Below are 57,290 nucleotides of genomic sequence, written 5' to 3' on the forward strand. Positions count from 1 at the left end.
ACTGTTTGATCTTAGTGGTCTCCTTCAACCTAATAATTCTGTGAATGCTTATACTTCAGGAGACAGAACTATGCAGTGAAATTTTCAACCATATTACTGATTTCTAAGGATAAAGACAGTGAGTATCTGAAAGAGGCATCTTACCTGTGTCAGTGAGGTGCGCAGACAAGGATGTCAGATCTGTGGAACTGCAGATCATGTAAATCATTCCTCCCTAGCTCCTTTACCTGTCAACTATTTTTACCTAGTCACTAAACCTTAAAAAAAATTGTCTTCAACTTGTATTTAGCTTTGAGGCATAATGCTTCTACTTCAGAGATGAAGAGGGGCTTGTCTGTCTGGAAGCTTAAGAGGACTGTTACAGGAAATTTTAGGAGAATTTGAGAAACACCTAGCCTGCTGTTGGTCACAGGTGATGTGTAAGCTGAAACTCAAGTCTATAATGCAAAATAGGTTGGAAACCAATTTTATGATCCCTATATTGGCAGTTCACCAATATTTCACTGTTACGATATTTATTACAAATTACAGCACTTGGTTGCATGTATGGAAACAACCACACTATATGCTTCACTCAGAAGAGAAAAGCAGGAGTATATTTATTGATACAATATAATGTAGTGATTTAACTGTGATTAATCAGATTTGACCAACCAGATGGCTGGATACACCCAATTATTTACTGCATCGCAGGTAGGGTTAAACACACACATAGAAGAGACTGTCCCATTGAGTCATGAGAGTTAGAGTGGACCCCATTGCTTTCTAAGCCTCTTAAACCACAGAGGTGTGGCTGGATCTGCTCCTAGTCCCAGACTCGATCAACAGTTTGTGTCTAAGGAATCATATGTGCACGAAGATACAATATTAGCAAAGCTAACAAAACCTAAAACAATTAGTCACTTACTGAGGATCTGTATCAGCAAGGTGTCTTGACATCGAGGTGTCGTGGATCTCTGTGCAGATGTAACCTCAGAATGTGTCCATACTTGAGGGCAGATCCCATCGTGCAGCTGTGGCCATGTAGGAGAGCTCAAGGGGACCGGCTGTTGGGCTGCTCACTATTTATGGAGTAAGATGATTGACTCATAGTCATACTTCTAGGTGCATGCTCAAATGGCCCTTAGCTGTTGAACCAGATGTCTGCTATCCCTGCTTTCAGCCCTCCAGTTTGAGACAGATTTGTGGTTGTTAATCTGTTTCAGAAAGCGTGTTAGCAGTGCTGTCCTTCGTTGTCTTCCTGTGCAAGGTGAAGGATGCAGCTGGAAAACAAGGAAGGGCAGCGCTGACACGCCAAGCATCTTTGCTGCCCGTGAGCCTGGTTTTCCCCCAGTACTTTGGGAAGGGCTGAGCAACAGGAGCTGTAACTGTGTGCATGGATAACTGTGTGGTGACGGATTGGCAGGAGATAGCAGTCCTTTAGGGCAAATGTCCTCAAAGGGGCACGAGCTCAGATGAAGGAGTTTGTGGGCAGAGAAGTACAGAGGGATGCTTGATTTAACTGAGAGATCCATCTGGCTTTGCATCCTTCTGCTGTGCTGCTTGTTCCACTGCTTTTATCTTACTGCAGGGCGACAATTCCATCCCAACCCTGCCCGCTGTCAGCAGGCGGTACTGCCCCAGCTCTCCTGCTTGTCCCGCGGCTTGATGCGCTGCCTGAAGGTGGATCTTCATTCCTTTCTTGCGAGAAAACTTGCATGAAAGCGATGGGTCCACGTTAGGAAGCGGAAACGGAGGGCGTGAGCAGACGCTGGGAACGAGCCAGGTAAGCACAGGGCTTCCCGTCCTCGCTTTCCGGACGCACGAGGGGAAGATCCCGCACCGCCGCCCGCGCTCGGAGGAGCTGGACGGAGGACCAGCGGCACGTAGGGGCCGTGCCGCGCCCCGCCTCTCTCGCCCTCCGCAGCCGGGCGCGCTCCGGAGGCGCTGCAGCTCTCCCCGCCTCTCTGGGCCCCACCCCGCTGCCTGCCCGGCCGGCGGGGGGCGGGACGGAGGCGTCCCCCGGGCCGCCCTCTGAAACCCCTTTTCGCCGGAGGTAGCGGTTCCTCCGGGTCGGGATGGAGGCGGCGGTGGCGCGGGGCTCGCTGGGCAAAGCCTTGTCCGGCACCCACCGCGAGGATGTGCCCGGCTGTAAGGCCGTCAGCGAGGTGCGGGTGCTGGTCATCAATACGGGCGGCACCATCGGCATGGTGCAGGACGACAAGGGTGAGCGGCGCCGTGCGGGGCGAGCCGGGCTGCAGCCGTGGGGAACGGCGTTCTGCGGGCGGAGGGGAAGGGATGGGAAGAGAAGAGAAGGAGGCCGCTCCCTGCACCAGCTAAAAGCCGGGCTTCCAGCGGGAGAACGGCACCAAAACGGCGTCCTTTCTCCTCAAACCCCGCGTCTGTACCGGTGGGAGCGCATCCTTGTGAGCGGCGGCCCCTGGGCTGGGGACGGCAGGGCACGGAACAACGCGTTTCCTGCAGCGCCAGTCCTTTCTCTCCACGCTCGCGCGCTGAAAATGAAACCAGCTTCGTTCCACCGCTCACGTTGCGTATTTTTTAGCCCCAAAAGGATCGTCCCGGGCTCTGTGGCACGTAGGGTGACGTCGGGTTGGGGGTGTGGAGAGAATGGGAGCCGTTTGGTTTGGATGAACCTAAGTTTCCTTTTTTTTTTCTTTACTTGGTAGGCAGCACAGCGTCCCAGCGTGGCTAAAGTCTGTAAGCTTCCAGCAATAGAAGTAGGGTGCTCCTGTTACCTACTGCGGAGTTTCACAGTTGAAATAACATCTCGGATGTGCATTTGTAGGTTCCAAGCACTTATGGCTTCACCTCTGAGTTCTCTACGCTAGATTTGTTTCCTTTCTTCTTAGGCAATTGCTGTTCCTTGTTGCTGTAGGGCACATACTTCCCAGCGTTGTTGTGCTTTGTTTTTTATGGCTGTCGTCCCTGTGTTTAACCTGTGAAATGAGCCTGAGGTATGACAGCTGCAAGAGGAATCTGTGTTTCGAGTGACACGTGGTCACTTTCCTCTATTTGCACTGCTGCTAACATCTTTTCCTATTTCTGTCTCAGTTTCCCAAACACCTTTAAAAAAAAAAAAAAGTCTCCATTCTTTTATGAATGAACTCCACGGCCTCTTTGGATTGTGTGCTTTATTTCTGTTGCCTAATACATATCAATCATTACAGCATATGCAAACTATCTGACAGTTCTGATCCGATGCTGCCGATGTGCTGCATCCTGCTGAGGGTTCTGCCTGCTTCTTGTGCACAGCACAGCAGAGCAGCTGGAGTGCCTCTAAGAATATTTGGCAGTCCATCGTGTTTAGACTGAAGCTGGTGAAAGGGCGTGAGAGAAGCAGCGTGCTTAAAAGGTTAAAAAAAAAAAAAATCCTCCACAATGTGCTTGTTTCCTTTATTAATCAATAGCTAGAAATTAGAACCTGTGTTAGCTGTGTTTTATTTCAAGCAAAGTAAACAGCAGTGGGTTTCTTGAGCAGCATAAAACTTTTTACGGCAGCAATTGAAAGGTGCAAGCAAGGCTCCCACCTAATTCCCATGTAGGCTGACAGGCTTTTTTATAGCCGTTCCCCTTACAAGAAAAGATGATATCACTTGTAAATGCTGACAGTTTGGTAGGAGCTTACTCCCTGCAGAACGCATCAGGCCTATGTAGAGCTGCCCCCATGTGCAGTTCTGGTTACAGTCACGTTCCCTGGGCTCGTTGTGCACGTATGGATGATGGTTGATGGCTGCCTGGTCTGATGGTGAGCCCGCTGCAGGTGCTTTGCAGTTGATCTGTGTGCACGTGGCAACCTCAGCACCTCTCAGACCTTTTGAACTCCCTGTGGCCCTGGAACTTAGCCCTGCGGAGTCTTTCAGAGGATGAGTGGTCTCTGTGTTCATACAGTGAAGTGACAACCAAAATCACCTGCAGCCTCTCCCAGCATTCCTGCTTTACATTCAAATAAGCCGCCTCAGTGCATGTTTTAGATTTCTTCCTTTTGCTGCCTCCTACTTCATTCCTCCCACCTCTTTTGGCTTATCAGGAGCTCAGTTCAGAAGGATAATCCTGCTGCTCTGTGCAGTGAGGTTATTGTAACACTGATCCCCACGTCAAGATTGTGCCCTGCTCCTCCTGGATCGTGCTTTCAGGAAGGTCTTTTCCTCAGCCTTGAGTACTGCTCTCTTTCATAGCTTTTACCTCAAAAAGTGAGAAAAGAAATCCTAACAAACACAAGTAGGGCTAAGCTAAATCCCCTTAGAAGGATTACTTGGAATAGTCTTTCTGGGTAACACAGTTAATTTTCTGTCTTTTCTAGACGTAGTAAACTGCTGAAGGACTGACTGCTGTGGTCCAAATAGGACCCAACTCCTGTGGTGGGTTCTTTGGGTGTCAGAAGCCCTGAAAACACAGCTGAACTGGAGTCTTTCAGCTCCCCATTCTCTGCTGCAACACAGGCTATAGGTTAACGAGACTGATAAGTAGCTATCACTATATTAGTTTTAGTACTGGAGCGAAACAGAGTCCTTGGCTCCAGCTGAGACAGAATCATCCTTGTTCTTCTCACCATGGGGTTGGTCAGCTGCAGAGGAACAGGTCAGCAGCTGATGAGAGGTGTTTGGATGAGTTGCATGACTCGCCTCTTCTCTGCAGGGGTAAAGCTGCTACAAATGCTCGGTTAATGAGTTTGGCTCACAGAAGATATTTTCCATGCATAATAAAGTAGAACTGTGTTGTGCTTGAGTTCCCCTGCGTGGCTCCTTGAAGCAGTGGAGCAGAAAATACTGCCAAACGTGGGTGCATGCAGGGGACGGTGTAGGTTGTGAGCCATTCTGCTGTGTCTGCAGAATCTCTGAAGGTTTGTTCACTGTCAAGTAGGTACAGCAACATCCCATCAGATTTGTGATCCAGAGGTGAGGAACGTTCATTTGGAAGAGATTTTAGAATATTATTGTTCATCAGCTCTCCTGCTCTTAAAGCAAATAGAAGAAGTAAGCTCTCTAATCCATTGCCAGTATTCAGAGTAAGGTGAACATGGGAAAACAAAAAAAACACTCTGCTACTGTGTGGAGCTTCAGAGCCAGGATGACTCTATATCCAAGTGCATTGGCCACTTGTGAGTAAGCTGGGGACATCTTTAATAGGAATAAGCAGGGGTTGTAACTGAAGGAACAAAACATCCAAAGCTGGAAGCACGTTAAGTATATTTTGTAAAACAAAATGTTCCAGTAGGAATCCAACCAAAGCCACTCAAATGCTGTTGCCATCCTGCAAGGAAGCTGGCTATGAAAAGGCCTTGTACTTCATTTAGGGCAAGCCAGGAAAGAGATTAGGGCATTCTTAAGGATTTTCCATCAGTTTGGAAAGTAAAGCAGGCTGCGTGCACTTCAGCTAATGCTGTTGCTGTTCCTCTGTATTTTGGAATATTTTAAAGAACAAACTTGTTTGAAGATGAAATAATAAAAAAGATGTGAACTTGTGTGCAAATGATATTCAGGCAATCAGAAGAGCTGGGAAGTGGGAGAGAATTCTTCTAGCTGTAGATGTCCCTGTTCCTTGGAGGGGAGTTGGACCAGGTGGTGATGATTCTCTGATTATTTAGCCTCAAACTGTGACTGACTGGACCTGGCAGAAGTTGAATTATGAGGTTTGAGAATTTCTTCGCTGTCAGAGCAGGTAGGACTGCACAGCAGGACCAGCGGAATCTTGGAGTTCAGAAAGAAGTGCCTCTGCTTGAACACTGCAATATAATCTTATAACTGGATTTGTTGTAATCTAATTGGAATACTGCTGATCCAGAAACTCCTAATGTGCTGCTGGCACTTAAAGATATAAGAGTTAATAAAATATGTAATGTTTCACTTTGCTAAATTCAGAGCGTCTTCCTCTCAGCTCATTTCAGCAGCCAGATACAGAGACAACCTTCATCCTACCACTATTAGAGCAGCTGTAGGCTGAGTTCACAGTGGAACTCAGCTCTGTCAAACCAAATGTAACGTTAAACGTTGAAGGTGCCTTTTTAGCTAGCAGAGAGCAGCATTTGGGTTCCTTTTGAAATACCTGATTGCCCCCAGAATGCCTGCAGGTACAGCACATCCTTCAGAGGCTTGGGCTGGTGTAGGCCTCAGCCATCTTTGAGGTCATTGCCACAGATAGGAGGATGTCCAGGGCAGGGAGAGGGTGAACAGAGCTCAGGATGCATCCACACTTCCATAGAATCATTAAAGTTGGAAAAGACCTCTAAGGTCATCTAGTCCTCATGTATCTCCACTGTGTCAGTTAAGGTGTTCAGTCCTCAACCTGCTGGTGGAAAGCTCCTGTTCCAGGGAGGCTGATGGGGAACTCAGTATTTAGGACTCATCTGGCAAGCTGCTATTTCTCTGTCTTTATAAACAGATCTTTTTCTGTATCTGCCTATGCTCAATACCTAGTGTGGGATTTGTTTAGGCTTTCCCTTTTATTTTTTTCCCCTTTGTGCAAATGCTGTTGCCACTGACAGTAAGACCTAACGCACAGCTTTTCAATACAGCCATAGTAGCACCTTGCTGTCTGTGCCAGTACATCTGTAGGACGTAAGCTAAGGAGCTTAAGCAAAAATATCACAGCTTTGTAGTGCAAAACAACGTCCAGTGTTTGGTAAATATCCCGTCACTGGCGAGAGGGTTGCTATGGCAAAAAGAATGGTAGCTTTTTGCTATCAGTATTTGCACACAGACAACAATTTAGGTAAAACATACACACATGATACGCAGGGGATTCCTAACCTTATTTCTGCCAAATAAGGGATTTATTTATTTATTTAAAGCCTGGAAAAGAATAACTGCGCAGAGATTTATTGATTACATTGTTCTCACATTCTGAACTGGCAGTAGACTGTTCATGTTACATTGAGAAGGATGGGCCACAAGCTGTATAAACTGATTTCTTCCCCCTTTTTGGTGCTACTCACTACCTTCCATCCTTTATTTACTTTATTTATTTATATATATTTTTTTTTCAGGACTTGCTCCTGAGGCCAATAAGTTGGTAAGCAGCTTGAAGACGATGCCAATGCTGCATGATGATGCATATGCCCAGGAAACAAAACTGCGCAACCTCCATGAATTTCCAGATGACACACTGGTGCTCCCGTAAGTACTTCTTCCCTGGGGAGAGGGAACTGTGTAGATTTTAAAATAATTGTCTCTGAAACAATTGATATGGGGGTTCTACTATGAAATTAGCAAAAATGTTTATATTGACTTAAAAGTGGGCGTGGTGGGGGTGGGTTGATGGTTGGACTGGATGATCTTAGTGGACTCTTCCAACCTTAATGATTCTGTGATTCCATGATTCTAAAAGGAAAAAGCCTGGGGTGCCTGGTACTATGCAAAATATGAAGTGTCATAAAACTGCTTGAGAAATTACTTATAAATTTGTCAACAAGCAGACATTCTGGGCAGCTTAAGTCCTATATTTTTTCTGGATTTTGATATTAATGGGCTACTATGCAAGCATACAGATATTCCCAAATAGCTAGGAAAGCTGCAAATACAGCTCTGTGTGCATTATCTTTGGCATGCCTGATAAAATAGCATCTAATTAATGCGTCCATGAATAGGCCTCATGTTTTAATTCTGCAGGCCTTCTGTTTTTGTTTTTTGTTTTTTAAACCCAAAAGCTGATTGTCTTTCCCAAATTTATGCAACATTATGATAATAGCTGATTGGGCTTACAATTAATCTGCATTGCTTCTTAACTCTTGGGCAATGATTAGTAAGCTTTTAGGTTTTATTTAGAGGGCAGTATGCTAATTTGAGATATTCCACAGCTGTGATGAATGACTGCCCCTGTAAACATGTTAACTTGGCACAAAGGATGATTTTACAATCACTCAAGAATAAATAGGACTGTTGCTGTTTTTTATAAGAGTGCAAATGGATATTCCTTAAACTTTATGCAAAAAATCATAAAAACAAATTGTAAGGTTTATTAATTTCTTTCTATTTTGTACTAAGGTCTCTGTGTTAAAAGTAAATTCTTAAAAGGCAGACAGCAGGAAGATGAATGAAGGGAAAATAATGAACTCTCAGCAGATTGATATGGATGTGAATACACAATTTATGTTAAATCCAATGGCTATACCAAGAAAATTTGAGATTTGTTCCAGTGCTAACTGAATAGCTTTTAAATACTTTAGGGGATTTAAAATGCATATTGGACTCCTAAATATACTTTTTCTGGTATATGTTTTCCACAAAGAGCAGAAAACCTTGAAACAGTAATTCAGATCAAGACCTGAAGTTTAAAAAACAGTCCTGTCCTCTTTTTTCTGGCACTGCTGTGTGCCATTTGCAGAAGTCAGTTGTGGCAATCTGCCATTTCCTCTTTTGTGCTACCTGAGTGATATTTTAACGAGGCAGCTGAGAAATAACGCAGCTTTCTGAAGAAGAAAATGGGAGTATTTTGTGAACTTTGTGCAATTGTGTTGTAACTCTGATGTAATAACAAAGATACCATCTAATGATCATCCTTCTCGGGAAGAGGAGTCAAAAGCAGAAGAGTAGGCTGGTCTTGGTTGTGGTATGCTGTGTGTTATTTAAGCAACACTTCTTGAGAAGCTCTTTTCACAAATTTTCTACTGTCTTATGAAATTGCTCTTAGGCAGCACGTATAAATGTGATGGCCAATAAAGCAATTTTTCATATGATAACTTAATTACAGTCAGTCAGTTGATTAAGCACTTTCTCTACTGTAAGCAACGCTCACATAGGTTTCATATGGGGAGTGGTTGCTCAGATTTTTTTAGGTGATTTATTTTTTATTGCATATTTTATATTGTTATAAGCAAGAATAGCAAGTAAGGAAAAAACAGCACTTGCAAATGCTGAGGGAAGGCATTGAACTCTGTGCTCTAAGCACATCCATATGTTGTAGAGTACCATGGCCTTTGACTGTCTTACACTCATAGGAAATAAATGTAGAAGCATTAATCACAGTTAAACAAAACTTTGCATCGTCATCAGGCAGTGGAGTAACATTGAGAATGCTCTGAAGGTGATGCTGTTGGCCATGCTACTGGCTGGCTTTGCTTGGTAGGGAAAGTAGAAAGGGCTGAGCTGGCCTGCTGGTAGTTCTGATGTGATAGCTGCTTGTTTGCCATCACATTGCTAAATACAAACATATTCTGACTGTTAAGTATATATCTGTTTCTCAGGCTTTTTTAAATGTTTTTTTTTTTCCTTGTCATTTTATCCTTGTAGCAGACAGCATGTCTGTAAGTCAGTTTTAGTGACAGGAGTTGTGGTCTTTCTCATTCCTAGCTTGAAAATTTCCTTTAAAATGCTAACATAAGAATTTGTGAAAATGGGGGATATTCTATTCTTTTCCAAGCTTCAAAAAAGGTAGCAGAAAATAGTTGCAGGGGAGTTCTTTTTTTACCCCAAACCTTGTAACTCAAACCTTGTAACTAGAAAAGCTCAATTTATATGCAGTTGGCTATACTGAGGGGTTAAAGAAGGTGGAGAAAAGGGAAATTTCGTGGGGGTAAAACACCTGCTCTGTTTGTAGCCCATGTGGCTGGCAGTTCAAAGCTCTTGGAAGAGTCAGATTTCAGATGAAGAAAGGGAGATGGGTGGTCTTTGGAGGTGGGAAGGACAGATAGCCATAACAATCCCACCGGAACTATGCAGTCATCTTCTCCTTTGACATTGAAAATTCCCCTCTAAATTTGGAATTTTGCACTTCTATAAGGTACTCAGTGTCTAGACAGTTCTTTATCTTTGGTCTTCTTCTGCTGGGCTTCATGCTATGTGAAGTTTGAAAGCATTGCATTGCTCAGCCCCACATGTACTTGACTTCTTTTTTACTTGCATAGTTGCTGTGTCCCATCTGCCTTGTACTGAGAGAAGTCTCTTCTCAGTTATTGAGGTTGCACTTGTGCAGTAGCCAATGACTGATTACCAGTGGGGCCACTGTTTCCAACTATGCCAGTATTTTAAGATCTTTGATATTATTTCATGCTTAAAGTCCACATCATTCACAAGAGATGTCTGGTACCAATGATGTTAGATGTCAGATGTTAACAGGCCGGTTAAGCTGGGACTTGAGGAAGGTAGTCTAACACTAGGGAACTGTGGGTCATTTGGCAACAGTTTACTTGATGTATTAGCTAAAAACAGAAATATTTTCTGAAATCTGAGGTCAGAGAAACCAAGGAAAGTAAACTTTGTAAAAGCTATAAAAATAAAGGCCAGTCCTAAGACTCTGAAGAGAAGACTCCCTTCGTTGCAAGGAATTTGTAGTTATCACAGCATTAAGCAGTTGTTGAAACTCATCTGTGAACCCTCTGTGTATCTTGGGAGCTTTACAGATTCCTCTCAATAGCTTACGAAGCATTTTTTAAACCATAAGGCTTGATAGGAACTTACGTTAGAACTCAATTCCAAACTTAAACAAAGTGACTCTGCATTATTCTTACCTGCCTTTGTTTTTGCCAACTTCTCCTCACCTCCCAAATTTAAGTTTAGTAAATTGAAGTGTTTGTGCTTCAAACCACATCAAGTCATGAGTTTCTAAACTGGGAACTTAATGTTTCAAATTTAAGACCATTTCTTTGGCTACAGACTTGCAGATACAGGGGGAAGTTACTTCTTTAGTGAAAAAAATGAGAGGCGATGAGCTGCTGTTAGCCTTAATAGTGATTTATTTTTTTTCTCCTGAATTATCTTTCTTTTTAGTGTCTCTAAGCAAAACAAAAGAATTTTCTACACAATCCTGGAGCTGTCACCACTACTTGATTCTTCAAACATGACACCGGAGGACTGGGCCAAAATTGCAAAGAAACTTGAGGTATTGTGGTGTGGGATAAGACTTCATTTGTTGCTAAAACAAAACCAGCACTGTGTTTAGTATACTTAGCAAGGTATAACAATGTGAGACTGCCTGTCACCCCTGTTTCTTAGTTAACTGTAAAGCAACAAGTACTGTGCTTGCAAAGCTTGCATTTTGAAAAGGCTGCAAACTCATTTGTTACATAGCTCTTCCTGTGACAAGCCATAATTCTTTAAAACAAAATGAAAAGAAAAATTGCAGCTGTGATTGAATAAGATATGTAATATATAGATTAACGTGTTATAAAATGTTGGCTTTGATTCACTGTTGAAAAATGTCATGTAAAATCCTTAGGTGCAGGTAACTTAGCAGAAGGTTGTATAGTTATACAGCATTTGAATGTTCTGCTAGATTAATGGTTAGTATAGGAAATAATTTCACACTTTCTTACTCAGACACTGTCCTGACTGGCTTTGGTTTTGCTACCAGAAGAAAAAGTGTTACCAAGGTTGGCTTTTATACACTGGGAAATGATCAAAGCCCTAAATATTTTTGTATATATAGATAAACTCATTATATCCTTCTCTAGATTAAGAGCATTTCTCTGCTTCTTTTCCCATTTCTTAACTATGTGCTTTTAAGAAAGCAGAAATGTGATACATTTTAAATACTTCAAATCAGGAACTCTTATGTAGCTGTTAGCAGTAGGTAACCATGGGCCTGCAAAGACTCTGCTCTTCCACTCCTCCTCATTCTGCAGCTCTTTGTGTTGTAAGTCGTCTTCCACCAAGCTGTACCAATTTTCACTAAAGGTATAATAATGCTGGGAATGCTACTGAAGATTATGAAACAGTCTTAGACCTTTAGATCCTCTAATCCTGAAACCATCAAAGTAAGGGAGATGCTTCTTTTATGGAATGCTTCTTGACAGGTCAGAGACGAGACAGGATATGGAATAGGGATGCAGCTGGGAAAAGCCCAGGGCTGAGAGTAGGGCATCTTAAAGAAGGCATGTTGAACAGGAGAAAATTTACCTTTCTTCCTTAATGGGACATCAGGTTTTTTTTTACAACTTCTCAAAAAATATGTGCAGAATCCAGCTTTTCTGCATCCAGTACATGCAGTCCAATTGAAAAGTGCTGAGAAGGAAAAAAAATTCTTCAGCTATCCAGCTTGTGGTTATACACTGCCACGCTGTGTTCATCCTGAGTGCTTCCTTGGTGCAGCTGTAACACACTGGAGACTTCTCAGAATGGAACACTCTTAAGTCATTTCTTCACGATTTTTTCTTAACAGGCTGATCTATTGTATGGTGAAGCTTGAGACAAGCTGTGTTCTTTATCATTCAGTAAGATTCATAAGGCTGAAAGTATTAGTGAAGTGTACGGATTGAATTAGAGAGGACAGGCGGCTATTTCTGTGATTTTAGCCCTTGGAATTCACTTATGTTGATTCAGCATTGATGAATACAGCAGCACACTTTATGCATCCCAGTTTCTGGCCTACAGAAAAATCTTGCAGCGTTGGTTGTTGTTCTGTGGGCTAACCAGTGAGAAATAAACAGGACTCCACTGAAACTTTCAGTAGATAGCAACATGCAGGGATGAGTATTGGTGAAGGAGTAGTAAAGGACAAGTAGAAATGTGTGGGTGGATTAGGAGCTGACCATAATAACAGGAGATGCCAAGTGTGTGTACCCAACATAAGAAATCTGCTTCAAAAGAAATCTGATTTAATTCTATGGAAAATAAAAAACAGATTCCCACTGGCACTTTTTGTATTTGCCCAGACTGCTATATAACCACGTCCATGTAAACCAAATTACATTAGAGACATCAGTGTCTCTGACTGAAGTGTTTACTATGCGCATCACTCTTAAAATAGAAGAACCAGTTCCTTTTTCTTCTGAAAGCCAGCTGATGATTTTATGCCATCAGGACAAAGAGTAATTAGTGGCTTTACATTAAAAATTTCCTGTGTAGAACTGTATGTAGATTGCATCTCAGAATCACAGAATTGTAGGGGCTGGAAGGGACCTCTGGAGATCATCCAGTCCAACCCTCTGCTAAAGGAGTTCCCTACAGTTGGGCAGGAAAGCATCCAGGTGGATTTTGAGTATCTCCAGAGAAGGAGACTCCATCACCTCTCTGGGCAGCCTGTTCCAGTGCTCCGTCACCTCCACAGTAAAGAAGTTTTTCTGATGTTCATATGGAACTTCCTGTGTTTCAGTCTGAGCCCGCTGCTCCTTGTCCTGTCACTGGGCACCACCCAGAAGAGCCTGGCCCCATCCACTTGACTGCCATTCATTATTTATAAGCACTGATAAGATCCCCTCTGAGCGTTCTCTCCTCCAGGCTGAACAGTCCCAGGGCTCTCAGCCTGCCCTCACAAGGGAGATGCTCCAGGCCCCAGCCATCCTTATGGCCCCCAGCTGTGGAGCTGCAGGAACAGAGTACTGCTTGAGAAGTGATGACGTTTAAACAGAAGAGGGCACTCTTACACTGGCAATCTGCCTGGCTGCCAACCGGATTAAACGGGCTGTTTTTTTCTATATGTACATCATGATAGCCTCGATTTGCCTCTTCTGTTCCCGTAAATGATGTAATCCCCTCAGTGAAAGCAGCAACAAGAAATCAGACCATGCGACTGATTTGCATATGTTAACATTCCTGTTTTGAGCCATTGCTAAGCTTTTCTTAATTAGCAGTCTTCTGGTTTAAAAATGCTGCATTAATATGTATACACAGAAAAATCTCTTTGACTGTTCCTTAATTAGAATTACCAGCTGTAGTGTTTATTGTCCTATTAACCCTTAATTATGTTTAAACTGAAAATGTGGATACTTGAGGAGGAATTACCCGTGCAGTACCCTTTAAAGTATTACACTGTTGCTTGCATCAGTGAAAGTCATGCGCTCCATCCATCGCTTTGATGCCAGTGCATTGTTCTAACAGCATGAAAAAATGTCTCTCCGTCTCCAGGAGCACTATGAAAAGTATGATGGCTTTGTGATCCTCCACGGCACTGACACAATGGCATACACAGCTTCAGCCTTATCCTTCATGTGTGAGAACCTGGGTAAAACTGTTGTTCTGACAGGATCGCAGGTAATGGGCTTTATTTGAAATAGAACTTCATTTTCTGTTTTTGTATGCAAAACTTTGTCGAATCTTAACTGTCATTATGGCTTTTAGTAGTGCAGGACAGGCCCCTTGCCAGGGTGATGCTCACAGTGCTGCTAGAAATCAGTGAGAATTGACAGGCTTACCAGCTGAGGATCTGCCCCATAATTTTATCATTAGTGACTTTACAACTCCGTACCACATCAGACCAGTAGTTCATTATGGTTGGAGCCAGATGCTTCAGAGAAAGATATAAGAGCCTCTCATTGGCCATTGTGTAATAATCTGTTTATATGAGAGGCATCTTTCCAGCCTCAGGTGGCTGCTGGTTGTTAGCTGTCTTTTTTTTGTTGTTTGTTTTAAAGCCCTGAAGCTTATTACTTCTTACTTCATCGTTTCTTAGCCCATCTTACGTTACTCGTTGTTGTATTATTTCTCATTTTTTACAATCTCTCAGCATTTTATGCATTTTTTATCATTTCTGTTCCACAAAGCATCTTGCACAGTCTGTCTTTTCCTCTAAAGACAAGATTTATTAATTTTCATTCTCTTAGCTGGAGATCAGACCTTTGCATACTGTCAGAGGAGGAGGGGTTGTCTTACTAGAATAGCTTGCTTGAGTGTAAAATACAGCTCTAATCACAAAGAGAGATGAAACATAGCACTGTAAAACCCTTCTCTGACATCTCATAACTTCCCTTTCACATGTGGTCTATTTGAAGTCAAAATACGAAAGTCTATGAAGGAGTAGGCTACCACTTAGTGACTTGACATGGAACAGTCCAGTAGTACATCATATTCAAGGTTTTACTTTTTTTTTGCTTAATTATTTGGGGAGCTGCCTGGCATGATTTAGCAATAGAGCACGTGACATTTTTTTGCTGAAAGAAGCTCTGACTCTTTGTTAATAAAGACACAATCTGCAAAGGCATGGAGGTCATACCTGTCATTCAGCAGACCAGATTTCTGTTTTTAATCTTGTCCATTTCCATCAGTAACAACCTGCTGGCTCAGGTCTTGTACACTACTGTGAGGAAAGATGGTGCAAGAGAGCTGTTCTGAAGCCGTAGAGGCAGTTCTGTATGAACTGAGACTTGCTTCTGTGCAAGTACTTCTCCCATGTTCAGTCACGTAAACTGAGTTTGCTTACTTTATATTCTTGATATTTTTCCTTCTAAAAACAATTGCTTAATCATCCTAGAATCATCTCTACGTTATCTTTAAGCATTACATTATAGAAGCCGGATAAGCAGAGGGAAACCCCACCTTCTGCTGTAGTTTAAAATAGTTTGGATGAAGAAGTAAACTTGTCATAAATCATTGTTATATGAATTATTCATGTATCTCTATTGCATAAGTTGGATTCTTCTCTTTTTTTTTTTTTCCTGCTGTGTAGGCTTTATGGAAGGGATGGGGTTTAATTTCATTCTCTACTCTTCAGGTGCCCATATATGAGTTGCGGAATGACGGCCGAACCAACCTTCTGGGGGCACTGCTTTTTGCTGGGCAGTTCGTGATTCCCGAGGTCTGTCTGCCTGTGAAGACCATCTTGACAGCTGCTCTTCTCCCTCTAGCTAGGACACATACTTAAACACTCAAAATATCTGGTAGGATTTGCACTTGAAAGGGGAAGAAAAAAAAAAAAGATTCTGCTGAGGTAACAGTCCGTTGCATGGCAAAGCGCACACTGTTTTCTCAGGATTAATGCCTCACTTTGCCTGTGTGCAATCTATAAAGACTATCTAGTCTGAATTTTAGCTTGCAGCAGGCTTGAAATAAGAGATTCCCTTACAAATGTGTGGGATCTGAAGCATTTCTAAGTCAGTGTTTGAACTGAAAGTTACTTTGAAGTTCTTGAGTTGTGCTAGAACTGATAGCAGTATTTTCTAGCTCTAGTACCTGAAGACTGAAGTGTCATGGATGATACACATAATAAACATGGAAGCATCTCCATGGTCTGAGCACCCTTTTTTTAAAGATAATGATGCTATGCAAGCCAAAAATCTGAGAGAAATCTGATCAGGTTACTCCTTATTTAACATCTGCCATGCTTGCCAGTCTTTACAGGATATTACAGCAAGGCCAAGATCTTCATAACTAACAGCAACTTTGAGGTATCTGTTTTTGTTCAAATTCCAATTGAATTTTAGGGGCTTGAAAAGAAATCTAATATTATTTATATTTTTGAAAGTTATCCTTCATTTCCACTAGGCCTTTTGTTAAGATTTTGGACTCTGAATTTAGATGTAAGTGTGCACAAATGTTGCACGTTGTTTCTTTCCTCTATCTCTGAAGTGGGCTCAGGCAAATTTGCTGTCTCCTAGACTCTACTTCATAAGAGGATTATGAAACTTGTTAGCTCTTAACCTATTTTCTTCTTAAATTCTTAAACCAACGTGCAACAGATGTGCCAACTCTTTTTGAAAGGGTAGGAGTTGTAAACATCTACTGGCCTCTGAGTAGTTTTAAAGATTTAGAAAACACTTTATGAAGGACAGACTATAGTATTTATCTACTGAATCTTTTAATTACTGGCTTATTCATAGACCTGTTTCTTTACTTGTTTTGCAGGTGTGCCTGTATTTTTATAATAAACTGTACAGGGGAAATAGGGTGACTAAGGTGGATGCTGGGAGTTTCAATGCCTTTTCCTCACCTAACCTGCCTCCACTTGCAAATGCTGAGGTTGATATTACAAGTAAGCAACATCCTCTCTTAAGCCTTGTAATTTATGCCACATGTAATAGAGCTCTAGCTGAAAAGAATCTCTGCCTATGTAGTTGAAATGCTGTTTTTAAGCTCAAATATGTTTGAAAGCACTGTATTTTGACTCCACTTTATATGCTCTAAAACTTCAAATATTAGTAGGACTGACAATTTGTGAACTCAACTGTGTTTATCTCTTGAATATGGATGTGAGCTGGACAGACTTTGACTCAAGATCTAGACTAACCAAAGGGAATTTTTCCCTTGTGTCATGAAAATGCTTGCTCTGAAGATAAAAATGAGTGAGTGAGGATTGAAAGAACAAAGAGTTTACTCTCATTAATGACTGCGCTGGGCTCTGAGATCAGGCAAAAGAGTCATTATTGAGTACATGCAGTTTCAACAGATCGTCTGTTTGATGCATGACATTTTGTAAGATGTTTTACTGGATATTTAGAACCTGTCTAAACTGCAAGCACACTGAAATTTATGCTTTGTGTGAAGTTTTTTTTTTTTCCCTAACTCATGAAGACTCCTTATAATTTGTATGTGTCTGCTTTAAAAGGAGGAGAAAAACTACAGAAAGATTTCAGTACCTTCAGTAAAGTCATTAGCATTCTGCTGTTGGTTCTTGAACATTGGTACTGTTTCTTTGGAAAGAAGAGAAAGGAGACCCATTTAGAGTCTTGCCAAATGAGGGGCTGTCAAAAAACATACTAAAGGACATTTTTCAAAAATAAGTTGTGGTAGCTGCTTTTGGATAGCCTAGATATATTTTAAAAGTCCTTGGTGACAGTCTCCATTATTCCCACAAATAAGAAGTAGATGGAGGTTCGCAAATTCTTTTTCTAGGATCTCTGGATTTTGCAGCGCAGTGCTCTGAATGCTTTCTGCTACTAGAGAGGGACATTCTGTAGTTTGGAAAAATGAATGTATCCCTTCAACCGAATGCATGGCAGTCACTTTAAAAAGTTCTAGGATGAAAGCAGGGCCAGATAAACTAAAGAAACCTGTAAAATACTGTAGTGATCTGTAACACATCTCTCTGGTAGAGAGTTTGCCACTGTTGTTTTACTGCGCTGTGTCAAACACTGAAATGCTGCCAGCTGAATGTTTTAGAAAATTGAGGAAAGTCTTCTTTCTTGGGTTCTTATGAAGCGCATCAGATAGGTTGTAAATAAAGTCAGTTTACTGACTGATCGATAATGAAATCAGGCTGCAAATCGCATGCCATCTTTCTTTTGGATTTAAATGACCTGTTTTGCGATTCCTTGTCTAGGGGAGAAAAATGAACGTTACTAAGTACTTTGCTAGGCCCACGTTTTGTCCCATTACCTTTTTGGTAGAATGCCCTGTTGAGGTCAGTAAGGATTTCTGAGTTAAAAACTGATGGTGTGATAGGCTCTATTTTTATTTGTTTCAGTTGATTACCCAGTTAGGGTAGCATCATTTATCCAAGATGACGGTGTCAGAATTGAAGGATCGTTTCATTCAGGAAAACATAGTGTATAGTATGGGCAATCTACCAGTGCTGCTTTATTTTGTCCAAAGTGATTGTTTGAAACATAGCTGTCTCCCCTGTGTTTGCTCATACAGTCCTAGTATGGGTGTTTCACAGAGACAAGGAACCACTCAGGGCTTTTAGAAACAAACCAACAAATCTAGGGTCTTTTAATTCATTATTTTTTTTTCCAGATCACTTTGTGTAATACCTCTTAATCTTTCTGTAGACTGGGTTGACTCTTGCTGCTTCAGCATTATGTAGAGCAGTCTGACAACGCCAGAAGGAATAGGCCACGTGCTCTTCCTGGGGCTTCCTGGTTTGTAACAAAGCTGGGAATGAAAATTCTGGAAAAGCAGAGAGGGAATGGGTGGCAAAATGGAGGGAATGAGGAGCATGATAGGATAAAAGCTTGTGATCATGGGCTGGTACACAGGAACAAGGAGAGGAGACGTGTTTTAAGATTAGACATACCATATAAAGACAACAGAGTTAGAGAGGAGAGGGAGAAGCTTAGTTTGTTTCCCCTCCCTGCTCTAGCTACTGATCTCTTCTTCATTTTTTTTAATCTCCATTTTCCCCCATCTTCCCCCTCAGGTGAAACTCCCAGATTTCTGTTCACAGAATCACAGAAACACAGAATGGCCAGGGTTGGAAGGGACCTCAAGGATCATGAATCTCCAACCCCCCTGCCACATGCATGGCCACCAACCATCCCACCTAATGCTAGACCAGACTGCCCAGGGCCCCATCCAATCTGGCCTTGAACACCTCCAGGGACGGGGCATCCACAACCTCCCTGGGCAGCCTGTTCCAGCACCTCACCACTCTCTCTGTAAAGAATTTCCCCCTGACGTCCAACCTAAATCTCCCTTCCCTCAGCTTAAAACCATTTCCCCTTGTCCTGCTGTCACTCACCCTTTCAAAGAGTTGATTCCCCTCCTCTTTGTAGGCTCCCTTTAGGTACTGAAAGGCTGCAATGACGTCACCCCACAGCCTTCTTTTCTCCAGGCTGAACAAGCCCAGCTCCCTCAGCCTGTCCTCATAGGGGAGGTGCTCCAGTCCCCTGATCATCTTCGTGGCCCTCCTCTGGACCCTCTCCAACAGCTCCCTGTCTTTCTTGTACTGGGGGCTCCACATTTGGACACAGTATTCCAGATGGGGCCTCACAAGAGCAGAGGGGAACAATCACCTCCCTGTCCCTGCTGGCCACCCCTCTTTTGGTGGAGCCCAGGATACCATTTGCCTTCCGAGCCACAAGGGCACACTGCTGGCTCATGTTAAGTTTTTCATCTATCAAGACCCCCAGGTCCTTCTCCACAGGGCTGCTCTCAAGGCCCGCTCCTTCCAGACTGTAGGGATGCCTGGGATTCCTCCGGCCCAAGTGCAAAACTCTGCACTTTGCCGTGTTGAACCTCATCAGGTTCACCCGGGCCCACCTTTCTAGCCTCTCGAGGTCCCTCTGAATGGCATCCCGTCCTTCAACCGTGTCAACTGCACCACTCAGCTTGGTGTCATCAGCAAACTTGTTGAGGGTGCACTCGATTCCGTCATCGATGTCATTGATAAAGATGTTAAAGAGCACCGGTCCCAAGACAGACCCCTGGGGGACGCCGCTCGTTACCAGCCTCCACCTGGACATGGAGCCATTGATGACCACCCTCTGTCTGTGGCCTTTCAACCAGTTTCTTATCCATCGAGTGGTCCACCCATCAAATCCACATCCCTCCAGTTTGGAGATAAGGATGTGGTGGGGGACCATGTCAAAGGCCTTGATCAAGTCCAGGTAAATGACATCGGTCGCCTTTCCCTTGTCCACTGATGCAGTCACTCCATCATAGAAGGCCACCAGATTGGTCAAGCATGACCTTCCTCTGGTGAAGCCATGCTGGCTGTCACGGATCACACGCCCATTCCTCATGTGATCAAGCATGTAATCCAGGATGATCTGTTCCATGATCTTCCCAGGCACAGAGGTGAGACTCACCGGCCTGTAGTTCCCGGGGTCCTCCTTGCTCCCTTTCTTGTAAATGGGAGTGACGTGACCCTTCCTCCAGTCATCCGGGACCACACCAGACAGCCACGACTTCTCAAATATGATGGAGAGCGGCTCGGCAACCACCTCAGCCAGCTCCTTCAGAACCCTGGGATGCACGCCATCCGGCCCCATAGACTTGTACACATTCAGTCTCATGAGGCGGTCTCGGACCTGCTCTGTCCTCACAGCGGGGGGGGATTTACCACCCCAGTCCCCACCCAGAGGTGTAGGGATGCAGGGCTCAGGGACAGGAGGAGTTCTGGAGTCCTGGCTGCCAGTGAAGACCGAGGCAAAGAATTCATTCAGTACCTCAACCTTCTCTCCGTCCCATCACCTGACAGCTCCTTGACTGTGTTACCAACACCTAGGAGTTCTGTTACGGAATTTTAGACTGACAAGTGTGGCAGCTTCCTCAAGACTTTCAAATCAGCACACAAAACTTTGAAAGAAGTGAAAAATTTGTGCAAACTCCTCGGATGAATAGGAAACCTGATGTTGGTGGGAAATGCTTTTGCGAGAAATGAACGGTAGAGAATCAAACCCCAATATTTCTAAATACGTACAACTTATGAAATGAAATACCTTGTTGTATTTCTCTCATGCTTTGAAAACAAAGAGAGATGAGGAGGTCTGTTTCTTATGAAATGTATGAGGAGTCTCAACGTATTTCATAACCGATTACTGTCCTCTGTTCTCTCCTGTCTTAATGAGGCAAATATGAAACCTGCTTTGTTACCATGACTGGACTTTCTTCATCATGCATGCATGTAACTTCTGGGAGTGGTGCATATGTGCAGGACCGTATGATTAGAACGCAGCTTGTGTAGGGGATGAAAAGAGTCTGTACCTGTGTGTGCAGGTGTGGTACAGCAGCAGCAGGTTGGAAGGCCCTGTAGTCTCGTCTACCCACCAGTCTCATTAGAGAGAAGCTATTTGCCACTGGCCAAGTCTGTCTTGGTTGGCAGTTCTGGTTATTTATAGTAAAAAGCCTAAGTCATTTATGCATTAAGGCAAACGCCAGCTCTGCTCGCTGAAGTGCTTTTGGTGTTTTTCCCCCTTGTAAGTAGGCATGTTAATGCTTGCAGTTCTACCTTTCAATTTAAATATTCATTTCAAAAGGTGTGTGTCAATTGTTTTATAATAAACTGCCAAAAAAGGGGGTCTAAGCTTGCTTGCCTCCATCAGGAATTTCCACCCATAGGTTGGCCTGTGTTCCCCACCCCTTGGCTGTGGCCATGAATTCTAATGAACGCTGGCGTAGCTTATATAATGGCATGGCTCACTGGTAGCCCTACAGAGAGGGATGAGAAGAAAGCGTTGCTGTTTGTCTGGAGCTCTGCAATCAAGAAAAGCTGCATTTCTTGTTTGATTTCATAACTTGGAGTTCAGTCACCACTCGTAAGGGAAGTGTCCCTCTGAGTTACTGCTCCCCCATTATAAGTTGAAACCTGCACTGTGGAATAGGCAGTATTAAAAGAAGGCGGTTTGCTGCTTTCTTCACTGTTTGGAGCTGCTGCTGCTTTTTTATTTTGTTTTTCAGATAGTTTATTGTTGCTGGTTTTTTTCCACACCAGACCTATCTCATGTGTGGGTATGCGTGAAGCTGAATAAGATAAGGACTCTAAAGTTGTGCTTTTTTTTTTTTTTTTTCTTAAAGGAAAAATGGTTTTGGTTGTTTCCTTCTGCATCACTGTTCAACCATAGGATGTGAAGGAAACCTGAGATTTTTCTTAGCACTCCTCTGACAAAAGCTGCCTCTTCATGGACTGCTGGGTGCCTTCTGTTCCCTTCCCTGCACTAGTGAGCTCAAAAGAGGAACAAAAGCTAGTCAGGCTTCAAACCCCTATTAGTTCACTTTGTGACTTAGGTATATGCTTCTCTTTCAAATTTGTTTTTTGGCCAGTAATTTGAAAAGCTGTAGTGTTTGAGAAGAAGAGAGGGATTGGGAGCAGCAGAGTATTGTTTGTGTTTGCTTTGTTTGGAAAAACAAACAGAAGGCCTTAATACTTCGAATATAGTGTCCTTGAATAATGCAATCTTTTCTGACCCAAGCCAGTCTCAATGCAGGATAGAAATAGCCATTACCTTTCTATTTTATGCTTTAAAAATGTTCTCTCTGCTGTGCGAGACCAGTAGCTAACTTAGATTTGTTCCCCAGCACTGCATCCGTATTTACATAATACAGCAGGCTGTACGAGTTAAGCTTTTTACAAGCACAGCCCATCCAAGTCAGGACAGGTTACTTTCTTCTGTTGTGCCTCATGTCTGTATCCCTACTTAGTCACTCTAATCCATCTATCCAGGATAAAAACTGTTATGAACACCAACACGTAGAGCTTTTTGTACTTTGCCTGTAAAAGGTTTTTTATTTAAGAACTGTTAGTGACTGCTAAGATTGTTATTACTTCTATTTGATCAAAGGTAAAGATTCTTGTGCACTACAGCCACTGGCTGCAGGACAGCTAGTTTATTCGCTACAGTGAAGATGCTTAACTTAACTATGCTGCCTAAATATTCTTCCTTTTGGGGGGTATAATCTTTGATGTGGAGAATGCAAAAGATGTGTTCTGAACGTGTCTTTTTTTCCTCCCCTGTGTAGCCTCGCTTAGAACAGTCCTGAATAAATCTGAGGTGAAGTTGAGCTTTTATGAAATCTGGGTGGTTTCCGCTTTTTTAAGCTCATTTGTCTAATGGAAATTTGACATCTGTAGAGTCTGCAGTACTGAGCACATTGTGTAAACTGAGGAGATACACGACCAAGAGAATGTTAACTCAGAGACAATCTCTAGTTTTTTTTAATATAGTTTAGAATTGCATCACTCTACTGCGTCTGACTGCATTATATTTATCTTGAAGGCTACGTGTTATTTGGTAGAACGTACTCCCATGAGTACAGGCATGGGCCTGGTACAGTCTGGCTTTTGAACCTATCCTCTGATCTCTCTCCTTGGTCTTCTACCTTGGGCAGTGTGTTAGTTATCCTTGCCATGCTGGTTTCCTCCATTCATTCCTCAAGTTTATTGAAGACATCAGGGATGCTAGCTGTTGCCAAATGTAGTAGCATTCATTTGTGAAGTTTTGGCAGGGAGTCCTAGCTTATAGAGGATAATGAAACCACTAGGAGTTTTACTGCTGTCCCTTCTTACAGAGAAGGCTGCTTTTAAATAATTGATTTGATTGTTAGAAAGTTGAAACAACTGAGTTTATTGCTAAACACGGCTTCTTAAAGCACAGTGCTCAGGAGTGAATGTGGTTAGCCTATTCTATGAACCTCAAGCAGAATTCTATGATTGTATGCACTTGCCCATTTATCTCCTGCACGTTTCTTAACTTATTCCAGAAAGTTACTGGGCCAACTACTAGCTCCAGCCAGGTGATTCCAGAACCATATGTCCAGCTTCTCAAAAACGAGCTGTAGCAACTGTCTATGTTTCTATTCTCTCATTCCCAGAGCACTGGTGATCCATACAGAAGGCAGGGTAAACATGATGCCAAGCCAGCTGCTTTGCATGGTTTTTTGTGTTGTTTTTTGTTTGTTTGGTTGGTTGTTTTTTAGAAAGAGGCTGTAGTTGTTAATGAGCACCTCGGGAAGGGCTCGTAAAGTCTTATAGGTGACTGCTGTTTTTCTGTCCTGAGTGAAAGGACTGTGTTCTTTTCAGTATCTCTGGTAATGGGGCAATAGATTCGGCTTCAGCGCAGGCTTCTAAACTTTGAATTCTCTTACAAACGGCTGTCTGCTGATTGCAAGAGATTTTAACAGTAATTAGTCTGAGTAACTCTTATCGTGGCTGAGAACACATCGTTAGTATGCATTCAGGCCTTTTATCTATATTGCTGCTCAGGGATTTTGCCAAAATCTAAGCAGCTTAGATCACAGTAAGGAAACAGGTATACAGCATGGTCTGCTTCCATTGAAGCATGATGCACTGAGCTGCTGGCTGTTTGTTAAACTTCCTTTGCAGACTTGTAGCAGCCGTCTGCACTACTGAAGTAGTAAAATTTTGAAATCAATAATGCATGACTTGGCTTCTATTAATACAGCACAAACAAACTATTAGTTAAACAGCTGGCTTCTAGCTCTAAATGTGTAATCGGAGTTAATTGAATCCTTGCTATTTTATTTAATCATTAGTAACAACATAATAAACTCAGGAGGTGATTAGCAGGAACACTAAATGCGTTTGTCATATCTCTTGTCTGAGAAAATGAAGGTCTGTTTTCTAAGCATTAATCTAGGCTGATATCAGTCCAGCTATAAAACAGTAAGGTTCTGATCAATATGTGATAAGTCAGTGTATTGCCTACGCCAGACATATCAGTGTGCTAGTTGAGACTTCCTGACCACTCTGAAATGGGAGAGCTGATGCCAACAGGACTTGTACTCAAATGGTTTTCACAGCCAGCAGACTTTTCTTTTGAAGGCACTGTAGTTGGGTGAGTGGTCATTGAACTAAAATGTCCATTTTGGAAGTCTTAGCTGTAAAATGCTATTAAATTTAAACAAGTGTACTTAAATATCTCCTTGAAGGGCATTAACTTAGAAATAGTGACAAGTAATACTGATTTATCTCAGTGTCTACACTATTTTGGAGTTAAAGCTAAAATATAACACAGTTGAGTTTGACCTGGAAATGGCCTTAAAGACATATCTTGTGGCATGTAATAGATAAAGTGTGTTAGATCAGCTGCTAAGGCTGCTATCTTAAATGACTCTTCATTTCCTCTTTTAAAAAATATATTGTCTTTCATGAGTCCCCTATATAAGAAATAGTTTTGAAGATACTGCTGTAAGTATGAGGTGCTACAAATGTACTTTAACGTTATGTCTTCGATATTATATTGAAAAGGCCATTTCTCTTTTGCAGTAAACTGGGAAACAGTATGGAGAGCCAATACCAAAAAGAAATTTCGAGTTCATACCAATATGAACAGGAATGTTGGGCTTCTGCGAATATTTCCAGGGATAACTGCTGCTGCTGTGAGTGTCACCACTGAGGTTTGGAAGTGGATAAAATGATGCTCAAATACTTGATTAGTAAGCTGAAGTGAGGATGCTACGTTGTTGTAGCAGTGGTTGAGTTCTGGAAGGAAGGGAAAGAATCTGTCTTCTGATAAACATTTTCTGTAACATCAGAGCATTCAAAGACTGTTTTCACGGGCTACAGTCTATTAGCAAAAGCTTTCAGAGTATCTTTTATCTAAACTTTCTGGGCTCTGAAACTTAAAATTAACTTCTTGTAAGGGCTCACAAACAGATGAAGTGTACTCTTCTGGAGAAGCATAGGTTCCAGTGATGGTGGGAATGCTTTCTTGCTGCATATTAAGGCATACTAATAGACACCATGCCAAAGAATACATGATTGTGGAGGTGAGTGTGATTTCTTCCACAGTCATGCTTATTTTTCAAGGTTCATTTCATGTCATACTGGTGGTTAGCATGATCCTCAGCACTCATACAGAGCTGAAGATGAGGAGTAGGATTTTCCTGCTCTGAGCCTTTAAAAATTGTTTTACTGTGAGTTTAGGTGAATTTGTCTTTAAATTTTTGTTTAAAATTTAAATTGATGGGTCTTTCATGGGTGTTGCCAATTTAAATTGAATCCAGTAGTTTAAGAAGCACTCCTCAGTTATATTACCATTCTTTTTAGGTGAATATGAACAGATGGAAAGGCAGAGGGGTGGTATATTTGCAATAAAACTCCAACTGCATAGCTAGTCTCACAGGGACTTACAGTGTATTGTGTTTAGCATATGTGATCAGCAAGGAAATGTTTAGATTGTTTAAAATATATTTTTCTGGGAAGAAAAATTTGCAAGGCATTTTCTTAGTGCGAGGCACAATAGCTGTCACATTAACAGCTGTCCCAGAAAGATTTTGAACCTCTTTTTTAGGTTTTTTTTTTAATTTTAGTTAATTTAGTGCATTAAATTGATTGCTTTTTGAGTGAAAAGCCTCCATGCCTCAGTAGTGTGTTCTTTCCTGAAAGGCGAGACACTCCTTCTCTTAGTTAGGGAGATACTCGTTTGCAAAACTTTGCTAAAATGAAAAATCTGGGCAGTGGTGGGAGTTCTAGATTGAAATAATTCTGTATTTATTTTGTAAGTGTTAATCTACCCTTTTGTTCCTCCATAGTGCAACATTATAGCCCGTTAATGGCCCTTAAACAATAGCATCCTTTCTCACACTGAGGTCAGTGGAAAATAGTTTAAAATCTATCCCTCTAGGAATTTGAAAGGAAACTAAGAATTTGGAATGCACATTTTTTTAACGTTATTCTTCAGTCCTTATTGCAGACGAGGTGTACAGAAGGGCATGAGAAGATTAAGACATGAGAGCCCATAAGACTGTAACAGGAATAGCCTATTTTTTATAACTGCCATATAAGAAAATCTTAATGTGATGTAAACACAGCCTTCATCTCTCTTTGCTGTCTTGTTTTTAAACAGGTGAAAGCATTTCTCCAGCCTCCAATCGAAGGCATTGTACTTGAAACTTATGGAAGTGGCAATGCCCCAAACAACAGAGAAGACTTGCTAGAAGAACTTAAGAGAGCAACTGAACGAAAAGTACTGATTCTAAACTGTACCCAATGCTTGCAAGGCTCTGTTAAAACAGTCTATGCAACAGGGCAGGTGAGGGTTGTGCAATGATTTCAGATTCTGCTTCTGTGTAAAAGACATTTTGCTGATATAAACGTGATTGTATGCTTCTAGTAGTGCCAATGTATGAAGCCAGATTTCTTACACTGAAGATATTGCTCATAATATAATGATATTAGAAAAATGTTAAGCTGTAAGCGTGTAAATATATATCTAAGAACACAGTCCTGTTACTCTTAGCATGAATGGTCTACATACTCACCTCAAATCCCAAATCGCTGATTGCTTTCTCCTGTTATGAGCAGCACTCCAGGATACCTTACATTAGGTTATTAGTGTCTCTCCCCAGGGCATTCCCTGAGCTAGATCTAGATATGGATCAGATGATCAAATAGAGTAATACTTGATAGGCTTGTGATTACTTAGTTACAATGTAAGAACAGCAGGAAAGCATGCAAATCCAAGCAGTATTCTAAATATCCCTGTTTATTTGACTGAAGTGCAATTGAATTCAGCAAGAAGGGGAACAATGTGTAAGGAAGCATACGTCTTGCAGAATGGAAATCAGTTGTATTTAAGCAGTCAATGCTCTTACTATACAGGACATTTTGTAGTGAGTTTCTTAATTGTGTGTTAAGATACGACATCACTGAGACTAATAAGAGCTCAGAGCTCTATGAGAGTACGTGATACATGTGGTGGTGTGAAGGAAGCTGGTTTAACTGGCCTTTATAATAGCCAGCCATTAAGTATTCAAGAGGCACTACTGTAGGGTGATGCACAGCCCTGTTTAAGGCACCTGTTTTAGTTGGGAGTAGTCACCTGTCCAGCAGAGTGTATTCATTGACTATTCTCATCGTTGGTTGCTCTTGACATGACTGTAAGGCAAACCTACGTCCTCTGAACTGATGTTGAAACCTGCCTATTTTAACATTGGTTTTGGCACAGCTTTAGGTTATATTTGCTTTAAGGATACAGAGTCTGTTTTGAGCAGAAAGAAAAGCAATTGTCGGGGTTTTTATTTTCACCTTTTTGGTATTCTAACTTCATATACCGTGATACGAGCAGTTCTTTGGGTGTTAGTAGAATTTTAGCTAAGTTAAGGGGGAATGTTTTGAAAATATCAACTTTAGGAGAGATCTCATGCTCTGTAGCAAATATGATAGAATCATTAAGGCTGGAAAAGACCACAGAGATCATATAGTTCAACCATAGCCCACCCCCACCATGCCTGCTAACCATGTCCCTCCGTGCCAGGCGTTTTACATTCTAATCCTGACTGTTGATTTGTTTATTTAAAAGGTTCTACTCAGGTCACTAGCAGTTGTCTTACCAAACATGCAAGGCCACGCAGAAATGTGTTCACTTCTGGTATCCATCTTTTACATCAAACACTTAATGTTTTGCTTCAGCACGCATTGATGGAGGTTGTCCTGTTTTCTTGTCATCTTTCAAAATGCTGCTGAGCAAGCCAAATCCTACAAAATTACTTAATGCTTGTTTTTTCATTGCCTTTTCTTTTTCATGAGAAACTGCTCGCTGGAGGAAGTATCAGGGGTGAATGCTGGAAACTAACAATAATATATATATTTTTTCTTTAAATACAGCCTTTCACAGGTCTTTGCATGTGGCTAGGCTGTTTTTTACTCATCCAGTATGTCAGCTGTGTCCTTGGTTTCCACTGAAGTGTTGGTTTTATTTAATGAACTGAATGTCTGGCTTCTGAACCATCTGCAAAGCAGAAACTTATAATTGAGGAAGAGACTTAAGGTATAGGAAGGAAGCTGAGAAATCCCTTCCTCCTACTCCTTCCTAAGCCTACTGCAAAAGCCCTAACTGTTATTTGATTAGCTCTCCAGTACAGAGGGTATTTCTCATCTACTTTATATGTGTTTTTTCCGTATGACTTTTATGTTGGTCTGGGGCTCTCAGAGATGATGATATGCTGATCGAGGCTCTGAAATACTAGTTAAGTCACAACAAGTTCAAAAGATGAAGTTTATGTACAAGGCACTTGAAAGTAAATCAATGCAAAGAAGCTACTGCAAGATGCTTAGCTGTGAAGCATCATGTAATAGCAAAGCTAATGGCCTGTAGTTTATGGAAACCTGAATGTTTACCCGTGTACAATTTACTGATGGGATCTGAAATCTTCTTTATCTCTTATATACTTACGAAGCTTGCTAACCATGGCAAAGATGCTTCAGCTTCTTACTCTGGTTCAGTTGCTGGTGTGCTTTTATTAACTACCAGCAAGATAAGTTTAAAACGTTGGGCCATCTTTTACAGTTGTTCTCATCACAACTGCGTAGATTACGCATTTTAGTTGCATGTTCTAAATCACACAATGCTCGTGCAGCCTGAAAGGATATAAAAGCACTCCTGCTGTGAGCACACTGTAGTGCTGGAAGTCATCCAAAGATATGCCCCATAAAAGAACGGTAAATATGTCTGAGTAAGAGCAGCCGACTTGGCAGTGTTCACAACACCACTGGGTTAAAATGGAGCAACTGCAGCTTTTCAGTAAAAGTCATCTGACGACTCTGTGGATAGCTGATGCAGAGCAGTGACCTTTCCATCTGAGCACAGTAAGTGACCATGGCGAGGCTGAATTCTTCAGCGTTGCCGCGTGAAAAGGAATGCAAAGTATAAGCCAGCTTTATTCAACTGGCTCTAGTATTTGCCCAGTATTTGATAGCTAAGATTACAGAAATTTTAAGATTACAGTGGCAGTAGGAGTAAGAGTGCGGAGGCACGGCTGCATGCTGTATTCTGTGTTGCTGCACATTCGTGTCCGTCTTCAGTACACAAAGATATTTCTGCATGCTATGCTAATTGGAGCCATTATTTCTTTTCCTTCAGACTCTCGCTGATGTTGGAGTAATTCCTGGAAGTGATATGACACCAGAGGCAGCCTTAACTAAACTGTCATACGCGCTCAGCAAGAGTGAGCTTAGCTGGGAGGAGAAGAGACAGGTAAATATTTCAGAGTGACCTTGAAAGGCTTTAACTTCCTCAGCTACTGTGCTAACTTCTGCTCAGCTGGATGCTTTGAGATTCTCCCTTCCATTTAAAAACAACTGGTTAGTGTGAACATCATTTTGGGTTTTTTTTTCTTATAGAAAATACTCTTAGGCAAAGAAATGTATGTAGATTGGGGAAGAAGAGAATTATCTGCATAAATCAGTTGAAGACTATGACCAAGCCATAAAAATGCAGTAGTCTGCGTTGGACATTTCCATACAAAAGAATATGTGTGGAAATTAATAAGGGAGGCAGAATACTAACTCTCCTGATGTCAGCAAAGATCGTGTCATTGATATTAGTGGTAAAGCTAATTTTAAAAATGAATGGTATGTACAGCCTCTTCCTTTACAGTACTACCGCTGTGAGATTCAGGGATGCATTTTATAAATACATCAAAAGTAGAGGATTATTTTAAGAACCAATCATAATGTATTTAAAAATCTTAGCCCCTTTAACATAGCTCTTTCTGTTCATCGTTTTTTAATTATGGCATTTTACCCTAAATGATAAAGTTCCTGTATACAAGGAACACAGAGCTTTAGGTGGGGGGAGCAGCAGACTACAGGAATGCATATGTTTCTGTGCCTGCATGCAGTGAAACCAAAATCATGACACTTTGGGAGATGACATCACAATGAGTCACTCTCTAGTCTAAAGCACTGAGTGCACGTGTATATCTAATAATGTTGGTGTTTTTGTTTTTTTTTTTAATTAAAATTGAAAGAAATTCATGCTCAGTAGGAGCTCTGAGACAAGCATGTTAGGGTACCTGTGACCATAAGTGGATGACTGAAAGAACCACGAACTGTACTTGGAAATACTTTCTGTTTCGGAGCTTTGTGTTGTCTGCTGAAGTCCTTACTCTGAAAAATGAGAGGAGGAGAGGCTGTGGTTTTTTTTTTTCAGTGAGGATGGCAAGAACATACTCTGTGCAACAACATGCTAAACAGGCAGCGCGACGTTGTAAGTTGTGGTATTGCATGTGTTTGTGTATATACACTTCAGAAACCCAGGCTCTTTACTGATGCCCCCTTGGTAGACTCACTGACCCGTGGAATACACGTATACTAGCCTCTTTCTTAATGTAGACTTTAATCTTCTTGCACAGAGGATCATTTGACCTGGAACCGGAGAAACTTTCCGGCTGACATCCTGCCTAGGTGTATGGGTTAAAACTTAATTTGAGATCCAGTTTGCCAAGGCGAGATAGCTGAATTATTCAGGTGAGGACTTGGTGATACTGTGTTTTAGGTACCACTGGCGCATGGTATTCCTGCATCATCTGTAATGTGTTACATGGTGTTATGAGGTAGTGCTGCCAGCTCCCTTACACGACGTGAAAAACAAATAACTTTTGCAATTTCTTTGAGTTAAGCAGGACCAGTTTCCTCATTTGTCTCACTGTACAGACTCACAAACAGTTGTGTTGGCACAACTAAGGGAGCAACATGCTACGTTGCCTGGGCAGGAATGAGTGGTAGAGATCAGGAGAAGAAGAAAGCCTGGAAATATGTTGTCTGTGGCAATACCCTCAGCTAAGCATATCACCAAACAATGGTCTCCCAAGAGACAGAAACTCTCCTGAAGCTGGCGTGGTTATTTTAGGATTCTCTTTCAACATGAAGAAGGAAGGAATGTGCCCCCAGATACATGCAAATGGCTGCAGAGCTGGTAGGACTGAGTAAGGCACGCAGGATTTTCACATTGGGTGCCTTTAGCATAGGTGCCAATTGCTAGGGTTACTTGTGCAAAGTAATGATCTCAACCTGTCAAACTCTATAAGTGTGCCAAAGCAATTGGTATCATCTGAGTGAGTTACATGTACATGGGACTCTTCCAGCAGACAGCTATAGTGTTGTCAGCGCTCGGGAGCTTTTTTTGTAATAAAGGGCATGCCTAGACATAAGTGAACCTGGGGCATTCCTCCTTCCAACATCACATCTGTTTTTGCAAACTTTCACAATCTTGCTTTTTAAAATTCTAATTGAAGCAACTACGTGCTTTGTAGCTGCATCAGCAACCCGTAGTGAAAGGGTGCCAGTATGTAAAATTGTGAATGGCTTCTCTCCTTGTTCTCCAGATTTCATACAGCCTGCTTTTCACAGCATTTTTGTTTCTTTATTGTCATGTTCCAGCAATTTCTACACATGAATTGGCTGTCCATTTTTGTTGTCTCTTGTTTTTTCCTGCTTGTATCAGATGCTCTCACACTGCATACTATTCACACCTGTTTTATGATTAAGTAATGAGCACTACTACAGAAGCTCTGCATTCAAAACTGGTTCTGTGGCCAAAAATGTTAACAAAATCAGGGCTACTGGAGCTGTTTGAAAATCAGTTGAAATAGATGACTTCCACAGGCAGCACTGGGCTTTGTTTTGAGGCCTAAGCACACAGTCTGTGTAGGAGTACCGGGTGTTGGGAACGCTGGCAGAAGGCAGCATTTCAAAATATTCTGGTCTTCCGCCTTGCTCTGCTAATTACTCAATATCTCTGTGTTTTTAAGTAGGCTTCAGCATACTCCATTAGGGAACTTTTGTCTGCATACTCTAAAAATTGAGGTGTTTTGTTATGTGCTTAGTTTGTTTTTTTGCTTTGGAAGAAAGTTTTATTTGCCTGTCCCTTCTCCTCCCCTCCCCCTTTTGTCTTTTTAAACTTGCAGTCCTCATGGGACAGTAACTATTTATTTATTTAATCTTTTGTCTGCATTCAGTTACTTTCCATAATTCCTCCAAACAGTTTTCTTAGTTGATCCTAAGTTTTTTTTTTATTAGACTACTACCATATTTTCCTTTGCTAACAAAGGGTTTGATTGCTTGCTTTTCAGATGCTGAGTGAGAATCTAAGAGGAGAAATGACTGTTGTACCCACAGGAGCCAAGATCTCTCTCAGAGATAGCAAGTTTATTCAAGTGATTGCCAGATCTCTAAGTATCAGCTGCAAGGAGGTATATCTTCAAATATTTAAACCCAAACTCATGTAAATCTGTAAACTCAGTTAAATGAACCTAGTTTACAGCTGAAAGAAAAATGGAACACTGGAACTTTTAGATTATTTTCTCAGTACCAAGTGCCCCAGCTAACCAGCTGGGGTGGGGAGAAAGGACACAATGACAAGCAGGGCATTAAAATGGTTTTAATTAAAAACACATTACATTTGTTGTTTTGTTAGGTTTTTGTTTTTTTTTTTCTTCCTTCTTTGTAGCCCATCTTGACTTTATTTTCTTGGCTGCCTGGCTACAATAACAAGCCTCAGACAGTTGCTATAATTCAGGGTATCAATGATATGAAAAAGTGCTGTGTGTTTTTGTGGTCAAATGTATTGACAGTTTGGAGCAAGCCAAATAGTAAGGGGTAAAACAGCTTAATTGTGCACGCAGTCATAGAAGGATGATACTGAGGAAGCGTTACACAAGTATAATTTGTGGTTTTTAATATTAGTCTCAATTGGAAAGTCAGAAACTATAGTATTGGTTCTTAGAAACAAGCGTTTGCTTTCCTCTTGACGTGGTTTGAGGGAAGATGAGATTTTTAATAGCTATATGAATACTGAATTTATGGTAGTTCTTTAGTATGAGAAATGGGAGGTTTGGAAGTACAGATTACACAGATATCTGAGGACTCACATGACTAAAGTTGATTCATTCTTGACGAGAATAAATGATAATGATCTCCTCTAACTCCTACCAGCCCTGTTTCTCTTACTGTACTGATGTGTAACTGTGGCAGGGCAGAGATGGTAATTAGTATGTGCACTTTAAATGGTATATATAGATACCAGGTAATTGTAGTGTTGCTAGGGAGGAATATAAATCATGGATGGGAGAGATACAAAATGTAAAGTAAACATGAGACTTCTTTCCTTCCAAGAACAAAATGCTACCATTTTAAAATATCCAGATGACTAATTTGAAAACTTTACATGAAAGCATAAGGGCAGAGTTTTTATGACTTAGATTTTAATCACATTACAGGCGAAGCTGATATTAAATGTTTATTTTTATTTGTTTCTCAGGAGTTAGAAGCTGTAAGAGATGCATTAATTCCACCTTTGGCTTGTGCTGCAGCTAAACTGGGTGACAAAGATGCACTGAAAGCCATAGCAGAAATGGTAATGTGAAATTCACAGTTTGTGAATAAGTATTCAAGTAGAGCTGTACATGATTGGAGGAAGCTAATGCTCTCTGGGAAGCAACGATATAAGTCTTAAATTCAAGGAGCTTTGACTAATAGAACTAGTTTCTAGGCACTTCAGACTTTGCCTTCAAAATTGGTATGTTCTTTCCTCTATCTGGTTCTCAGCTGCTTTCATTTTCTTTTGAACTGCAAAAATACAGGTAGATTAATATGCAAGTTCTTATCTGCTAACTTTGGAACGCTTTAAAATGATTTGTGCTGCTTTCTTTCATTTAACTCTCTTTATGCATATTCATAGTATCCAGCTTTTGGATGTAAATCTGTCATGATTTAAAAAAAAAAGAAAGAACTTGGAGATTATATTTAAGTGAAACACAGTTCAGTGTTAAATCAGGATTTTGGCTCTCCCCATAGCTCTAGCTTGGATTATCCTTGAAAAAAGAAATACCTATTACCCTGTATCATTGCCTACAGCTCTTTGTTTTTAATTTTCCTTGTTCTAACTCTATTCTTGAGGCTTTGATAATGGGTCTAGAAAAAGGATAAATGTATCTTGAAAATAACAATGAACAAAATTATCAAACTCTAGACAAAAGACAAAATTAGCAGACTCTAGGCACAAAGATGCTGTGCAGTGTAGAGCAGTGAAAAGCCTATCTGAGGGGGCTGGAATGAGATATGGAGAGTGAAATAAATACCTGTACTGGTGCTAGAAATATCACTATGAGATAAACTTGTAAGGTTAATATTTTGGTGCTACAAGTTGTTGTGGTTTGCTGTACCAACAATTTCATGTGCAGCCATTACCTTTTTAGCATGTGAAAGACCTGTCGTTTTGTAGGGTGGAAACCTAAGCTGTGAAGACTATGATGGCCGAACTCCACTTCATATTGCAGCCTCTGAAGGGCATTTACCACTAGTTGAGTATTTGTTAACATCTGGTGCAACTGTTTACGCTAGAGACAGATACGGATCTACCCCACTGATGAATGCGATCAAGTTCAGGTAACAATTTATATACCACTTCATCTTAAGCTTTTAAACATTACATCAATTTGAATGTTAAAGTCCATCCCTATTTTTTTGGCCTTGTGTTGTCTCAGCGATCACGCGTAAATAACAGCAGTGAAAACAACACAAAACAGCTTTGTTTCAAAGGATGTGACTAGCCTAAATTAAAACTATTTTTGAAATAACAGAAAATTAAAGAGAAAACTTTGTACGCATGTAGAATTTTAGCATAAGGTGACTTATTGCTGCCTTCTTGCCAAGGCTTTGTCCGTAATTTCAGGTCTCCACTTTCTGCTATGAGGCTTCTTTATAAAACAGAGCCAAACTGAATACTCATTTTGACTGTCAGAAGTGTGAACGCAGTTTGGACCCAGGGAAGTTTATTTTCTTTCTGCCCTCCCCTTTCTCATCAAGACCAGACTGTTTCAGTTGGCACAAAATATACTGGTAGGTTGTCACGTTTTAGTCTTTCCCTTCCACCTATGCTTGCTTGAGTCTCTTGCTGGGTGACTTCTTTGATTTTCTTTTTTTTTTTTTTCTCTTCCACCCACTCGTAATAATATGAGATGTCTGTATGGCTCTGCCTGCTGTGTGGATTTCCTCTTCCTGTTGTTCTGAATGTCAGCAGTTATTGAATGATAGTCATGGACAAGTGATGTACTGGTCTTCTCCATGTTGCATACTCTTAAGGGATGGCCGTGACATAGTGTGTAAAAGTTATCAGTTAGGAGAAGTTTAATTTTAAAACAGTTGTTTTTTATAGCCTGGGGATTCATAGAGCCACTGGCCTTCCAACGTGTTAGAAGCTGCATGCCCTAATCTCTTGTTTCTTTGATCCACTTTCAGCTCCTTATCTCATATTCAGTCTGTATGATGGCAGGAGAGAAGCTATTTTACATAATGGAGCTTGGAGTGGTAGAACTGTAATGGTCTTCATGGGTGTCTGTCCCCAGATATTCCTACAGCTTTCTCACGTTGACAAGTTCACCTGGTCTTTCAGGCTGGAGACTGTTCCCCGGCAGGTCTGACAGCCATGTTTTTGCATTGGCTACAGAAGTAACCTTTTTGCCTGTCTAAGCCACCAAATGCAAGAAAACTCAACTGGCCCTATTAACTTGAGATTTTAAGTCCTGTTTGGCCCCGCTGTGCTGCTGCCATACCTGCTACACGATCCCCTATGGATTTATAAGTTGTTGCTTTGTCTTACGAATACATGAGCTCTTCAGTGGCAAACCCTTGAAGTCTTAAAGCAAAAACAAGCCCAACAGCAAATCAAACAAATAACCTCGTAGCTGAATTGAAGTGGCTCTAGTCCAATGTGAGAAAATGCTAAAGCGTTAGATACCATTAGATGTTCCTGCAAATCAGGCACCTACTTTTTTTTTTTTTTTTACCGCACCCAACTACCGCCTGAGGAATTTCACATGAGCTTGTTGTTTGGATTCTTTAGCATTGCCACTCCTATATTAAGACTCCTACTATGACTCTTAAGCTCTTTAAAACTGCACACACATTTTGATATTGGGAGCTGTAAAAGGAAACTGAACCATAACCATTTTCAGTTTCTCTTTTTGTTTCAGCTGATGTAAGGAGAGGAAGAGTTGACTTGGAACTAATTTCATAATTTTGTGTTTATGATCTGCTGTGTACTCACACTGCATTTCACGCTGATAAGCATGCAAGAAGATGGGTAAAGATCAGACAGCTTTATGTGTGTGTAATTAGATACCCACTAAAAAGATGTGAGCTACAGAAATATTTAAATTCTGTTTATTAAATGGTTGCGTGCTGAAAGTGAAGATTATCCTGGTGCAGTGTACTGTGTGCAGAAAGGGAAGGGGGAAAACCAACTTTAATGAGCAGTCAATGCTTTATAATGTTTCATATTGTAACTTTCTCAATTTTACTGAATATTGCATCAGCCTAATCCCATTTTCTGAGAATTAATATTTGCTTAATTGGAATATAATTGCAGTACAGAATCCGTTCATCTTAAAAGCAGCTTTCCCTCAGTTTTGTATGTCACATTGTTCAGCAGCTTGCCTTTTAACCTAGCATGTAAATTTGTGCAATGATGACTGATTTCGCTTCTCCATTTCGTAACGTGTAAGGATGATCAGGAGTTATGTCTCCTCTTAAAAGCATCTTAGCGCAGTACTGTCACTTACAGATCAGCAATTTGTTCTATATCAATGGTAGTCTCTTAAGTTTGTTTTTTCTTTTTTTTTTTTTTTTACTCTAAATGTCTCTCTATTTCTGTAGATGGTAAAATGCAGAGTCCAGTTCTAAATGAGAAATAAAGAAATAAAGTACCGCATTTCCGCTTTTTCATTTGTAACTGCAATTTACAGGTAGTCTCATTCGCTTTATGCATGAAGTTAAACAGACCACTGTTAATTTAGGCCAGTTGCTTGACATATCAAAATTAGTAGCATTCCTTTAATTTCTTAGAGTACCCTCCAGGGATAATTCATTTTCAAAACAATAGAATAATATTTTCTTAATAACAGAAACTTTTCTAAGCAGGAAAATGTCTTGAATAAAAAGTGTATGTTTTATGTAGTCAAAGCACTTCCATTTACTTATAACACAGTGGTAAGAGGTTGAAAACCGGGAGTTTCTGGTGTATTGCTGTGAGAACATCAGATTAGAGGCAGTAAAATTACCTCCCACGTAAATAAAAATTTAAATACTTGCTATTTTGCAAGGTTCCGTTTACATCAGGAAATCGAAGGCAGAGCGAGAATTTAAACACTAAAGTTTAGAAAAGTATTCTGAAGTTTGTCCTTACAATCCTTGAGCATAAAATTCCCACTGATACTCTGTAGAAAACCGAAGAAGTGAAACTAAGCTCATCCTGCCATAACCATCGCAGTTGCTAGGGAAGCAAGCATTAAAAAGAATGAAGCCTGTCAAGTTTGGATATACATTACACCTGCATTTCTTTAAAGAGAGTTGGTGGAAGGTGTATACCCTAGGGCCCCAACCTTGCAAACTCTTACATGTGTGTTCATTTCACATGTGTGATTCATGCCTTTTGAAGTCAATTCCCTTCTGTAAGTGTCTGCCAAGTCAAAGCCTAGGATGATACGTACTATGCGGCATCATGGTGGCTGCAAAGTCAGAGCACTTGTGAACCACAAGTTCTGGTGTCTTTATCTGGATCTTAAACTTTGAGCATGGGAATGGATGTGAAGATCACACTAAACCCTTTATTTTGCTCTTCAGTCATTAAAATACTAGTTTACATTGGTTTGGGGTTTTTTTTGTTTTTGTTTTTAATCTTCAATGTTATCATCAGTAATAGAATCAGAGCAGGGAAGACACTAGACACTTTTGGTTTGTTATATTTTCCATTGGAGAGCAAACAAATATCAGTGGCAGTATCAAAAAGCTAATTTCAGTACCATGAAATAGCACTGTTTGTATGGTATGGGCTGTATCTGTCTGAGCCAGAGCCATGGTCAGGTAACAGATGGAGCTAAGGAAAGGCAGACAGGAGCAATTCGCAGCTACCACACATCCTCATGGTTTTGCTTATTAGATGAAGCTGAACTGGACAAGCAGCTCTGCACTGCAGGTTAACATGGGGACATTGGCCTTTTCTCTAAAATTATACTTTAGTTGTCCAGCAGTTGTACTGCTCTTGGTTGTATGCTGTCATGTTAGAAAGGGAGTCTCATCTGAACTGTTGCCAAGAATTTTATTGCTCATAACATCAGTTAAACCACTGGTCCTTCTGAGGCTTTAGCAGAGCCATAGAAGAGCAGAAACAACATCTGAAGACAAACACCTCTCTTGTGCATAAGACATATCAGCAAATGCACAGCCAGCCTCTTGAAGTCTGAATAATGCTTTTGTGGGTAAATGTAAGAAGTGATAGGGTTGGATAGAACTTAAGTTTTTTGAGAATATAGGTGCCATTTTGAACGCAAATAGGAACAAGCTGCTGCACAGCTTAGCCCCACGTATTTTTCACATTGAGTGATGGGGATGTGAGTGGTGGTCTGTGCTTTCTTGCTCTTCATAGTCACAGTATCAAATTTAACACTTTTCAGCTAATTACTGGTCTAAGAATTCACAGAATCACAGAATGGCCAGGGTTGGAAGGGACCTCAAGGATCATGAATCTCCAACCCCCCTGCCACATGCAGGGCCACCAACCTCCTCATTTAATGCTAGACCAGGCTGCCCAGGGCCCCATCCAGTCTGGCCTTGAACACCTCCAGGGATGGACGGGGCATCCACAACCTCTCTGGGCAGCCTGTTCCAGCACCTCACCACTCTCTAAAGAACTTCTCTCTGATATCCAGCCTAAATCTTCCCTCCCTCAACTTAAAACCATTTCCCCTCGTCCTGCAGTTATCTACCATTTCAAAGAGTTGATTCCCCTCCTGTTCGTAGGCTCCCTTTAGGTACTGAAAGGCTGCAATGAGGTCACCCCACAGCCTTCTTTTCTCCAGGCTGAACAAGCCCAGCTCCCTCAGCCTGTCTTCGTAGGGGATGTAGAATTGTAGAAATGTAGAATTTATTCTCCACTGTAGACTGAAAAATAGGATGCAGTGCCATTATTTGCTTTCTCAAGGAGATGCTTGTGGGTGACTAGCTGTGTTATAAGGGACCCTCCTGAGAAAATATTTCAGATAACCAACTTGTGGTGCTTTTTGTTCCAGTAATGCTTTGCCATGAAACAAATATATAAATTAAATATGCTTCGAAAAAATACGTCTGATAGGGGAAATAACTCATGTTATTTGCCCTATCAAAATGACTCCCACATTGTCACTGCAGTGTTTAGTTTTTAATTTCCGATGCCATCTCACTCTTTCTGGAGAAAACAGTATGCTTTTAGGTTTGTAACCTAGATTATTTGCTTAGCAGAGGGGTCGAGTCACCTCCCTTTGGAACCAAGTTCTAAACCTTTCATTAGGCCGCTCATGAAAGTGTATTTTGTAATTTTTTTTTAATCTGTCATGTTATTTTCTACCCAGGACAGTATCTTAGAGGCCTTGTCCACGACTCACCAGAGTTTCTGTGGAAAAGGGAAGGAAATTTGTTTCAGAAATTTCTCAGAATCTGTGATTAAATTATTTCCTTTTCTTTTCTGTTTCTTTCTTAAAGGCACATACAGGTGATCAATTTATTACGAGAAACAGGAGCACATCTTTCAAGCCATGACTTGGAGAACACTGGAACAATACTTTGCAGGTAAATGTGATTTTAGGGAAGGAGGGGCCCTAAAATTGAGATGGAAGGGAAGGATTTTTCAGAGGAGACTCTCAGAATGAAGAACAGCTTTCAAGGAAGTTATTCCCTGTGTCTCTGGCACATGACATGCGACTCCTCCTGTGCAAAACTAATAATGAAGAAACAAGAGAACTGATGAAATTTATAATCAACTCAGTGTTGCAACACCGATAAGTCAAGAGGGCTCCAAAATAAAGGAATATTGTGAGGATAAGTGACCAAGAAGAAAGCACACGGTTTTTTCCAAGCAATTTCAGTCTCAAAGAGAAGGAAATAGATTTTTGAATAGCATCTCTATTTGAAAACAAAGTTGCACACAGTGCATAATTTTTATTAAAATAAAATCATTTCGTTACTTCGATGGGAGCAGCTTTAACAAGTGTCTTTCTCAAAATATGTAAATCAAATGCATTTCAAATGCATTTCACTCCAAAACAGTAAGTGCTCACCACCTCTATTTAATTTTAAGTGAATATAATCCTCTATTAAAGCAGTTTTCCATACAGTTGCTGTTAATAGATAAGGTGCTTTAATGTTAAGGATACATATTTCAAAAAGAAATAGATACCTGATTTTGTGTTTTCCCTTCAAGGTTTTGAATTATGAGCTCAAAACTGTGAGAAGGCTTTTATTAATTTCCTAACATTACTGGTTGGTTTTACTTCATTTCTTCTTTTCCTCTGAAATACAAAAAACAACAACAAAAATCCCTCAACACCAGCCTCTGTATCAGGAATTGTCTGGAAATTGAGGCTTGCCAGGGCAAGTCTCAATTTGAGGACTGCATATCGTCCTCAAATCTATAAGGTCTGGATAAGTATGCATTTCTGTAGGGACCAGACCCTGTCCTTTAAATAATTCCAGAATGAAGAAATAAAACTGAAGTTTTTCAGTTGTCGTAATTTACTCAGGGGAGACTGGATAATAGGAGTTTTACCACTGAGTTCTAATATGTGCTTCACATATTAGGCGCTGCGGGTGATAGGACAGAAGTGAGCCCTTCCTTTGCATTGTATCCATCCATCAAGACAAGAGGAGTGGCTTAGAGAATTCCTCTGCAAATAGGTTGGCCCCTTGCTTAGCGCTGCACCATGTGCAGAACCTGTTTGGCTGGCTGACATGAGTGGGGCGTCCACAAAGAGAACAAGGGGTAAACAGAAAGTGCTTCTGACACTGTTTGTTGCAGCATTTCAGGGACCGTGGCACATATTGCATCTGTATGGTGTGATTTCTTGTTCAAAGCTAATATTTTGCTTTGAGGTTTGGAGATATCTTAAACTTTTATTAATGGTGATAATGGTTAATATAAAAACAGCATTTTCACATGGCTGAGCTGCTGATAGAACAGTCTGTTTGTAACATCTTCCCTTCACCTAATCTGAACTATTTTCCTATGTCTCTGCTATCCTTATATAATGTACCTTAAGGTGCCGTTTGTATCAGTCTGAATTTGTCCCCATGTCAGTATGTCATTGGATTTCATTGGAACAGGTTGCCCACAGAGGTTGTGGATGCCCCATCCCTGGAGGCATTCAAGGCCAGGCTGGATGTGGCTCTGGGCAGCCTGGTCTGCTGGTTGGTGACCCTGCACATAGCAGGGGGGTTGAAACTAGATGATCTTTGTGGTTCTTTTCTACCCAGGCCATTCTATGATTCTGTGTCCACTTCTTGGAGTTCAGAACAACAAAGCTGCTTGCTATCTGATACTCTCTGGGTTACTGCCCTTAACCAGCTCTTTTTTTTTCTCCATACAGTTCTCTGTTACTAGAAGCACATTTTTGCATTACTAGTTATCTATCATCAAACAAACTGACTTTCCCATAAAGCCACAAACACTGAATTTTTTACCCTGCCTCCTCAATTTCCTTATGTTTGGATTCATAATTTTGGGAAGGAGATAAAAATAAATGTGCTCTGTTGGCACTGGTGATGTTTGAGAGGGAAAGGAGTTCCCACCAGAAATGGGACTTGGACAGTGTACACAAGAACTCATGTATGAAGTGGAGATGCGCATGGATGCAGCCAAAGTGATCTTGTTAAATTTTTCATGGTTTCATCATTTGCTTTATTTTGAGGAAGTGAGAGGTGTTAGTCTGCTCTTTAGAATCAGTTTGTTGATGCTGGGAATCTGGTCTATAGCTTTGTTTTAAAATGCAAAACAGATCTCAATGTTAGCATCCTATCTATTAAAAACAGCAGAATCTCTACTGCAGTAGCATTGGCATCTTTGCAGAAACAGGCCATGATCAGACATACTGGGGCAGGCAGCCACACTCTGAAGGCTTGTCATGCTCTGCAATTGGTAAACAGTTGCTTTTGGGTTTTGTTTTAGGTAGGAAGAAGTCTGTGTAGAACTGAGACACTATTCAAGTCTGTACTTCACAAAATTAAGTAGAAGCAATAAAACCAAACTTTCCTATTTCATTTTTTTTTTAGATTGCATAAAATTATATACAACAGAAGTGCAGAAAATCAGTGACATTCTAAATAAGGTGCTTGTATTTTAACAAATTTTGAGGGCTAGTTCTGAGAGAGAAGAAATAAATGTGCCTTGTACAAACTGGGGCCAAGCTTATAATGCCTCCTGTCTTACAAAACAATCTGCTGCAGCTATGAGAGATGTGGAAATACTGGATAAGAATAACACTCCCAGATATGCTCAGGATGGGACAACCCATGCTTTGTACTTCAGTTTTTTACAGGTTTTCTTTAAAATAAAAATTAAAAAAAAAAAAATGTTGATGATGCACCCAAAAAGCAGAAGGTCTTTCCTGATTGTTTTGTATAAGCAATGAAATAGGAGAATCACTGGAAGAGCAGAGCTTTGTGTTCCTTGGAAAGATGAAATCCAGCCACTGTAGGTGGCAGGAGGGAACCCGAAGTGTCATTTAGCTGCTCACACTCCTTCCCAGATCTGCACTGGCTCTTGTCCTTCTCAGCTCTCTGAAACCCAAGCAGCTTTTTGGTGTAATTTGCCCAACAGCTCCTGTAACTCAGTTTGCTTGATACTGGTGTGACAGGGAGGCACAAAATGAGGCAGCGTAATTGGATTATCACTGTTCCTAGTATCTTAGCTCTTCTGTCATAACTACATTGGCCATGCTGAAACTGCAAAAGAGTGCATAATCATTTCTTCCAAAAATGATATGTCATTGACGCAGCATCCCTGTGATTTTTCTGCTGCATATTTATATATCTGTATAAATGTATATATATATATGTTTGATTCTATGTAGTACACTGGCTTGGCTATGGAGATCTGGAGTTGGAGAAAATGTTTCATGGTGTCCTTGATTATAATCAACTTAGTGAATGACCAGTATCTTCTGTTCAGAGCTGTATCTGAATTCTGTAGCAAACTCCGCTGTATTTTGTTCTCTGGTTGCAGTCTTCAGAAAATACATTTTTACCTTGATCAGTAAATGCTGCAAAATTGAAGATACTTCTCTGTGTTTGGATTGCTCTAGTATCACCCAAAGAGACCACTTCCTGCTGTTGACCTGTGGTACTGTGAGTTGAACTGCTCTTTCTGAAAAGGTGCTAATTAGGCATTTCTAAGTGCAGTTTGCTGCTTACAGTGATGAAGCTGAATTGCCCTGTGTTAGTAATAGTTCTGAACGTTCTTGACTTTGTCCAGAGTGGTTTCCACTTTGCAGTGACATTCTGAGGCCAAGTGTTTGAGTATAGCTCACTTGCTCAGCTTTTGGTTTGTTCATTCCTTCGTTCTGGGACATCTCAGTGTCAACAGCAAGTCTTTGTAAACAGTAATTATTGTGTTCTGAAGCAGCTGCTAAGCAACTTCTTCTCTGATTTGCTAACACTTCTTTACTAAAGCTTACTTTTTCCTACAGTTTCCTTGAGGGCTTCCCACTGAGTTTCCTGTTAGGCTGCCTCTGCTTCCTCTATTTCATTCTGTTTTCTGAGAGGCCCTTTTTGTAACAGCAATGGTAATTAATGGCTACTGATCTTTTCTTCATGATGTCAGACCCCACTGCCACATCCCTGTCTCCCCAAGTCCCAGCTGTGGGCCTCAGCCCTGCCCTGGGGCTGGCAGGGTTGCAAGAGGAATATGGAGATCCTCTTCACTCTCTTTTCCTGCACAGCTTCTGGGACTGCTGTGAGCAAAAGCCTCTCTCTGCCTTTCTCCTCAGGCTGCTGCAATTAGAGGCTTCCACTCCCCTGAAAACATTTTTTCAGGTACTTAAGAGATTTAATCAACATCAGAGGTGATTTTGGTCTAGCAGAGAACTGAAAGTTTCAGACTTGCTTTCAGGCTTTCTTCCATAGGCTTACCTGACTGACTGCCCCTTGCATCTTCCTGCACACCCTGCTCTCCATTCATCATTCCAGAGCCCATCGCTGCCGTTCCTCCACAGCAAGCAGCATTTCAGGCAGCGAATGTTGAACTTAATAGGACTGGGGGTTTCCCCCTCTTAATGAGCTACAGCCTCATCTGATGGTTATCAGGGAGCTGTGCTCAGACAGTCCCAGCATGCAGCAAGGAGCTGCTCTCTGTTCCGTGGCCTGGTGTGTTCTTATCCTTAGAAATGCAGAGGCAGCCCTCTCAGCTGTGCTCACAGCTCAGCCTGCAGAGTTGATAGGGACAGGCGTGCTCTGTGCACATGCAGACTGTGAATCCTTCTTTACAAAAAACAAGTTAAAAAGGAACCTTAGGAACTACAGGTGAGACCCCCAGAAGATGTGCAAAGAAACATTCTGGCATACATTGCTCAGAAAACGTTAATTCTCTTACTTTTCACTAATTTCTATAAGATTAACGTTGACCTTTACTGTTGCTTGTTATGCACGACAGATAGAAATCCTCTTCAACAGAGGATTTTTTTACTTTATTTTTTTTTTGCATGCTACCCATTTAAATCTTACAAATTACCTTAACTCAAAAAAACATAGCTGGCTGTCCAAAGGATAACACGTAAATATGCTGTTTTAACTTCTGGTAGTGTGCAAACTTATGAAGGGGTTTTCTCAGTGGTTTCAAATGGGGCAGACTGATTGCGAACACATCTGCTTGTTCCCTCACTTATTCAGCTGCACCTTGATACAGCCATTGCCCTCCCTCCAACTCATTTCATGAGATAAATACTGTGTTGTGAAATATGAAACTGAATGACTTTTTTTTCCCCCTTGGTCATAGTCACACCCACTGTGTGAAACTAGCCTGTTGTAAGTACTTATAGCACAGCCTTATTAATTTAAGGAACTGATTCATCAAGCTGTGTTGCTTGCTCAGCTATTCAAAGCTGTTGTAATAGTGTTCTTTCCTTACGTCTCTGTCCTGCAGCCATATTGAACCTGCTCTGGTTCAGCAGTTGCTCGTGGAGCTCATGGGCAGCACACAAGAGCACAGTGAAATAGACTGAAAGACTCAGAACCAACGTATTTGTTTTTTCCAGTCTTGCAGCTAAAGGTGATGTGGATGGGCTGTACGCCTGGTACCTGGCTGGTGCAGACCTGGAGCAAACTGGTTATGATGGCAGGAACGCCCTACAAGTAGTAAGTGTGCACATGGCCATACTGCATGCAGTGCTCTAACTCTGTGGGTGCTGTCAGCTAATACGAGTTTGGGAAAAGTAAGTGCTGCTCTGGAGCTATAAACTGGATTGCTGTATGTTGTGAACTCAAGTCTGGTGCTGTCCTAAAGTAATAGATTGTTGGAGCCAAAACTTTCTCATCTATCTCAGAGGAATTAAAATTTAAATTGGATTTTAATTATATTGTGGTAACATATTCTTTCTTCCCACAAGAAAGTATTTGCATGTCCTGGTGCACAGGATGGCAGGATTTATTCATGTTTCTACTCACAGGCAAAGGCTACAGGGCATAAGGAGGTTCTTGACTTCCTCAGGCAGAAGCAACAAAAGAAGGTAAGACTCAGATTTCAGGGGCCTGGTTTCTGAAATATATGGGTCAGTATATGCTCGTATGAAGGAGGACTTTGTATTTAAGCCTTATCTCACATTTGAGCACTGGGCTCAGTTGCTATCCCTGCCTTGGTTTATAGAATGGAACTAATGTTTATTCCTCTTTTAGCCTGAATCAGTAAGTGATTTTTTACAGCATGTTCTACAGTGTGGCTCACAATTTGGTTGGGTACCTAAATGCTATTACAATAAATCTGTTGAGGGCAGCAGTATCTGATTCTCCTGGCCTTCAACTGTAAATTATCCCTCTGTCTTGTCTGCTTTAGAGAGGAAGTTCCTTCCCTTGGTCACCCTGCCAGGCCTGTTTTTCCAGGGTGCTGTGCCCACAGCGTGGGAGCATCTCCAGCACAGCCACAGTGTGATCGCAGCCTCCCACTCAGGGAACAGTGCTTGGTACCTGCAGCATTTGCAGATGTGCTCTCCATCTGGCTTTTTCACAGAGCACCTTACACTAGCCCATCTTAGCATTACAGAATATCTAGAGTTGGAAGGGGCACATGAGGGTGAAGTGCAACTCCTGTCTCCATACAGGGCCGTGAAAAACCAAACCCTGTGTCTGAGAGTGTTGTCAAAACACTCCCTGAACTCTGGAAGATTTTGGGTAATAAAGTCAAGCACTGCAGAAAAATAGGCAGATTCTCAATAGGCAGAAGGTAGCTACACAGCAGAGTGTGGAAGGCTCCCTTTCTGCACAGGGCTCTACCACCCAGAGCACAGGACTGGGCAGTGCTGTGGCCCCTCTGATTTATATATATGGCTTCATGGCTGTCTCTGACTCCCGGCATGAATCTCTTTTGTGCTGCTAATGTACGAGGTGTGTTCTCCTGGCTGAATGCTTGTGAGAAGGGTGTGAGTCCCGTGTTCAAAGCATCAGATTTGACATGTCTCTCTGTAGTGAACTTGTCTGGGCTTTTGACCATCCTCAGTGCTGTGCTGTAACTGGAGACATTTAAAAACTTGCCTTTCATTTCTCTGAACTCCTTTCTGATGTAATATGTTGTGGATTTAGATATCTCTTCTCCAATATATTGGCAAGTCTAATACCAATTTAATTACTGGGAGGAGATGATGTCCTTTATTTAATCAAATGAACGTGAAATTTAGTTAAAGGTTTGGTTGCAGTCATGGCTACCTTGCTTCTTCCGCGTCCCATTTGATCAATGCGAGTGAACTCATGTATATAGGTGGGTAATTGTATTTAAAAAATAGTTGTGGTCCAGATGAGAACATGAGACAGAATCAGGCTTTTTTTTTTTTCCTTTCCTGTAAAGTTTTGATGTTTTATTTCTTTTAAGCTGTTAGAGTAGGATTAGATGCAGTCACAGTCTCAAGCTTTTGAATGGAAGCTTTCCAGTGTCAGAATGAAAACGTTAACTTTATTTCCATTTGCAGTGAAATTTGTCTGCAAAGGCCACTATTAGTTTGCGAATGGGGAATGAATGTGTTAAATCTTCAGCTCCTAGTTGGATATCTCAGCTCCTTTGGTCTCTGCCACCAGCAGTGCAGGCGATCTCAAGGAAGTCATCAGTGATGCATGAGAACTTGCTTGACAGGCTGCATGGTAATCTGTTCCCAAGAAGGTTTTGGATACTGCCAACTGTTAAACATCCATTTCTCTCTTCATCCATAGGCTGCAGAAGATGGTCACTCCTCTCAGAAATACCAGCTCTGAAGTATTAGTGGTGTTCAGTGATTATGGGGAGAAGAAAGGAAAGAAACAACAGAAGCTGCACATGGAGCATGCAGGAAAACTAAAAAAATGACTTAGAAATATTCTTTACTTAGGAACACATTCAGCTTCCACTGATTTTCTAAAAACAATATGCTGCTTTATGTTTTAATCACTTTTTTTTTAAGGAAAGTTTTGTGAACAAGTGAGGCTGGAATGTATTGTCCTTACTGCACAAGCTCTGTTTTTAAGGAGACCTTTTGAATCTTCTTTTATTTAATCACCGAAGACAGTATTGCAGGCATGGCAAAAGGAAATGCCGTGGTGAACTCGTTCCAAGAGAAAACAGTGGATTGTACATTTCTGTGTTTCAACTAATAAAATCTCTGTGGAACAATGTTGATTTCACTTTGTCTGATTTTTGCAATGGCTTGTATCACTTCAGCTGCAATTACAGCAATTGTGAGTGTCAGTGCAAACAATTGAATCAGCCGTGGGCATCTGCCTGCAGTTGTGTACTAATCTTCACCAGTGTGTCACTGTAAAGCCTCACTTGAAATGAGTAGGATGCAGATGCCATAAAGCATGTTTGTGGGACTGTCTGAGTGAACTAGTTGTTTTGTTTCTAATAGCATCTCTACCACATCCTGACCGGAATATAATCAAGATTGCTACATGCTGGACACTGAATTCTTTGGACTGGAAATGCGATCTTGGTGTTAATAAACCCTATGTTTAAAGTCACAACACCTTCAGTCTAAAGGAAAAAAACAAAAGTGATATATCCCTTTCCAGCTATGTCCATCCCAGAATATGTAAACACAGACAATACTCCAGGCAAATGCATATATTGGCAATGGCAACTTTTAATTTCACCTTACAGCTGCTGCAGTAATCTATGTGGATTTTATATCTATTTCATCTGAAGGGAATCTTTGAAGTGCAGATAGTTGTTTCTTTTTCCTCTTTATGCTGTTCAACCTTCCCACAGCTATTCTTACCATGGAGAAGAGCTGCATGGATGACTTGCTGAGCTGGCTGGCATTAAAAGGTTCCCAAGGTATGTTGCATATCAGATCCCCCTAAAACAGGGCAACCGTGAGTGCACTGTGAGAAAATAAAAAAGCACAATATTTTAATGTGAAAAGTAGTGCACCTCAAATGCTACAACTGTGCTACCTTGTTATTAAACAATTGATGCTATATAGCAATAAATATGCTTCAGATTCAATAAAACTAATATTGAATTAAGTAAATGAGATCTAAGATAAGCTTCAAAAATCATACCTCAAATTCGATTTCTTATCTGTAACACAGATGGAATGTCTGTAACAAAGCCATGTTTGTGCAAATTTCTGCAATTAGGAGAAAAAGTGTACAGAGACTCCCTTCCCCGTAGTTTAGACCTAGTATCTGAACTCTTGTCTAAAAGGAGGTGCACTGAAGTAGGAAATCCCTTGATAAACTTCTCTGTAAGTGACTTCCTTGGGATTAAAATAAATAATAAAAAACAGATTCTCAGATGCAATGACATATCTATAGCAGCACTTGCTCTCTGTCCCAGGATAGCTGACTGCAACATACACAGAAGCATCCTTATGCCTTTCAGTAAGAATTGATTACAGAAAACATTCTAAACTATCATGTTCTTATATTTCTAACATCTGCCTAAAGTAGAAAACTTTGGTGTTTTGTTGCTGTTGTTGTTTTCTTGGTCTAAATTACTGAAACAGTAAGTCTCAACAGTAAAACTGAAACGGAGGGAAGGAAACAGACAACCATTTTGTGTGTGTGTGCTGGCATAGCAAGACACTAAGGGTAACGTTTAGAAATGGGATCCAATAAGATTGTTAGAAGCTTGTAAAGCTAAAAAGAAGTGTTCTGGGCCATGTTCACAGCAAGAATAAAGAGGTATTAGGTTATTTCTGACAAACCTTTACAAAAGTACGTGTGCCATTAATGCGTTACCTCGCATAAGATAGTATTCCTGCAACTTTTTAGATACGATCTGCCCTATAAATAGACTGATATCTAAAAAAGTGCTAATGGCAAATGCATGAATGCACATTTAACATCCGAGAGAGAACTGAATCTTTTTAACGTAAGTCAAAATTTCACTCAAGAACTGTAGCAGTCATCAGGTTTTAAGATAAACTTTGTATAGGGTACTGTGATCACAGAAGTTGCAGTGGTCACCCAGTCCACTCAGAAACTTCAGCTCTTGATTCTGTTGGGGGCAGAATTCAGTAACGCTTTCAAGATGCTCTATTTGTCTGGTTTGTCTGTTATGCCCTTTGCTTTGTGTAGTAGATTTAGTAATCATAATTGTAGTCTCTGTGATAATTCTGAGTCTTGTGATGAATCTATTTGTGTAAGCAACACTTCAGCTTTACATAGTTAGTGGTTAAAAGCAAAATCTTAATATTAGTAAGGAATGAAAATTGTACCAATTTGTTCCTACCTATTTGTTCCAGTTCCTGTAAGCAGCTAGGTGTCATTCATGAGTTAAAATATGCTAAGTATTCTTGGGGCAGCTTAAGCTTTTGAAGCATCCTAATTTTTCCCCTTCAGGTCATCACTGAAAGATCAAATGCACTCTTCTTTCTTATCCAGCAGTTGTCTGCTTGGTAAAGCTCTGTGGGTTAAGCAGCTGTACAGAGCCATGCTAACACTAACATGCCCATTCTATTGCCCAGGACTAGCTGCTGGTCCTCTCCTAACTTCTCTAACGACTTCTCCTCCAGTCAGCCATGATGCCCTTAAACCCTTTCATGTCTATATCCATCTGCTAGATCAAACACACAATTCAAGGATCATTTGTAGATCCCAGCTTGATACTTTGTACACAGTGGAATAGCATGGCAGAAGCTGATCATTCTGGAGTCTTTTGGCACAGAAGAGCTCACAATGTTTTTCAGTATCAGTTTTTAATGTTTAACAGAACATAAAAATGACGTGTTCATTTCTGTGAGAAAATGACAGCAGTAATCTGCTGCTCATGTTGGATTTGTTTCTGGTGCTGGGGCTTTGAAGTGATGCTCCTGAAACGAACACTGGTGGTGAACCTCTGCTGCCTCTCCTCCTCTTCCATGGAGGAGACGCTGTGAATGCCTCATGTAAAAGTCAAACATTGCATCAATTTTAAAGCTTTCTTCACTTGGCAGACAACACCCAGCTTCCACTTTGTTTCTTTTTCCTAATGATCCAGCAAATACTGCCAAGGGATAGCGACTGCTTGGGCTATGTCAGCACTTCTCTAACACTGTAAAAAGAAGGGATTTGCACAATTAATATGTCTGAGTTCCTGATTTGAGTTACAGCTTTCCTTTCCTGAATGCCACCACTTTCTTTTTTAACGATGTCTGAAAACATTAAGCTTCTTTTTGGAGATTCTCTTATAAAACTTCAGCAGTGGAAGGGTATTCTTAATTATCTGCAAAATCAGCATGTGCTTGCTCTCATTGCGTGTTGTTTTGGCTGACCAACTGACAGATTGACTAGCTGTGTCTGATCAGTACTTGCTGAAAGCCATCAGCTGTTCACAAAGGCGTCAGTATCTGCTCATTCTTCTTCAGTTCCTAAAAACTCCACTTCTGCACATCTTTACTTAGAATTACTGTGCAACAGCACATCTCAGATGTCTCATGCAGTGATTCTGGTGTTCAGCAGTGAGTGACATTGAAATCCCTTATCTGAAACTAAAGCCTTTAACTTCCTTAAAGCAGACTTTTGTAGTTGTCTGAACATTATAATCTATGGGGATTCTACACAAAAAGATTCTGATATCAGCAGATTTATCCATTTTTAAGATGGGTTTAAATAGTGAAATGACAAATGAGAGAAATGTATCCCCTGTGCACAGAAACCAAATTTTGCTTGGTTCCACTTAAACTAAGCAGTAATGGTCCTCTAGCAAAATCATATTCAGCTATAGGTGTAATCCCCTTTCTCCAGGCACTTATGCTGATCCCTGTGTAGGGCCTACACAACAGTGTATGAAATGAAGTGCTTTTAATGTCCACCATTGTAATTTGTTAGATCACTATAAACCTGAAATAATTTTATGATAAGTGAAAACAAATTATGAAAAACTGATCAAATGTGAGGAGTGTATGTCATCACAGGCACTGTGATGTCTGACATGTTTGTGTCTCTTCCGGGCGGGCTGTATTAGCAGTAAAATCATTAAGACTAGACTTTCCATGGTTCTTCTGCAGCTTTAATGACACTTTAATTTTAGTGACTCTTTTGGAACAGCTACTAATGTAGAAAGCTTAGAAGATATTTAAAATTCCCCACTGAACCATACAAATGAATCTGTTGGACTCAGATGTTGCCATCTTAGATAGTCCATGAGTCAGAATAAAACCTGCTACTACTAGATTTATTATTTGTGCAAAGTGTCTACTTGAAAATTACTGCAGAAACTTAATTATACGTACATTTGTTTACCTGTGATCAGCTGAATGGGAAGAGGCAGAAGCCTGCATCTCAAAAAGCACAGCTGAGAAAAGTACCCTGATTCATAGCAGCAAAATGCAGTGTCTTCTGTAAACTGCACAAAACAGCTCTCCTCCATTTGTCTTGAGTTGGGAGAGTTGATATAAATCCCACGGTCAAAGACTTTGGTACTCAATGTCCAAATCTACACTGACATCTGATCAAACCTCCTGCAGACGTAAGAGAAGCAAATAAAATGAATGGGGAGCACGACTCATTGCTGGCCCAGGTGGTGAGGAAGAGGCAGTGTCCCTTTCCCCTCGCCCAACCCTGCCGACACCGGCTGGTTGAGACTTGCTCAGCTGGGCAGATCTTGTGCTCTCCCACTGTTGTCTTCGGCAGCAGCACCTCCCTCGCAACCGGGATGCTGTGCTCAGAGGGAAGTGGCAGCCAAGCCCTGGGCAGGTGCCAGCCCGCAGAGTCCCGCAGCTCAGCCCAGTTCCAGCAGCAAGCTGATGCGTGGCACATGGCACAGCGAGGAAGAGGCCAAGAGATTAGTCTCTGAATCAATGCCACCACAACAAATAACTGTTCTCTCAAGACACCGTATTCCACAGGCCCTCCTCGTGCCTTCTAGGTGTCAAAACGGGAGCCCTGTCTAACTTTCTTGCCCAGAAGAATGCCAGAGCTGCCTGCTAAGTTGTATATGCAGCATTTCTGAGTGCAAATTAGTCCCACTAATTACATGTGTAAGTGTACAGTGCGTGTGCCACTGTCCCAGATCCTGTTAGGTTCCAGTGTGTGTTGTTCAGCTGCCACAGACCCTGCTTTTAAGACTTTGCAAGTGAAATTAGGTGAGACTCCATGCAGTAAAGGGTGATAAGAAAGGGAATAAAAGGAATTACAATAATGTTTGTTCTTGTAACGTGGTTATTTCTACACCCTGATTTCAAATTATTTAACAAATTATTAGCACATAAGAGGAATGTCAGTCCTGGCAATTCAGAAGCAATGGTCATGCATAGCAAAGAGAAGACTGTCAGGATAGAGAAGGAGGAATCATAATGACAATATTTTACAGAGAGATAAGGACAATTAGGACAGAGACAGAAATTAATCCCATCATGCATTAGAAGCTGTTGTGCTGGAGAGATTCTCTAATGGCACAGGAAAAATTATACTTGTGTCTTTTAGGGTGTTCAACTTCTTTTCTAGATATGTACTGCTGAGGATCTTTGTGACCAGAGCCCAGTAAAAGTGGGGTTTGGGTGCAGTAAATTCTTTCTGTGGAACATCTGATTCCTGCTGAAGGGTCAGTTTGGGTGATAACGATGTCCTCAGCACCTTCGAGGTAAGGATCCTGCAGAGATCTCTGCTGAATCCAGCAGAGATCCAGGGCTTCAAGGCCAAGATGAGTGCATGTCATCTTTGCTGACCGACAGAATGGGATGTCAAATAAGGCACATTATTTACTTGACCACTTTGACTGAGCTCTTTGCCCACAGCTATGTCACCATTTACCACTGTTGTTTGGAAAATTCTGCATTCAAGGACATAAAACCAGAAGTATGACAAGCTGCTAAAAATTACCATACTATTTTATACCACCCTGACTCCCCATCTTCAATGGTCTGAACCAGCAAACACTTTGAGAAATATCAGTGGTCAAATCATGAGTAATGATTTCCTATTTCATGGCTTTATGGAGCAGATCATATCGTTCTATCAACTCTGAAAAACTATCTGCAAATCACACAACGTGGGGAAGAGTGGCCAATGCACCAGAAGTTCATGCTGCCATCCTGTGAATGTTGGCTGGCATTTTTTGAAAGCCCAGTCCAAACTTTCTGAATTTTGGTAAAAATACTACAGAGATTATGTATCCAGAGTTGATTTCAAAACAGGACTCAGCGGATTCCAATTCTTATACATTAATTTTCAAGTGTCATCTTAATAGCTTGGGTACGTGGTAAATGTACTGCTGCGGATCCAAAGCTTCCAGTGGAAAGTCAGAACACAGTATGACTACAGAAGTACTCCCTCATCGTTTGTAACATGCTCTTCCTGACGTTTTTTAGAGCTTCTATGATAAAGTTGGAAGTTCTCCCCAGTATCAATCTCTTGATGAAGAAGTTGACTCATCCCGTGGGGCTCATCCACTTGACAGCTCACAAACCATCTCTGCAGCACAAGGACTGCCGTTCACCCTTTTTTTGTTGGCTTAATTTTGTTTGTTTTAAAATTGCTGCTGTACAGCTAATTGTACCCCTATAAAGCCTGTGAGTGCACCAAGTTCTGGTGTTGCCTTACTCTGGACTGGTTATTTAAAGAACTGACATGTTTAACAATACAAAAAAATGTGAAATAGGAAATGGAAAATGTCTACTATTACTTACTCACTGTTAACTGTTGTGCTACTGCATACAGACAAAGCATGACTTGAAAAATTCACCCTAAGAAGGAGAGAGTACATTAATTTGTACTCCATAATTTACAGATTTAGCTGCTTGAATGGAATGAACAATACATTTAATCAGAGCAAGGAAAATGGTGATGTGCAGTATTACACACCAAACTGATACATGGCCTCTGGAGTGCCCAGGGAAGATGAGCTGTTTAGACAGAGCATGTGACCTCCAAACCCCTCTCCCACTAAACTGGTAATTTTGAGATTAATCAAAATTTTGTGCTTAAAATGGTGAATTCTTCACTGTTATCCATATTTTAATTTCTAGCATGTCTTTATCAATTTCAGTACTGAATGGCAACCCCCAACAATCTTTCTAAAAGTTCTTGGTTGAAGAAAACATCCCAACCCATCTTCTTTCTCTTTAAATGACTTATTGTTATTTAGGCAATAATATGAAAATACTTCCCATTCATGAGGAAGCATTAGGCTCTCTCTCAAGGTGCTTATTATCTCAAAGCAGGTTACTATTAAGCTGTTATTATGCTTACATGTGACACATAGTGGGCTGCTATATTGGCAAATGAGTTTGAGTCAACTCAAGTAAACAAGAAGTTGCTCCATCAGTGCTTGCTATGAACATATGGAACGGTGATTTCCCAGGGTGGAAGAAAATCTTCTTGCATGGTTTTTGGTCTGTTTCCCAAGAATATGACAGGTATTTTACAGCACATGTCAGACTCCAAGTCTTTGCTTAAGAAACTTCCAACCTAATTTTAGGCAAGCAATAATGAGCAAGAATAGTGAATCAGTGGGGAACAGTTGAGGACGGGAAAAAACAATAGTAAGCTCTGAATCCAAGCTAGTTTGCATGCTGGATTCATTCTGAGTTTAGAATTGTCAGCTAAAACACGTTGTAGTACAAGGAATTGTACTGTATGTTGTTCCCCACCCTTCCAGGATATATTACCTGCCAAAATACAGTATTGGCAGGAAAGTGTTGGGACTTTATGCCAAGGAGCATGGGGATAGTGATGGAAAATAATGATATAATCTTCCAATCATCTGTCATAATGTCACATAATCTTTCACTATCAGAATATGCAAGATCTTATGCATTCCATATTCTGCCATGCAATCAGCACATCCTTTTATGTCTTCCATAAGCTTACCCTACATCTTTGTTTTCTCCTAGGCCAGCTGTTTGTTTCCTACAGTTATCCCCAGCATTAAGTCTTCATTTGTGCTGCTCCTTTGTTTGACACTATCAGCTGATTAGTATTTGCTTCCCTACACAAGCAAACTCCACCTGTGTTGTTTCTCCAGTGCAATCAGACAGGTCTCAATGGCTAGCAGATAGCATAGCCCTATTTATTCGGTTTGTGCCTCTGAGTGGCAAACTCAATGGGTGACATACATGCTGCTTGTTTAACAAGGCCATTTGTTGCACCATGGTCCATTGCAAACCAAGCACATAACTACTGTGGTCATATATTTGCAGCCGAAAAGAGTAGGATACAAATGATATCTAGTTTAACCACCAGTAGAAATACAAGCTAATTACTATTCCTTTTAATACAACTAAATTTCCCCTCTATCCAGTTTCAGAACCAATCCCACTGTTTTAATGCCTCAATCACTTTTCATACCTTCACAGAGGAATAACAATTAACACATGGCTTAACCCTTGTATAGTGCTGTCAGTCCACTTCTACTGTTAGGTATCTCTCCTACTTTTTGAAACCTTCACTCTGTTCTGTGAGACCACCCAAGAGAGGTGATGGGATGTTAGCCAGTAAAACTCATCCTAGCCACCCCTTACACATCTACCAAGTAGGAGATCTGTGCCGTCTTTTACTATATTTTTCTCTGATTAAACATTCAATCACTAAAACCACCAATACATCCTAAAAAACACAAAGCAAAAGATGACTTATCCTGCTTAAACCCCAGTACGAGTTCTTGTACCTCAGTTCCCACTGGCTGCCCCAGGCAATTCCCCTCTTGGGACTCAGAGCCCTTCTTCAGGGCCATCAGCCATACGTGTCTGAACCTGAATCAGACCTGCAGTGGGGTCAGCGGGTGGTGTTACATCTCAGCATCACAGCAGTGGGTTCTGACTGGTTTGTCTGGAAAGGGCTTTTACAGTATGGGCAGTAGGGTTATTATTTAGCTGAGTGGTATTGTAGAGTCATGGGTGTGGGTGTGTGTTTGTGTTTGTTAGGGGCGGATGAAAGTTGGCAGTAGTTAGCAAGGAATTATATATAGAAAACAGCTCGTATGGTGATGGTGTGCATGGTGTGCATGGTGTGTGCATCACGGGTAAGAGAAGACGTCGGACACTGTCGTAAAAAAAGGGACTCTTCTCACAGAGGAGCAGCTTTACTTTTACTGCTGTCAGCAACACGTTTCCTTTGAATTAACACAGAAACACTGCATATTCCTCTATATTAGGCAGGCAAAAATAATTTTGTGAGAACACAAAGGTTCAGAAAGGCTGTAAAGATTGTACTCTTTAGGAAAAAAAAAAAAAAAAAAAGGAACAAAATTAATTTCTGGGTTTGAGTCTGAGAGAGTGGAGAAGAGCAGGAGCTGGTTTTACCAAAGTGAACTGAAACGCCTCCAGCCTAGATCTGGGGAGTTTGCATAG

The 57,290-nt window shown here is 41.1% G+C and overlaps 1 protein-coding gene across 2 annotated transcripts; it reads left to right on the plus strand.

Annotated features, from left to right (window-relative positions):
* The first annotated feature begins 1,903 nt into the window (after window positions 1-1,903).
* ASPG (asparaginase) lies at window positions 1,904-48,165 on the plus strand. Of its 2 annotated transcripts, XM_031592911.2 has the most exons (16): window positions 1,921-2,205; window positions 6,983-7,112; window positions 10,701-10,812; window positions 13,776-13,901; window positions 15,358-15,441; window positions 16,488-16,614; window positions 25,027-25,139; window positions 26,609-26,794; window positions 29,624-29,737; window positions 32,616-32,735; window positions 33,803-33,898; window positions 34,766-34,929; window positions 40,057-40,143; window positions 45,597-45,696; window positions 46,008-46,067; window positions 47,755-48,165. In XM_031592911.2, the coding sequence occupies exons 1-16, from the start codon at window positions 2,058-2,060 to the stop codon at window positions 47,794-47,796; spliced, it is 1,809 nt and encodes a 602-aa protein (XP_031448771.1). In that variant the 5' UTR covers window positions 1,921-2,057; the 3' UTR covers window positions 47,797-48,165. The 2 variants fall into 2 exon arrangements, with proteins under 2 accessions (XP_089997842.1, XP_031448771.1); XM_090141716.1 differs by lacking the exons at window positions 40,057-40,143; window positions 45,597-45,696; window positions 46,008-46,067; window positions 47,755-48,165 and adding an exon at window positions 35,216-35,371 and having other exon boundaries at window positions 1,904-2,205.
* The last annotated feature ends 9,125 nt before the right edge of the window (window positions 48,166-57,290 follow it).

This window comes from Phasianus colchicus, chromosome 5 (assembly GCF_987193195.1).
Source record: "Phasianus colchicus chromosome 5, bPhaCol1.hap1.1, whole genome shotgun sequence".
NCBI classification, from domain to species: domain Eukaryota; kingdom Metazoa; phylum Chordata; class Aves; order Galliformes; family Phasianidae; genus Phasianus; species Phasianus colchicus.

Coding starts and splice junctions, on each gene's coding strand:
- ASPG (XM_031592911.2), top strand. CDS start 2,058: ATGGAGGCGGCGGTGGCGCGGGGCTCGCTGGGCAAAGCCTTGTCCGGC. Junction 26,795..29,623: donor CAGTCTATGCAACAGGGCAG/GTGAGGGTTGTG, acceptor CTTTTCCTTCAG/ACTCTCGCTGATGTTGGAGT. Junction 34,930..40,056: donor ATGAATGCGATCAAGTTCAG/GTAACAATTTAT, acceptor TCTTTCTTAAAG/GCACATACAGGTGATCAATT.